The 72089-nt window shown below is 40.8% G+C and overlaps 1 protein-coding gene and 1 long non-coding RNA gene across 4 annotated transcripts; one reads left to right on the top strand and one right to left on the bottom strand.

Moving 5' to 3' along the window:
• Window positions 1-2616: 2616 nt before the first annotated feature.
• On the bottom strand, window positions 2617-21611 carry LOC142014102 (uncharacterized). Its single transcript, XR_012645862.1, has 3 exons — window positions 21498-21611; window positions 4462-4523; window positions 2617-2804 (listed from the first exon to the last, which is right to left on the bottom strand). It is a non-coding gene; the product is annotated as an uncharacterized LOC142014102 (long non-coding RNA).
• A 19089-nt stretch (window positions 21612-40700) lies between these two features.
• MBIP (MAP3K12 binding inhibitory protein 1) lies at window positions 40701-56886 on the top strand. 3 transcript variants are annotated; one of them, XR_012645923.1, is made up of 10 exons: window positions 40701-40861; window positions 46081-46200; window positions 47850-48071; window positions 48176-48272; window positions 49734-49799; window positions 52655-52807; window positions 54420-54517; window positions 55756-55794; window positions 56336-56499; window positions 56777-56886. XR_012645923.1 is itself a non-coding variant. In XM_074996832.1 (9 exons), the coding sequence occupies exons 1-9, from the start codon at window positions 40736-40738 to the stop codon at window positions 56438-56440; spliced, it is 1026 nt and encodes a 341-aa protein (XP_074852933.1). In that variant the 5' UTR covers window positions 40701-40735; the 3' UTR covers window positions 56441-56880. The 3 variants fall into 3 exon arrangements, 2 of the variants coding, with proteins under 2 accessions (XP_074852933.1, XP_074852934.1); XM_074996832.1 differs by having other exon boundaries at window positions 56336-56880; XM_074996833.1 differs by lacking the exon at window positions 54420-54517 and having other exon boundaries at window positions 56336-56880.
• Window positions 56887-72089: the final 15203 nt, after the last annotated feature.

Below are 72089 nucleotides of genomic sequence, written 5' to 3' on the forward strand. Positions count from 1 at the left end.
CTATTAAAAGGATACAGACAAATTGGAGAGACTCCTATGGATGGCAAAAAAAAAATGAATAAGGGGTGAGGCACATGGTTTATGGAGAGAGGCTGAGGGAACTGGGTTTATTTAGTCTTCAGAAGAGGAGACTGAAGCGGGATCTGATAGCAGCCTTTAACTACCTGAAGGGGTTTTCCGAAGAGGATGGAGCCAGACTACTCCCAGTGGTGGTAGATGACATCAAAAAAAAAGAAGCAATGGTCTCAAGCTGCAGTGTGGGAGGTCTAGGTTGGATATTAAGAAATCTACTTCATTAGAGGGGCGTGAAGCACTGGAATAGGGTGTCTAGGAAGGTGATGGAATCTCCATCCTTGGAGGTTATTAAGGAGAAGCTTAACAAAGCCCTGACTAGAATGATTTAGTTGGGGTTGGTCTTGCCTTGAGCAGGGGGTTAGACTAGATGACTCCTGAGGGTTCTTCCAACTTAATCTTCCATGATTCTGTGATTACAGTAGCAGTGAGGGCCTAATCAGGATTGGGCACTACTTCCTACTCTCTGTCCAGACAAATAAGCAAAGACCTTGCAGACACCATATGTGGGGAAAGCAACAGACCAGTAGGTATATATAAATAATTAAATACAAATTAGAACTGTCTGGAAAATGTTTTGTAAACAAACAAAATGCTGCTGAAAGTCAGGGCTTTGGCTATGTAAATTTTTCCTCAAATGTTTTCATACAAAAATCTTCCACCCCAAAATTTAAGTTTTGGTCTAAGTTTTTATCTTCATTTGTGAAAGACGATCCCCACCTCCCCTCCCACCTCCACCATAATACACACTACGAACACACACACAATTAGATGAAAACTGACCTCCCCGACCCTAGAAAGTTTCCATTTAGGCCACCCCCACTCTCAAAAAGAAAACCCACCACCACTGCCAACAAAATTAACATCAAAAGAAAAACACATGAAAAAGCTGCATTCTAGCATTAGTACACCTTTTCATATGTCATAAATAAATATCATCCCCCCCATATGGTTAAAGCCTAGTCTAGTCTGGCTAATTTGTTATATGCTTCCTGACAAAAGTGGGCCTGAAAGAGGGCTTGAAGGAGGAGAGGGTAGTAATCTTGTGGATCAGTTCAACGAGGACATTCCAATTTTAAGTGTTGGATGCAATTTTTCCAATTATGTCTTACAAGAACAAACAAACAGTCATATGTCTGATGTATTAGTGAGAATGTATGACACCGTCAAAAGCATACCTTTATCACTTAGCCCACATCCCAAGTGACACCTCTTCCCCTACGAAAGTATGGATTTAAAAAAAAAAAAGACAGCAAAATGCCAGTAGAAAGAGAGGATCTCCAACAGCCATGCAAAAGCAAAGCTTGTCTAATGCTAGCCCTTCGCTTTGGAAACTCAGTTCTTCATCTTGTCACTGCTCAGATTCAAGTACTTCATAGTTATAGCTTAAAAGCCCAAAATGGATTAGTTTATCATGGTATAACATCATGACATTAGTACCTGGGTTCATGCCTAAGGGCGATAAGCTCCGTGTGCTTTGAAGTAACTAAAGGAAGCTTTTATTTTTAAATTTCCACCTATTCACTGCAATACATCACACAATCAGTTTTAATATATTTAGGGTTAAGTGCACTCTTGTAATTTAGAATTAAATGATTTTTATTAAGCACTTTTACTGAATATCTACATGGTCTACAACTCCACTGATTAGGAGACATAGGGACTGGTAAAACAGCAGCCACTGTGAATTAGAGAAGCTTTGGAGAAATGCATTTTGTCTATGGCTTAGTGTATGTGCAGTATTTCAAAAGCATTTCTGAACAAAAGAACAAATTATACGAAAACTAGTCTCAGGGGTAGCTGTGTTAGTCCGGAGCACTGCAAAAAAGAAGCAGTCCTCTTGCACCTTAAAGACTAACAAATGTATTTTTTAGGTAGTGAGCTTTCATGGGTAAGACCCACTTCTTCAGATTTTTAAATATGAAAACTGACGCCTAAATTAAATTTTACTGTCTTTCAACAGGTCCAAGGCACATCCCTACACACAATTAAAACCCCGAAGGGATGAGACTTCTCAAGCAAAAGAAATATTGATTGTTCTGTGGTGCTTAAACCTTAAATGAAAGTTCCAGCTAGAAAGTTTCCAGTGTGGAATTAGAAGCAGAATAGCATTGGTACCCAAAATGTTGTAGGAACGTATGTGGGGGTTGGGGAGAGTGAAATGAGAAAGTTGCGGTGACGTGATCTGACTATGGTCCCAGAAATGAGGAACTCCCAAGTCCTAGTCTGAGCACTGACACTGATTACCTCTGTGGTCTTGGATTAGTAACTTACACATGTAGCTCTGTCTTCAATGCTACATAGAGTACACTGCCCCTCTGAAAATCAGGCTACTAAAACCATTGCCACAATTTTCCCCATCTATAAAACGAGAACAATACTTATTTCCTTATTTACCTCACAGAGCTGTTATGAAGATTAATTAGATAATGACAGCAAAGCATTTTGAACTTGAAAAGTGCCAAGAATGGTTAGATTGAGACTATTCTTTATTGCCGTCGCAAATAAAGAGCAGGGTAAGGAAAGTAGAGGTGGGAAATAAAGGGCAATAATGGCTGCTTTTATTTGCGCATAGGGTAGTGAATAATCTTAGCAAGAAGAAGCCAATCTTGTGAAAAAGCTATCTTCTGTAATGGTGCTAAGGTTATTGACAGGTCTGGCTATAAGTGCAGGTTCCATTAGATACATCAGCCTCAATGTATTCCCGGCAGATCTCCCTGATGATTGCCCTCCTGCAGAGGTAGAGATAAGACAAACTATGATTGAAGGAAAAATGTAAACAGTTAAAAGAGAAATACAAGTTAACCATCATTCTCTCACCAGGGCAAAGAATAAGGATTGTCACACCTGTGAAGCAATAATAATGTCAAATGTTGCAGTAGATATGTGATTGTAGTGCAAATACCGTTTAGAACTAGAGTTGAAGGATTTATGTTGTTTAGTATTTTTCATATGTATATTCAGTGAAGTGCACTTCTCCAGTCTGGGCCAGTGCACAGTACTGACAGACAGAAAGTTTTACATGAGTTGTGGGGCAATTTGAGACAGTTTGTGCTTTCTGCAGGTCTCTTGTAAAAGTCACTGAGTAAGTGGTGACTCTTTATTTCAAGGTTGTGGTAAGAATTGTGCAACTGGCAGTTTTCTAGTTTAGTTTATACTGTGCCCATCACTGTAACAAAATGCATTACATGATACAGTTTAATAGATTTCTGTTCCATATTGTGAAAGAAGCCAAATGATGTATTCAGAAATTTCAGTAGTAAATTAAATATTTTTTATTTCATTGTAAGCAGGGAGGATGATAAGCAGCAACCACACAAGGAACATAACTTGAAAATCTACAGGACCATGTAACATGTATCCAACAGTTTCCAAAAATTTAGCCAATGAGTTTTTTTAGACCATGGCAACTGAAAGTCTGAAAATTCTAGAGAACTGCGAAAATGAAATAATTTTATTCCATATTTAAACAGATAAATGAGATGATACATGTAATTATACCCTGGCATCAACCCTGAACAAAACTATAAAAAGACTGATAGGGCCTGGAGAGAATTACAGTGTTAACAGGGTTTTATGGAAAATAAATATTGTCAAGCAAACCTGATTTCATTTTTGATTATATTAGAAGTTTGGTAAATAAAAGTAACTGTATAGATATAACATACTTAGAATTTTATAAGGTACTCAACTTAGTACCACAACATGTGGATTTAAAAATTAGCAATATATATATTTAAACAAAATCAACATTGCGCATTTTAATTGTATTAACAGATGCCAAAAAGTAATTGTAATAGAGGGAAGCATCACTGCCTATGAGACGGGGTTTCCACAGGATTTCTTTTCTTTAACTTTATCAGAGCTCTAGAATATAAAATTATCGGCAGTAAAGTTTGCAAATGTTAGCCAGATTGTTGGAGTAATACATAATAATGAAAGAATAATAAATGATTATATTGAATAATCAGGATCGTCTCACAAACACATTTTAATGCAGTCAAATGCAAGCTCAGACATCTAAAAACAAAGAACATAGGTCACACTTGTCAGATTGGAGACTGTACTCTGGAAGGTAGTAACTTTAAAGGACTTAGAGTTTATGATGGATAGCCAACAGAATGTAAGCTTCCAGTGCAATCCAGGGGCTAGGAGAGCTAATACACGTTGGATGTACAAGCAGGGAAAGAGAGGTGGCATTACCTCCACATGTGGCATTAGTGAGACAATTACTGAAATACTGTGCCCAGTTCTGACGTCCATAATTCAACAGGGAGGTTTAAAGACTGGGAAAGGGTCAGGAAAAAAAAAATTAAAAAAGGGTATGACATCTGGAAAACCAGCCTTACAGAGAGAAAGAGACTTAAAAGCAAAATCTATGTATCTTACCCAAGCGAAATCAACTTGATCAAGTGCCATATTTCTGCTGCTTTGTTTTGATGGTCTAATACCTATATGGAGACAAATGGCTTTTTTTGTGGCCTTCAAATCAATTTATCTACTAGATCCCCAGATCGTGAAGCCAGCTGCCATTGGTCTAGCCCCTTGTCTGACCAGCTTGCTCACAGCCCCAAAAGGCTACAACTTCACAGCATCTTGGGATTGCTGTGGCTCAGGGATGCCCCATTTCCCCATGATAGTCCTCTGGCCAATGGGTTGTGAGGTAGGAATAACTACCACAGCTATAAGCAAACAAAGGAGCCCTCTGTGCAGATTCCACAAGGAGATCTTTACACCATTTGGGCACCTCATATCAAATTTGGACCCTAACGATAAATGTTCCAGATGCTACAATCAAACTTGTAAAATCAAAATAGTACAATGATATGCAGAGGTGAGTCACTCCCACTCAACTGTGTGTACAGTACTGTTCAAAATGATTTGGCAGCTTTAAACACTGCAAAGCTTTAACTTAGTCACCAACAAAGAGGCCTGCGATAACATTCTGCATGCAGTGGCAAAGCCTATCTAAATTAAAAGCGTATGCAGCGTGCAGCTCACTTGCCTCATGGCTCTTAGCCAACATTAACTTCTTTAGTTATGACCGATCCCCTCATGCATACTGAAGAATTGCCACATGTAATGCTCAAAAGCTGATTTAAAAGAGTTAGGTTTTTTAGAAATCTTATATTTTATAATGAACAAAAAATAATAAAAGAAAATCATCTGAATGAACAACTAATGTCCTCCTGATAGGAGGATGGTTAGCAATCCTGTAATTAAGTATAAAAATTAAAAATTAACTGAAAGCCCAAACCAGCAATGTAACAGCCAAAAGAAGGCTGGTTAGTGTCATTCTTCTGCACAAAAATAGAAAAAACAATATTATTCAAAAAAGAATGTCCTTCCTTAAAGCTTAAAAGAGCTATCTCCTCCCTTAAAGCTTAAAAACATTTTTATGAAAAAGAAATGCAAAACAAATTAGGTATGGAAACATATTTTAACATTTTGTGTTTTTATAAATTTGTTGTTTTTACAGAAAACTACCAGAAAATAAAATTAAGTAACATTTGACAGTTGTTTTTAAAATGGGAAGAGCACTTTTGTATATTTTGATCACAAATCTGCTTAGTATTTAGGAACGATGATGGAGAGCTGATCCTGATATCATGTGCAGTATCACGTGATTTCTCTGAACACTATTCGAGACAAAACTGTCCAAACCGACTCTGTTTCAGCATGAGTCACATAACTACTATACTGTTATGAATGCATTATAACTATTACTATACCTACAATTTCAATACAATTATAATATCTTAGTATTTTTGACATACATCTATCCCTCGATTTACAAACTTTCAATTTATGAATTTTTGCTACAATGTAAATTTATACCTATTTTTCAATTTATGAACATATTTTTGCTACAAAGAAGAACCAACCTTCACCTGAGCATCTGATTCATAAGTAACGAATGCAGAGGAATACAGCAGTATGCAGTGTGAAGCTGACTCATTTGTCTCAGCAGCCCAGCCCTTCCCAGTTGGTCTGTGTGTTTTGTTGTGTTCATGTCATCTTGACTATGAGTGATATTAATCTTCAAATATCTTTGTTATTTGTGATTATCATGGGTTCTAGATGTAAAAAATTTTCTTCAGGAGCTGCCACTACGGCCAAGAAACCAAGGAAAGCAATATTCGTGGGTCCCAAACTTCAAGTTATTAAAAGAATTGAAGAGGGCCAGCAATCAAAGGACATATCTTTGGCAATGGAGTTGGAGGCATTGACAGTGCATATGATCTTCGTGCGGAAAGATAAAAGAAATGGCAGAAACGTATGTTGGTGGAGCTAAAAGTTGCATCAAATAACAAAGGCCAGGGATGCAATAATGGATAAACATGAAAGCCTTAATACATTGGATCGACAGCCATTATGAATGCAACATGCTTTGGAGCTTCCTCATCATAAGGGAGAAAGCCCTGTCTTTGTTTGAGGACCTGAAGAAGAAAGTAGAGGAAGAGACACAAACTGAGGCCACCCAAGTAACATTCAAAGCAAGTCAGGGTTGGTTTGAGTGCTTTTAAGTGTGTCCACATTATCATAGTCTGCGTGTTACAGGCAAAGCAGCATCTGCTGATATTCTGGCAGCAAACCTTTTCCCAGCCGCATTGCAATGAATAATTGATGAAAGTGGATATTCTTCAAAACAAATCTCTGATTTTGATGAAATGGGGCTTTTCTGGAAAAGAACGCCTTCTCAAATCTTTATTTCAAGGGATAAAAAAAAAAGCAACAGGTTTCAAGGCCTCAAAAGATAGACTGACATTACTTCTTGATAGAAATTTGGAAGGAGACATGAAAATGAAGTCTCTCCTTGTTTACCCTTAGGATAATGAGGGCGCTTAAATAAGGCATCATTACCTGTGGTCTGGCATTCTAATCAAAAGGCATGGGTGATAAAGCAGGTTTTTGCTGATTATGTAACAAGCTACATTTCATCATTCATCTCTAAATATTGTGCTGAAAATAATCTGGATAATAAATGTCTGCTGATCCTTGATAATGCTCCTGGTCACGCTATCAATGTAGAAGACTATGACGATTAACATTTGAGTGATTTTTTTTTGCCCCCGAATACCACTTCCATCCTTCAGCCAATTGATCAAGGTGTCATTGCTGCATTTAAAGCCTACCATCTGCAACTGGTGAGGCGGTATCTTGTATCTATGTCAGACAGAGAAGATAAACCAACAAATTAAGCAGTTGTGGAAGAATTACAATGTTCAGATGGGTATATCACAACTGCATGGAATAAAATTATTCAAAGTATCCTGAACGGTGTTTGGAAAAAGCTGTTGCCAAAATACATTCAGGATTTCTGTGGTTCTGTAGGTGAAGTGAAAGAAAAGCCCAAGAAGAACCCAGAGAGCATGGTGTTGGCTTTGCTGTCAGAAACACCCTTCTACAAATGGTGGAATTAGTCATGGGCGGATCAGAAAGACTTCTTCGGATCACGCTTCAAACTTGTGCCGGTCCCGTCCACCTGATCAGCGCTTATGCTCCAACCCTGTAAAAGACAAGTTCTATGACGTGCGTAGTGCTGCTGTAGCGCAAATACCTGCTCGTGAACAACTGTACATCTTGGGTGACTTCAATGCAAGAGTTGGAGCTGATTGTGCCTCATGGCCTTCCTGCTTAGGACACTTCGGTGTGGGAAAAATGAATGACAATGGACAGCGTCTCCTTGAACTGTGCACGTACCACAATCTGTGCATCACAATCCACCCAGAACAAGATGGCACCTCTGAAATCCAAATCTGGTGAAGTCATCGTTGACAAGGTCAAAGAGATGGAGCGCTGGGTTGAGCACTACTCTGAGCTGTACTCACGCGAGAACGTTGTGGTTGACGCAGCCCTCGATGCCGTCGAGCTCCTACCAGTAATGCACGAACTGGATCAGGAACCGACTGTGGATGAACTGAAGAGAGCCATCGACAGCATTGCAGCAGGAAAGGCCCCTGGCCAGGATGGCATACCACCAGAGGTAATCGAGTGTGCCGCGGATACACTCCTGGAACCCCTATGTGAGCTACTGTGCCTGTGCTGGAAAGAGGGTGAGGTTCCACAGGATATGCACGACGCTAACATTGTAACGTTGTATAAGAACAAAGGAGACAGGAGCGACTGCAACAACTACCATGGAATCTCCCTCCTAAGCATCACTGGTAAACTGTTCGCTCGCGTCATCCTTGCCAGACTCCAGAAGATTGCTGAGAGGGTGTACCCCGAATCGCAGTGTGGATTCTGCACAGAGAGGTCTACCGTTGACATGGTCTTCTCTCTAAGGCAGCTGTTGGAGAAGTGCAGGGAGCAGAGGAAGCCACTCTACATAGCCTTCATCGACCTGACCAAGGCCTTTGACTTGGTCAGCAGGGATGGTCTGTTCAAACTGCTCCACAAGATAGGCTGTCCTCCACAGTTACTCAAGATGATCCAGTCTTTCCACGAAGACATGAGAGGAACCGTCCAATATGACGGTGCATTATCGGATGCTTTCAGAATCAGGAGCGGTGTCAAACAAGGATGCGTGCTTGCTCCGACGTTGTTCGGGATCTTCTTCGCACTCCTGAAGCATGCCTTTGGATCTTCAACAGGGTGCATCTTGCTGCACACAAGATCTGATGGGAAACTAAGTCTAAGGTGCGGGAAGTCCTCATCAGAGACATGCTGGTCGCAGACGATGCTGCTGTAGTGTCTCACGCAGAAGACCAACTTCAAAAACTGCTGGATCAGTTCTCCAAAGTGTGCAAGGACTTTGGGCTTAGCATCAGCCTAAAGAAGACAAACGTACTCAGTCAGGATGTTGCTGAATCCCCATCAATCAGCATTGACAACTATATGTTAGAGGTCGTCCACGAGTTTGTTTACCTCGGGTCCACCATCACTGACACCCTGTCGTTGGACACTGAGCTAAATAGGAAGATCGGAAAAGCGGCCACAACTCTGTCCAGACTCAGCAAGAGAGTGTGGAATAACAACAAGCTGTACACTCACACCAAAATGCAAGTCTACAGAGCCTGCATCCTCAGCACCCTCCTTTATGGCAGTGAGACTTGGACCCTGTATGCCCGCCAGGAAAAGAGGCTGAACATCTTCCACTTGCGCTGCCTCAGGTGCATCCTTGGAATATCATGGAAGGACAGAGTGACCAACACCGCCATCCTCGAGCAAGCTGGAATCCCACCCATGCACACCCTCCTCAGGCAGCGTCAGCTCCGCTGGCTTGGCCACATCCACAGGATGAATGATGGAAGGATTCCAAAAGACATCCTGTATGGTGAGCTAGCCTCTGGCAAAAGACCTCCCGGACGCCCCCAGTTGCGCTACAAAGATGTCTGCAAGAGAGACCTCAGAGAGGTAGACATTGAGCTGGACAACTGAGAAGAACTAGCAGATGACCGCAGCAGATGGAGGCAGGGATTGCACAAAGGCCTTCAGAAGGGCGAGATGAGGATCAGACAGCTAGCAGAGGAGAAGCGAGCGCACAGAAAGCACACTAAGGACTTGCCAGACACCCACCACATCTGCAAGAGATGCAGCAAGGACTGTCACTCTCATGTGGGTCTTCATAGTCACAGTAGACGCTGTAAATGAAGTCCTCAATTGAAACTATAAAGGGCGCGATCCATAGTCTATGCAGACTGAAGGATGCCTACTGCCTACTCTATCATGCAACTGGCAACTCAAGCAGGATTCAATGAGGTAGATACAGATGATAGTCAAGACCTGTTATTGTCACACATTGAAGAATTGACTAACGAAGAATAAATTCAGGTGGATGCAGAGAGGTTATTAGAAAAGGAGGAGGAATTGGATGAACCACAAAAAATGCTGGACACTAAAAGACTCTCAAAATTCTTCAGTGCATTGGAGACAACTATACAAATTCTTGATGACAATGACCCAAACTTATAACAGAGTTCAGCATACAAAGGACAAATTCATGAAGCCGTTTGATGAGATCAGGAGTTGTGCAATAGGAAAAAGAAGGCTGCAGTACAAATGTTCATTCTATCATTTTTCCCAACCTCAACTGCATCACCTCCTCCTAAACCCTCATCACCATCAACTGATCCTCAACCTTCAACCTCAAAAGCTGAAGATAAAACCCCAATTAAGGAGGCTGAAGTCACTGCATAGCCATTTCCAATGATGATGCAGATGATCCCATGGAATTCTTGTCAACACCACCTGCTCTACCACTATCAAAGAACTGACTCGTGGTAATAAATGTCATAAAAAAGCAATAATGTAGCACTGTTCTTATTTTTTGATGATATAGTACACTTATCCCTCATTTAATGAGTACTTTACTTATGAGCACTTGCTAAAACGAGGGACGTACATACATAAACATTTGTTCACTAAAAGAGTAAACTTCCCCTGCTTATATGAGCCAGCCGTGGGGTCCCTGGCCGGGCATGGGGAGACCCACAGCCCTGTGACTGGCTCTGCTCCAGCTCGGGGTCCCTGGCCAGGGTGTGGGGAGACCCACAGCCCCATGGCTGAAGTGGGGCCAGCTGCAGGTCCCTGGCTGTGGGTGGGGAGACCTGCAGCCCCAGCCGGCCTGCTCCCAACACCCCCAACCCACAACTCCCAGTGCACCCTCCGCCCCATCTGCTCCCAACATCTGCCCAGGCCCAGTCCCAAACCCTCTGGCCCACTGCACCCTGCACAGGTACCGCTGCTGCAGCTCCAGGAACCAGCCTCCACCTCCCACACCGGAGCCGCCACCAGGTTTTAACCCTCCCTCCCACTCATGGCCCCAAACTGCCCCCAGCTTTTAACCTTTTCCAACCCACTCCCCACCCAAGGTTCACCTACTTTTCAAAAGCAGCGCTGCACGCTGCCACTCCTTCCCCCAATTAGGAGCACTAGGAACCAATCAGAGACTTTAACGCGTATTTAATGGTAATTTAGTGTCCCTCTTATGAGTTTTTGCCTACGAACAGAAAGTTGGGAACCAATTGTGCTCATATAGTAAAGGATGAGTGTAGTGTAACATCAGTGGGAAAAACATTGGGTGTTTTTTTTTGGGAGAGTCAGGAACCAGTGAGAATTTCTTACACTGAAATTAATAGGAACTTCATATTTGATTTACGAATTTTCACCGTACAAATAGTTTTTATGGAACAAATTCCATTAGTAAATTAAGAGATAGGTGTGTGCATAATTCCACATTTAATATTTTAGAAGGAAAAATATCACAAGCATCAAAATGTTTTCACGGAACACCTGTTCATATCATGTGGAATACCAGTGTTCCACAGAACACAGTTCGGGAAACACTGATATAGACTAAACTCTGAGGCACAAGATCCTATATCTCTTCCCAAACTTTTAGAATGATTACAAAACTCTAGATATTTTTATCCATATAAATGTCCTCCTAGCCTTCTGTAAATCCTGCTAAATTCTTTGCCCCAGCATTATTTGATGACAACGAGTTCTGCAGTCTAATTACACAGTGTGTGAAAGTATTTCCCTTTATCAGTCCTGGATTTACTGCCTTTCAATATAATTAAATATCCCTCGTTCTTGTATTATGAGATGAGAACAGAAGCTCCCCATTAATCTTCCATATCATTCATTATTTTTGCACATGTTCCCTCTTATTCATCTACTCTCTCAATTCCCAGTTTTTTCAATTTTTCTTCATATGAGAATTTTTCCATGCCCCTAATCTAAAATACTGAGGGCCCGGTTTAATCGGTGCATTAGAGGCCAGAGGTGAAAATGCTGAATAAAAATGAACTATGGACTTGATAGAGTTTCCAGAAAAGAGCACATACTCTGTTCATTGCAGAATAGATACATTACAAGCAGAAGGAGTGCAAGCATCTCTGCACTCAATGTGCCTCATCTATTCTGGAGATGCTCTCTCCATATGGCAGAAGGTAGATCCTTCTCCATACTCGAACACTGGTCTCACCATTGAGCATGTCCACAAGAGCTCAAAATGCAGTTGCGTTTTTCAGAAGGTGGACAGCTAGCCATCTTATTTCATGTAGACCTGAATAACTGCAATCAGATGCTATTATTTCAATCATCATTACATTTATTGATATGGGGCAAGAGGTATCAGTTGCCCCCCAAAAATCTTAATTGCCCTCCCAACTTTTCATAAGTCTATATGCCCCATAATGTCACCTGACTTTGAAGGATACAATACAATCACATATAATGCTCTAAATGCCGAGACAAGTAGGCCTACATTCTCCCCTGAAATTTCTTGAAATGACATCCCTGGCTGGATCTATGCTGGTAATGATTCCCTAAGCGAGGGTCTGCTAGATAAAAATACAAATAAAAAGACACAGAGCACAGCTGCACTGTGGCCAGTGCTTAAATTCTTAGAGAGCATTTCTCAGTACATCCTCAACATACTATAAGAACTTCAGGTGTAGAAGGGGTGTGTGTTTGAAAATATTTACTGGAGTTTTGCTCTGGACAGTTCTGGCTGACTTTACATACCCACTGTGGACACGTTTCTTACCACATGCCCTACAGCAGGGATTGCCTTGTGGTAGCTATGCCAACTCAGTGACAAATGAGAATTCCTCAGCTCGGATCAGGAGTACTCACCTGAGATTTCTGGCCAGTTTACAGCTCCTGTGCACCTCCAAAGCAAAGGGACATGATTGTGACAGAGAATCCGTTCTTTTAAGTCCAGTTGTCTTTTTTCCTTTATTTTTTAAAGACTAAAATCCCCAAAAGGCCCAGTCTTGCAATCCTTGCTTAACTTTACTCAGCTATCCCACTTAACTGAGTATTCCCTGCACAAGGATCCATAATTACAATTACTTTCTTTGCAACACCTTTAAAACCTAACAATTAAACTCAACCTGAGGGAAACGATTGAAATGATACTTCCCTATCAAATGTACTTAGTCTATAACAACAATACTCATTATTAGTTACATAAACTATTTCTAATTAAAAAAAAAAACCACCATGGGCCAATTCTACTCACACTTAGGTTAATGAGTATTCATTTTAAAATGTGGTTCAGAATGACTGTTTACTTCTATTTCAGATAACATGGTTTTGTACTACCATGTATTTCAAAACTTCAGCAAAGAAAATGTAATCCTCATTAGTGAAGGTAATTAATGGTTATTTTATCAAATTATTGCACAGCAAATGGTTCTTTCCATACAATAGCATTCCTAATTGGACATCCTGAAGAGGACCATGTTCATTTTGTGCCTAAAAAGTTTCCCACTGTGCATGATATTCTTAATACTGTCTGAGAGAGTCAATGATAACAATAAAAATCTCAACAAGAAAATGAATAATGCTTCAGTAATCATTACAAAAGACTCAATAATTTATGTTTAGGATGAGTCATCTCATTAGGGTTAGTGAAACACAACCTTATCACCATTTTCATAATATTGAGATTATAGTGGTGTAGGTCTTTGACAGTACTAAACAACAGTGAGCAAATACATGTTAATATCAATTGACTCACACAGAACACTGGGTCCAAATTCAGTTACGGAGTTACGGTCCTCTTTCACAAATGGAATTTGGTCTAAAATGTTTGAACTTTCAGGAGACTTTTGGATTCAAAGTTGTAACATATCTATTTTTTTTCAAAATTGTGTTCTTTTTTCATTTTTATTGGGATTCTACAAGGAAGACAAAAAGAAGGACTGAAGTTTTACATTACATTTGCTGTGTGACTTTAAATATGCGTATAATTACAGAAAGAATATCAATCTTCCTCCGGAAATACTACATCCTTAATAATCATTACACTGTTGCTGTCTAAATTACTGACCTCTAATGAAAACTTAATTCTTTAATGCTTGTAACCTGTTGTTAGTAGTATGTACACAAATGATTTATAAAGGTCAGCTTTCATCTTATTCACTATATTTACTTTATATTCACAGCAAATCTGTTTCTCTGACACATGAACCTCAGTAATACCAATCTTAAAGGGAGCATTCAAACAATACAGGTTGAACCTCTCTCGTGGGGCACTCTTGGGATCTGACCGATGCCGGACATGAGAATTTACCGGACTACAGGAGATCAATATTTTCTAGCACATTACCAACCCTTCCAAAGCTAAGTGGCTCTTAGAAGACATTTAGGGGTAAATTACAGCTAAATAACAACACAGATCATGGACAGCCAGAACTGGTGGCTGTAAACAAACTGTATGGGACCACAGGAAACTCGGCCACACTCATGTAAAATGGTGCTGGATTATGAAGTATGCTGAATGAGAGTTCTGGATTAGAGGTTCATCCTGTATTTGATTTAGACCACTGTAGATGTACAATGAAGTGACTGAGGAATGTGCACAGGTGTGGGATTTGATTTTAGCTCCTGCACCAGCTTCTGTCTGCACCTTCAGATTAGTCACTTAAGACAAAGCCTTCCATTTTGATTACCTACATATGCTCAGCACATCTGAAAAATCAGCTCACATTTCAGTTCCTAAACCAATCTGAATTTAGGGGCCTATTGTACCACTGAAATTTGAAAATCTTATGATTAGCCTGTCTGTTTCCCAGTTTGTAACTGGGAATTAAAATCCTTAACTACCTCGATAGCATTCATGTTTGTAAAGCACTATGAGGATGAAAAGTACAATATAAATGTCTAAACATGATATAATTCCATACAAATTAAATGAAACCCAACACTTTTGCTAAAAGGTTTTAGATTTCAGAAAGTGAAATGCTGAAGGTAGGTTGTATAAATCATCAAAAACAATGGTTTTGAAAAGATTATTTATAAAACCCATTCAACAGTGGTTGAGCAGTTGCTAAAATGTGACCATTATTCATCATACTGGTCATCATAGTCTCACCATTGCTCTGAGCTACCTCACCTATTGGTTTGTTGAATCCATCTTTTATCTTCCATAGCTAGATTGTAAGCTTTCTTGGTTCAACACCATTTTACTGTGAATTGTTTATACAGGGCCTAACACAATGGGGCCAAATTTCCTAAGTGGGCTCACTAGGTGCTACCCCTGAACAAACAAACAATAATAAGACTAATTAATCATTCTTTAAAAGCAAACACCACTCAATTGTACAGTAGTAGGCCATTGGTGAACTGATTACTATGATGATGAGAGAACCCCTCATGTCGGTATAATGTCTACATTTGAAACGCTAAAGCAGCAGTACTTCAGTGTAGACACTACCTATGGTAACTGGATTGTCCCATCATTGTAGGTAAAGTCAACAAAGGAATTTTTCTGTTGACCTAACTGTCTACATGGGGACTTAAGTTGGCTTAATTATGTGGCTCCTGGTGGTGGGATGGATTTTTCACATCACTGAGTGACACAGTTGGGTTAATCTTTTTTTTTTTTTTTCCTGCAAACTAATCCTTGGCCTCCAGCCTTGCACTTCAAGACACACTTGTGGCATGTATAAATGCACATCTTGTCACGCCATATTGCTTCATGTATACATAATAGCTTACTTACCTGTTTTCATTGCCTTTCATTTTAGTTTAGAAAACATTTAATAAGCTAATGTCATAATCAAAAGATGGGATATGTAGATCATTTTTATTTTTAAACTGTTTTCTTTTTAAAATCTTTTCTGTAGGGATTTTTCTTTTAGTTAACACATGCTTAACATCAAGTACTTAATTTATTCCCGCCACCCCCAATTATTTTTAAGTGCATGTACTATAAAGGATCCACATGCAGACAGATAAAAAATTCAAGTGTTCCACTATAACATTTCACTCAGTAACTATGTCTCATCTGAGATATAACTAACAGATTCTGTACTGTAGAAGGAGCACTAACAATGCCACAATGATATGATATAGTAAGATTGCAATGACATAATAAGAATGGAACTGTATAGGGTATGGCTGGTCACCTATAGTCAAGCTTTTTCTATTTTCTTCAGCAACATTACAGAAGATCCCGCAGACAATTTTATAAAGTCACACCATTCAGGAAAGACCTGATGGCTGGAAAGTGGCCAACACAATGTCATTGTTTAAGATAGGATCTCGGAACACTTCAGGAAATTACAGGCCATTTAGTTTTGATTCCTTAAAGGGGATGGGGGCAAGTCTTAAAAAGCATTTTAGGAGATTAAATGGAGAACATTTAGAAAAGCACAGCTTGATGAAGGACAGCCAATGCAGCCTCAGGAATGAAAGGTCATGCTTCACTGACTTCTGGATTTCTTTGCAAAGCTAGAGAACAAGGGAAACAAATGCATGCAGTAGACCTATTACCTTATATTTTCCAGAGAGTATTAGACAGAGTTTTAAGTGTAAGATTAATATATCTGTATTATGTGGAATTGAGTAAAAAAAGAGTTATCCTAACAGGTATAATTTGTTGTTCTGCAACAAAGATGAATAGAGCAGCATAGATCTCAGTAAGAGGCTTCATCTTTTAATTCTACATTTACCTGGTGATAGTGATATGGAACTGTGGATTTCGAAGTTACATGTGACGTTGAATCTCTTATTCTGCAAAGCAGTTAAGCTACGTGTGTAACCTTCAGCTCAAGTAGTCGAGTTTCAGTCAATGGGCCAAGGGGCATGTTTTAGTAGTTGGATAATGGCAAGTGTATTCAACATCTTGCAGGATGAGACCCTCAGTGAGGAAGAATGTAATCAGATTTTAAAAGATGGCTGGAACTGCTTGGTCTAAGAGATGGTCAGCTTAACTTGACTCATCAACTTAGACTCATGAATATGGGACGGAAGGAACTAGGTGATGAAAGAAACATTGTCTGGCAAAAGGAACAAAAATGTAACACGTTCATCAAGAGAAAAATTTCACAATTACAGGACAGTTTAACTCTTTTCCCTTCTGAGACACCTAAACCATGCAACTTAGGATGGGAAGATGAAAAGAGAACAACTGTTCATTCATTTGGCACAAAGTCAAGATGCTGGGATTTAAATAAATACACTAAAGGACGTGAAGGGAAGAAATTTGTTAATTGTCTATACACCAAAGCTAGGAGCCTGAGTAATAAACAAGAAAAATTTGAATTGCTCATGTGTGAGTATAAATTTGGCCCAGTCAGTATTACTGAAACCTGGTGGGAAGATTTACATGACTGAAATGTTCAAACCACTAATGATAACATATTTAAGAAAGAAAAGTTTCACTGTGAAAAATTATATCTGTTTTGGAGTCAGATAACTCAGAAGGAAATTATCCTTAATGATTATGGATCTGTTTTCAAACAGACAAAACACAAACTGGGGTATTAACTGAGGTTGGCTGTAGACCAAAGGTCAGCAACCCCTGGCAAGTGTGCCAAGACTGGCACATGAACCAATTTTCATCAGCACACAAGGTGGAAACTCAGCCCTGCCCCTCCTCCCCCATGCAGCCAGGAGATTGCTCAAAGCCATACCATCTGTGATTTAACACAAGACCAGTAAATGTTACCAACCAGCACCTGAACAGTAAAGCCTGCATCTTAATGTAGTTTTTAATGGAGCTATTATAAGTAGGACTATTAATGACTTTAAAGATATCATCACTCAGACTATACATAGAGGTCAAAAGGTCAAATTTCATCACTCTGCCTCAGAAAGGTTGCTGACCTCTGCTACAGACCATCAAATCACACCAGAGAACATGACCCATTCCTGAAGCATCAAGTTAAAATACATAAAAACCCGTATTATCTAGTATGGGTAATACACTGTGAGGCTGACAGCCATCGCAGGCCCTGAGGTACGGTGGGAGGAAGTCAAAGCTCTGTACCCTGGAAGGGGCTGGGCCATGAGTGGAAGTGGCAGGGCCTAAGGCTGTCAGCCCTTAGCATTGCTTGGATGTCATCACTGACCTCTTCCCTGCTCCCTCTGCCCCAGCTACATGCAGTGGTGGAGCAGCGCAGCCACAGCATCTCAAAGAGGCCTGGAGCTTAGGCTACTACCACAGCCAAAGTTCTGGACCCCTTTGAAACATTGGACTCCTGTGCAAGTGGCCCCCTTTGCCCTCCCCTATCAGCAGGCCTACGGTCAGTACGAAAATGTCCTGAGAATTTCTAACAATTATAGAAGACAACTTTCTAACTCAAGACATGTTGCATCTGACACAAGAAAATTCTATATTAGAATCACCAAATCTTTTCATGTTTCTAGGTTCTATGGTCTTTTTATTGAAAATCCTGTTTGTGCTTGAGCACAAAAATTCCTTGTGTGTGTTTGTATGGTTCTGACAGTACAAGGATTACAGAACTAAAAATTGGTGGTACCTTAGACATGAGTGATCCTGATTTGATAACAGGTGTTATGTGCAAAAAGACTAAAGCTAAACCCAGGTTTTGTGTGTGTGTGTGTGTGTGTGTGTATATATATATATATATATACACACATATATATAGTTGGCACTTTTAAAAAAGAACTAGCTTTACAAAAAGTTGAAAACAGGGTACGAGCTAAATCAGATAGAAGAAAAATGTGAATAACTGGGAACTGTTTAAGAACTGCCCCCAAATCCACACTTATAATTGAGAAGGAGACCACTGTTTACAAAAACAACTTGTTGTAAAGGAATATAAACCACTGCAATAATCACACAGATCAAAGCACTCTGCACCATAGAGGTAAGTGCCACACCCTGCACCCCAAACCTCTTTCCCCCACCCCCACCCCCACCCCTGCCCCTCTTACTCCATCCCCCTATCTCCATTGCTTGCTCTCTCCTACCCTCAATTATGTTCACCAGGCTGGGGCAAGGGGTTGGAAGGGAGTTTGGATGCAGGAGGGGGCTCTGGGCTGAGGCAGAGGGTTGGGATGCAATAAGAAGTGTAGGGTATGGCTAATGGGAGGGAATTAGGATGCAGGAGGAGGACCAGGGCGGGGGACTGGGGTGTGGGAGTTTGAGATGCAGGCCCAGAGCAGGAGCATGGGTGTGGGAAGAAGTTTGGGGTGCAGGGTTTGTGTTTACCTCAGGTGGCTCCTGGTTGGCAGCACAATGGGGCTAAGGCAGGCTCCCTATCTGTACTGCTCTACACTGCACTGTTACCTGCATTGCTCCGAGCAGATGGCACACCCCTACAGCCCCTAGGAGGACCAGGTGATTCTGTGCCCAGCCCCTGCCTATGGGTACCATCCCTGCTGCTCCAATTGGCCGCAGCTCCAATTGGTCACATCTCCTGGCCAATGGGAGCTGTGGAGCTGGTGCTAAGAGTGAGGGAAGCACACAGAGATTCCTCCACCCCCAGGAGCTGCAGGGACATGTCGGTCATGTCTGGGAGCAGCACTGAGTCAGGGCAGGTAGGAAGTCTGCCTCATCCCTGCTGTACTGCCAGACTTCTAGCAGCCTAAAATCCCCAGGTCTGGCTTTAGCTGCCTCCGGGACATAGAGCCTGAGTCCAGGGGACTCCCTGAGAAACCAGGAGGATTAGTAACCCTCGCCCTGCAGTCCCTAAACGCTCCTCCTTTCTCCCAGGAAGTGACAGCTTGGCCACCTGATTCCTCTCAGCTGTAGCACGTCGGGCTAATTAGCCTCCTTTTCAAACTGCATTTTCCTTTACGCTCTGTCACAAGATCCTTTACCTTCTCCTGTGAAAAATGATAGGCCAATCTGTCCCTGTACCTTGAAGGGGTGTAGGGGATGGGGAAGATCCAGGGAACTTTGCTCCTTGCAAACACTGATGCAGTCTGTGGAGGGGACAGGGAATAAGCACTGTAGTAAAATAAGGGTGTGACATAAGCCCATGCATCACAGGCCTGACAACCGGGGTTGTGTGTGTGCGCAAGGGTGGAATTGCCACTGGGCCTGGAGCTCAAGCCACCACCACTGCCAAAGCAGCAGCGGCTGAAGCTCCAAGCCCCTTTGAATTGCCACAGCAGCACTGTTGGTCTGTGAGGGAGGGGGGCCCCAGTGCCACCGTGAGGGCAGTGCTGAGGACTGAATGCTCTAGGTCCCACCCCTTCAGCCGTTGGCCCCGCCCTTCCAGAGCTCGGAGCCAGGCCCCCACCTACTTTTTCCCAGGGCCCACAGTACCTTGTGATGCCACTGGGTGTGAGGCCTAGACAACAATGGTCAGGACTTTGCTAACATAAAGCCCACTGCAGCTGCGAACAAGAGGCAGGCTCCTGCTCACAGAAGTTGGACAGAGCAGGACTGATGTTACAGAAACATTCATGCCTAAGAGGTACTAAGTACAGGCTGTAAACATATTTCAGAAGGGTTGTAACAGAATGCCATGTGAAGAAGTATCTCGGTACCAATACACACTCCACAGATAACAGGAACATACCAAACAAATTCAGGACAGGGTCTAAACTGACAGCATGATTAATAGTGATCAAACCCCCGCATACAAAGCAATTAGTGGTAACTAGGTAACAACAGAGGGTGGTAACCCAGAACATCAGGGGTGCTGTGCAACGTGTTTGTACCTATATATAAAAATGAACCCTTGGGAGCTGCTATCACATTCCTGGTACTGACTGAGGTGAGTCCCTTGTCACAAGCACACATTTTTAGCCTACTTGTAGACATCTGAGCCAGGGAAGCTATTACTGTGCTTTGTTTGCAATAAATCTGGCTGGGCGCCGTCAATCCTTATCTGATTTGGTGGTCTCTCTTGGAGTCTGCTACGTTGGCTACTTGCACAAGAAAACACAACACACAGAGGGGCCAAACATGCAGCCAAACAGTTATCATCATTGATTGAACAGGAGACCGATCAGAACACTACACCAGTGACTTCTGGCAACTACAAGCATTATATAAATATAGGTGCGGATTTAAAATTAGTTTTCAAGGAGTGTTGAAAATCTTGTGAATGCACTGAGTTTATTATATGCATGACAGGTGTTTTTTTTAATAAAGTAGGTTACATATATTAATACACTAATGAGAAAAAACAAGCCCGTGCGTTTTAAACGCTGTTTGGTAGATGAATATTATTGTGTTTTTGGTAGGCAGATATAATTTCTTTACAATGAATTCTGATTTTTAAATGCCTCTCTACGTTAACTATAGCATTTGTGCACCTGAACAGTGCTTGAGTAGGAAAAATAAAAATGCTTGTATTCTACCACTGAATGACCTTGAAAACCATGACACAAATCAGAAAATATACTCTACCTTTATTATAAAACCATTCTCCAAGGAATTATGAAAATTGGTTTTTAAGAACATAATAATTTAACAATCCTTCACTCCCTAGAGTAATCTGGCCTTTGGTGACTTCCTGACCCTCATATGAGCACTACAAGAAAAATTTCTGTATGCATTTCTAATACACAAATTCTTTATTTTCCTCTGAGGTATGTTTAAAAATAACACGATTTAAGAAAACACATGGTGTTACACGACAGAGATAAAATATAATGAAAATGTGTATGTATACTGACATATATATTATATGGCCTTTACTTATCTGAAAATCCTGATTTTTATTTAAAAAAATAAACTAAAGAAGCAATTGCTGTACCTCTATTAAGACAACATCCTTGGCATGGAGCAACAACAGGCTTTGGTGCCTACACGGAAAGTACAGGATTTAGAAAAGGATTCTCAGTCCGTGGTCCAGCTCCACTTGAGGCAGATAGGGTTGACAACCTTCTAGGATTGTCCTGGAAACTCCAGGACAAGGGTCTGCAACTGAAATAGCAAGAAGAGCCATTCTTTCAAATTCAATTACAAAAGCAATCCTTCAAGAGCTGCAATGCATGTGACTACAAGACAGTCCTTAACAAACAACGTCAAACTGTGCTTTTTATCACCCCTATTTTAAGAAGAGCGCGCACATAATGATTTGTACCAGCAGTTGACTGCTGAGTGGCTCCGGCTGCTGCCGCTTAAATAAAAAAATTAAGTTCACTTGGCTCAACGGTGGGCAACTGAATTTAGATTTTTGTTTAAGCGGCAGCAGCCCCTGGAGCCACAAGTAGCTCCTTAAAGAGCCGCATGTTGCCGACCCCAGCCCCAGGAATTCAAGATGCATTTTAGTTAAGGATTATATCATGTGATGAAACCTCCAGGAATATGTCCTACCAAAATTGGCAACCCTAGTGGCAGAAGAGGCAGTGGAGCTTCCTAAGGACCTACTACAGAGTAAATCTTGGTGGGTATAGCTGTCATGATTCTCTGCGAGCTTGATGCTCCTCAGTGCACAAACAACTCCCCTCCAAATTCCCTTGGGGAGAGCAGTTGTTAAGCTGTAAACCTGAAATACAGGGGTCTGCAGTCTGCTTGTGACTTTCACTTCCTCATTCTGCCACAGTTTTTTTTCCTTGATGCACACAAAGCCTACCACAGCCATTCTGAAGGCCACAGGATTTCTGCTTAAAGAAATTCTATTTCTAGACATATAACAGCAGTTCTCAGCCTTTCCAGACTACTGTGTCCTTTTCAGAGTCAAACTTGTCTTTTAAAGACCAAGTTTCACTTCACTTAAAAACTACTTGCTTACAAAATCAGACAAAATTACAAAGGTGTCGCAGCATGCTAGTACTGACAACTTGCTTACTTCCTCATTTTTCCCATGTTATTATGAAATAAACCGATTGGAATATAAACATTATATTTGCACTTCAGTGTGACACTTAAGCCTGTCTTTTTTTCCACCTGAGTCTTCCTTGAAGCTCAAGTCACAGATGGCAGGGCTAAAGCACGTAATTTAGCTTAGTGGAGCCCCAGGCAATGCCCTGCTTACCAGCCCCTACTGCTGGCCTGCATGCCCCCTAACTCTGTCCCATGACCTCCCTCAGGGGTGCAACCCCCCGAGCTGAGAAACACTGATCTAGCTGAGTTGAGTATCCCGTGGAAGACCTCTGCACACACTCAGGGTTCACATACCCCGGTTGAGAAACACTAACATCCAGCATTCAATTCAGTTAGAAATGTCCATTACAGACATGAAAATATTTTTGCCTGTAAAGTTGGGAAGAGCCAGGGGAGACAATGCACTATCACCCATAGCAGCACAGGACACCTCAAAGAGAGGCTCCCATCACAGTCCTGACTTCCCCCCTCCCTACTTCCTCAAGCTACTCAGACACGGTCTCTTCTGGTTCTCCAAGATTCCACCTTTCAGTGAACTGCGCCCTGTACCAACCAGACAAGGTTCCTTCCCTCTCCAGGTTCCACTCCGTACCACACATTTCCTCCAAACATCAACACTCCTCATGCTATACTATACTGGTAAAACTTACTTCTGCCTGAGGTTGCCTGACTGATGCCTGGCCAGGAATCCTCTGGAGAAATCACAGGAATTAGAAGCAACCCTGTTGTGATCTGCTAAAGCAGCAATTTCTAAGAACCACTGGCAGGGGAGCTGGCCTTTACAATAACTGCCTTTAAAACAACACTGGGTGATACCAACTGCACTCACATTCCCCTCAGGGAACCTTCTGCAAGGAATGAGACTGCATAAGAAAACAGGAAGGGAGTTCCATTTTATAAAATATGCAACACCTCATCACAGAGATAGTGGAACATTCTGAGGAGCGCTGATCCAGCAAAGGGCTTAAGATGGAGGGACTCATGGGGGCTGGACACTGGAAAAGTAGTGGGGTTTAAGTTAAAGCATAAATAATTTCTGTGCTTTCACAAGGACCAGTACTTCATAAGAATATGTCTACACTACGGAGTTATTCTGGAATGGCTTATTCTGGCGTTATTATTCCAAAATAAACTATTCCAAAATAATGCATTCATACAACAGGGAAGCCCCAAAATAAGCAATACTTATTCTGAAATAGGGTGTCCAAACACAATAGAGCCTATTTCAGATTAGAGCCCTTGGAAGCTCATAAAAGATAGAATACTAGTTGCAAGTGGCTATGTCTACACAGCAGTGTTATTTCTGAATAAGCTAAATATCTGTGTCGGAATAGGAGCTATGTCTCGTAGAATGAAGCGCACCAAATTCAAAACAAGCCATCCGCTATTTTGAAATTATTTTCAAATAGCGATTTAGCTGTGTGGATGCTCGCAAGGCTATTTTGGAACAGCAGCCATTATTCCAAAATAACTTTGATGTGTAGACATAGCAGCCATGTCTACACTACAGTGGTCTTTCGAAAGAAATCCTTCTGGAAGATCTCTTCTGAAAGAACTTCTTTTGAAAGAGTGCATCCACACACAAAAAAGTGGATCAAAAGAGTGATCTGCTCTTTCAAAAGAGGGCATCCACACAGTCCCCGCTCTTAAGAAAGAATAGGCCAGGGATTGAAAAAAATCAAGCACCATGAGGACTGCTCTTTTGAAAAAAAGGGCCCATCTACACATTTTCTTTTGAAAGAAGGTGCTCCTCCTGAAACAGGAGTGGAAGAGCGTTTTCAAAAGGAGTACCACATTCTTTTGATTTAATTTCAAAAGAACGCTTTGTGTGTAGATTTTCCACTGGCTATATTCTTTAAAACATATTTCAAAAGAACTTACTAGTTGAAATGTGGCCCCCCTTAACTTACAATATTCTGATGGTTTTAAAGAACTTGCTCATCCTTGGAAAATGCTGCATTATTCTATTGCTCCATAAACTAAGGCACCAAAATGTTTGTCTCCTCCATTGGGAAAGGAGAATCCATCCTGCACTTCCAGACTTCATCCAACTTGACAACATTGCAGCAGACAAAGAAATTATAGAAATATCTGGATGGAAGGGACCATAACAGGTCACCCCCTATGCTGAGGCATCATTAAGTATATCTAGACCACCTCTGACAGATGTGTCTAACCTGTTCTTAAAAATTACCAGTGGTGAGGATTCTACAACCTCCTTTCGGAACCTGTTATGTTGCTTAACTAGTCTCAGAGTTACAAAGTTTTCCCCAGTATCTAAATTGGTCTTCTTTGTAACAACCAAAGATTTATCATGTCTTCAGTCTGCCTTCTCTTCTGTAGACTAAATATGCCATTTTTTAAACCTTTGCACATAGGTGAGGTTTTCTAAACTTTTCATAATTGTTGTTGCTCTCTCCTGGACTCTCTGATTTGTTCACATCTTTCTTAAACTGAGGTGCCCAAAACTGACAGAGTTATCTAGCTGAGTCCTCATTAGTGCTGAATAAAGCAGAAAAAATTGCCTTCTGAGTCTTATTTATAATATTCCAGTTCATACATCCAAGAATCTATGCCTTTTTTGCAACTGCATAACACTGGATCACTCATTCAATACGTGATCATAACCAGGGTTCCTTTTCTGCAGTACTACTGCCTAGCCAGTTATTCCCCATTTCGTATGAGTGCAGCTGAGTTTGCTTTCCTATATGTAGTACTTTGCATTTGTCTTTACTGAGTTTCATCTTAGTCGTTTCAGAAGAATTTGCTACTTTATCAAGATAAGTTTTAATTCTAATCCTGTCCTCCAAAGAGCTTGCGACCCTTCCTAGCTTGGTGTCCTCCACAAATTTTATAAGAGTATTCTACATTCCATCGTTACATTAATTAATTAATTAAAATATTGAATAGAACTCTACCCAGAACAAAACCCTAGAGGATCCGACTTGAAATGTCCTCCCATATGATCCTCTAATAGCTACAATTTCAGTATGGTTTTTTTTCAGATCAGCTGTGCACCCACCTTACAGTAATTTCATCTAAATTACATTTCTCAGGTTTGCTTACATCTATGGCCAAGTGAACTACTGAACATAAGATTAGGTACAAATAGGTTGAACATGACCATGAGAAAATTATATATACTCCTAATTGGCATGCATCAGTAAAACAATGAGAAAGGAGAATTAGCAAGTTTTTGCCCATATAAGTAGGAACACAAAGGCAAAACTGAAATGTTCCATGCAAGGGTGCCAATTAGGGAGGAGAGAAAAGTACACAGCTTGTGTGCATTCCTTTCACTCTTGGTTGCTGAAGGGAGGGGACAGAGGAGCAAGTGACACAAGCTGTGTACTTTTCTCTTGCTCCCTGATAGTGAGGGGAAGAAGAGCAACCAGTATCTTGATAAAACAGGCTCCAGCCATTAACTTCACTCCCGAAGTGTTGCCCTTGGTTCTGTGCCTGATTATACACATTGTGGTGTCCTCAAATCATAAACATCTGCTATACTGTCTCACACCACAAGACAAACTAGTGCAAAGACAATTGCTGTGGTCCCACTGCCCCCATGTGCCTTCAACATTTCCCATCCATTCCAGAACACTTGGGTGCTTTCCAGTTTCAGATCAATATTGCTATTAGTAGACATCAGAAGAACTCAATTTAAATAGTTTTGTTTTCATAACTTTTCTTTTACCTTTTTCTTACAGGTATCTCACATCTGGGAGCTCCTCCTAAGAGAAACTACCACAGATAATGCAGAAAGCCAATGAGTGTTCAGCTGACGGTTTCTGTTAATTTGTTTCTGACTTCCTTTTCTATTCTCTCTCGTTCTGTTTCCTCTTGTTTTATCTTGCTAGACTGAAGGAAAGTGGGGATCATTTATGCATGTTTATTTACTTATCTTTATATTTTAAATATATTTTGGAACCTTATGAACATTGGCAGTCTGCCAATAATAATGTTTCATTGGGCAGATTCTCTTCTCTCAGAGAAAGTGAAGAGGAAACACCCGGATATTTCTGTACATCTGTTTTGTCCTTCTCTTTCACTGTTCATTGGGTTTTTATCATACTTTTTCTTTCTATATTAAAAATGTATTACATGGTCTCTTTTTGCTCTGAATTTCTCCAGAACTTTCTATGATAGAGCCAAAAGAAACTCAGTAAGGGATGCTGTTGAGCTATAAAAGTTGCTTATGTTAGAACTCACTGGCTACCTGGCTTGCTGCTGTTACCTGAGACAGGAGTTTCAGGAGCTCTTCCTTTTGTATTACTTCCCACTGTTTCTCAGCTCTGACTCTACATGCTTGGCATCTGCCTTCCCTTTATTTTCCCTTCCTGGTTAATCTAGCATCTGACATTGGTCTCTGAAAGGCCCCTCCCAGCTATTGGCCATGATGAGGAGCTAGTCCTGTCAGATCCAGCGTGGACAGCAACACCACATCAGGTGCAACAAAACCAGAAAGAGATTTGCTGTTCTGTCCTGGAGCCCATGTGCAGTGGGTAGACAAGGTGTCAGCTCATGCCAAAGTTGCTGCATCTCAACAGAACCCTTACAAATGTATAGCTGAAATCAGTCAGTTCACCTATGTGATACTATTGTTAAAATAGGAATTAGAATTACAAGGAATGTTCAGTGTTTAGACTAATGCTTTCATTAGGCGAATGCTTGTGAGTTGCTGCATGCAATAATCTCACTTATAACATCTGTATCTAATATTGTTAGGTAATATGTGAGTTCTTGTGTTCCGTGTCTCTGTGCCCATGTAAATCACCAGACAGGAAAGAGGCACCAATCTACAATGGAACATGTTACATCCTTCCCAGTAGTGACTATTGTGGGATGTTAACAGGACAAGATTTTGCTGTTCTGTTCTTCCCCCCTGGAGATGAGTCACACAAGCGGATTCCCTCCATAAGCTGAGTTTGCAACTCAGAGCACATGGCAGGAGGGACATAAAATCATCAAACAAAAGGAAGTAGTTATATGTATGTTCTTGGACTATGAGAGAGAAAGGTTTTCTAGGCCTAAGGAAGAGATTCCCAGTTCCTTAGTCTGGGTTAGCACTAAAGAACATATAGAGCTTGCTTATAGTAGAAGCTTCTACTACCTTTTGAAATTTAAGATTGTAACTCACTTGTGCGTATATATGTTTACCTGTGTTAAGCTTGTTAATAATTCTCATTACCTTTTCCTACTTAATAAACCTTTAGTTTGTTTATTACAGGATTGGATACATCCTTAATGTAAGATGTAAGGTGCAACTGAGCTGGGGTAAATGATGTAAGGGTAAACTGAGCTGAAAGTACCTAAATATTGCTGAGATTCTTCAGGTAAGGGACCAGTTATCACAAACAGTATACTCACTGTGTGTGGGGGGCGTGCAATCTAAGGTTTTGACTGCACCGTTAATCTACTTCAGCTACGGAAATAATGTAGCAAAGTCGACATACTTACTGTGGTGTTTTTTGTACGGTAAGGTTGGCAGGGCTGTTCTCCCATTAATGCCAGATACTTTTCACATCTTGGTGGAGTACTGGTGTCAACGGGAGCAAGCTCAGAGATTGATTTATTATGCCTACAATAGACATGATAAATCAATGGGCAGTGGATCGATCACTGTAATATCAATCTACCATGTAGTGGAGACAAGGCGTAGGTATAGAAGTCATCAGTTTGGAGTTTGTGCCCGGCTTCTGAATAGTTTGCCAAGAGGTTGGTACACATTCTCCTGAGTCACTGCAGGCAGCATCACATCCGCCAGTGCCTTACAGCATCTTCTAGTACCTGAGCTGGTTTTTGAAAAGCCCTCTGCCACTTACAAGGCAAAATCATCTGTGCAATCATTGTTGTGCTTGCTTTTATTCCTGTCCATTGTCTTGCAATTCCATGATGATGAGGTACTCGGCACTCCTAATTTGAATATCTCCACCTCCTTTTTAGTATGCAAGTGATTTATCAAAAGCATCCTATTTAGGTTCTGAGTGCTTTCTTCTTCAATGAAAATACGGGTATTCCATGGCCTGTGGCCTCAGCACACATATCTACTGAGGCTCTCTGGAGGACATAACTTGTTATGTTATGTGTCGGAAACAAAACTGGTCATTCTTACCACTTCAGTAAGTCCAACTTGCCAGTAACACAAGTTCAGGAAAGTACTGTGAACCTAACAAGTGCTTATCACATCTAACATCTTTGTTCACCTACTTTACTGCCTTACCATCTGCCCTTCACTTGTAGAGGCCTTAACATAGAACAGGAGCTGAAGTAAATGCAGATATCCCCCTGCTGTCTATTTAGATTTCATTAAGTGAGTTGGTGCAGTGCTCAGACTCATTCTCAAAACCAGCCCATCATCTAAAAGTATTTACATAAGACTCTTTGCATTATATTCCAACCTCTGCAACATTAGTATTAACTACTGACATCTGCCAAGTCTGACTAGTAAGTGCTTTACAGTATCAATTCATCCTAAGCAAAAAGCATTTTTGAGTGCTACAGTGCTCTTGTTAATGCCAATAAGAAGTATCAGAGCTCATATGACACCTAGAAGAAATTAGTACCCACATACAAAGAAAAGCTTTTGTTATTTCCCAGAGTATTATGTGGACTTTATTGAGATGACTGCATCTGACACCTGCTGTAATATAAAATGCAGCTATAATTAGCCAACTGATGCTCACTGCAGTTTAGGTCGAATCCCTTCTGTGGGAATTATGCTTTAAAATATTCAGAACTCCAAGTGGCTCTCATTACATTTAATTTTTACTTAGAATTAGGTGGTCTAGAAAAAAAATTTAGGATTGTAATAGCCCCCTGCTGAATGCCACACAGCAACGTGAAAACCCATAGATTTTTTTTTCCAAATAAAAAAAAATGAGAGCAGCAGACTACACTACAGCCTTCAATTGAAGTCTGGCTTTGCTTAATTGTACTTTTTGCACTCATCAGTCTCTCCTCTTCAGAGCAAGCTACAAAAATTGCCTGAATAGCCAAAGAAAAGTTTCCCACAGTCACTGGCCACAGAAAAACACCATTGTCCTTCCTCACAGTTTGATGGACAACATTTCTATAAATGGGTAGCCAGTCTGTCAATGGCACCCTTGCTGAAAAGGCAAAAGAAGAGAACAGATTCTGCCAATATCTGACAAAGCATGTTAACACATAATCAGGCATTCACTAGTCAGGCAGCTGCCCCTGGGACCTTCATAACACAGGTGCCTTTAAGCCATTTCCTATTCACAGATAAAGGAAGCAAGCAGGAGATACCTGGGAAAGGAGCAGTCTCTTACTGAATATAAAATGTCCATCTTCTAGGCTGCAGCCATAAAAGCCAGAAAGAGCATAAAGGAAACTTCAGCTTTAATTGTTAAATAAAAATACAGCAAAATACTCATTAAATTCATAACTTTAGTCTTGCTGTAAAACTTGCTAGTGGCAGAGCAGCTCCAAGCTTTTGATTATAACAGTTTTCTTCAACACTTTGACCACATCAAACTGAGCAAACAAGCTCTCATGTCTCCAAAGCCAGCAACAGGAACAAAAATTTAGATAGCCCAAGTGAAGGTCCCAGGGCTATCACCTGACCCGATCCCAGGCTGCTTTTTCCATGTATAATGCTATGCCTTCTTCACCCACTTGTGTTCTCTAATTTTATCCTCTAACTGGACAGAAATTTTAGGTAGGATATATTTGGTACTATTCAATAAATAGCCACTAAAAGTTGTTAAGATGTGAGGAAAAGACCCACGTCAGGCTAACAGCATGAGTTCTGGCTTGCCTATACGTACTGGAAGATCAATGCACTGCATTCAATCTTCCGAAGTTGGATTTTGCGCGTCTGGTAAAGACACAGCAAAATTGATCTCTCTGGGCTCGGCCATCAGTCCATGTACTCCACGCTACTGCGTAGAGTCAGGGACATCAACATGAGACTAAAGATGCTTGGAGTACACCAGGGAAGTAAGTCAATTCTGATAACGTTGATTCTAGCTATGCAAATGCTGTAGCTAGAATTGTGTATCTGAAATTGACTCATTTCCCTAGTATAGACTTCCCCTATATGACAATCTATTCCCAGCCAGCCAGAGAAACAAGTAAAGTTTGGTTGTCAATGTTATCTATTAGGCTAATAGATAGGGTGATCATTTTAGCTTAAAATAATGCATTAAGTCTCTAGAGTTTATTTAGCTCTACCTGTTTTAAATTTCCTAATGTAGCCTTAATTTACACAAATCGTTAAAAGAAAATGTGTATTTCTCAACAACACAGATTTGAATCATTTTAATAATTAGAACACATTAAATGCCACAACAAATATCCCCAATCCTGCAAATGTAAACATGCATATGTTTAACTTTGACCACACAAACAGTCCCATTGACTTCACGCAGGCCAGAGAGAAATGTATCATACATATACATCTCATAGAGCTGGAAGGGACCTTGAGAGGTCAGCGAGTCCAGTCCCCTGCCCTCTTGGCAGAACCAGAAACATAAAAAGGATGACTTCAATGAGACTATACAAGTGTTTAATATTAAGCACATGCGTAAGTGTTTGCAGGATCAGGGCCTAGGAAATGGCTGGAGCATATGCAGCTTCTTCCAGCAATACCCTCTATGGAAGCAGCAAGGACAAATGACCAAAAATAAAAAAAAAAAAATTTAATCATCATCAGAATCCTCCCTAGTTTATTGCAGAATCTCCCCTATTCCAGTGAGCCTCCTATGGCCAACTATGCTGGCTTTATGTCATAATCCAAGGGTAGCACAGCAAAAAGTAGCCACACTGGGATCCAGAATTTGCTCCAATAAACAAACATGAAAAGCCCCTCTGTGTAGATCTTTGTGAGAACGTGCTTGAAGTCCTGTCTTCTTGTAGACAGACATATTAAATGTACCAATGTCACTTCTGAAAATTATTGTTAGCTAAGCAGGTTTGCTTTTAAAAATGCCTTTAATAACAGACAATTTTTTAACATATAATACTAAATGTTTTCCTATTATTAAAGTTCTCCACCTAATGTGCTGTATATATATCAAATTCAGCTCAAGCCTACAGGTATCAAGATCTAATTGTTAAGTATGCTCAGAACAATGAAAATACAGCAACTTGTTTTTTTGACTGCTTTGAGAACTCAGCATAGCATGAGACTGCTCAGAATTTCCCATATCTGCCTTGCTTCTGAAGTAACCTGGAGTTAATTTTTTTACTTTTGAAGACAGCTGCTTATTCGCACCAAAATGCTTATAAAATGGCATGAGATTCATCCTATATAAATCAGGTTCATATCAGTGTTTTACAACCTTTTTTATAAAGTCCCCCCTTTAAAATTATAGTACCCCCAGATTTATCTCATGAACCCTAAGGTTGCGTGTACCACTGGTTGAGAAACGTGGTTTTAAGGTAATTTGAGGTCTTCAAACAAGTGCTATTCAACCAGACTTGCAGATTACTGTACTCTTTTCAGGAATCAGATTTGTTTTGCATAGTATCAAGTTACATCTCACTTAAAAACAACATTTACAAAAACATGCAAAAATATCACAAGAAGACTACTACTGAAACCTTGATGACTTTCTATCATCTTATCATCAAACATGAATTGGAATAGAAATATTGTACTTACATTTTGTTGTAAGGCATATGAAGCAGTAGAAATAAGTCATTTTCTCAATGATGTTTTAGATTGTACTGATTTTACTAGCGTTTATATGCAGCCTGTTTTACAATTAGGCAAATATGTAAATGGGTTCATGTACCCCTGGAAGACCTTGGCATATCCCGAAGGGTACATGCACCCTGGTTGAGAAACACTGCTTTAAATCAATTAATATATACTAACAAGCAGGAAATATGAAGACTACAGATTCTAGCATTCTTATTTTAAGACTTGATATAAGCTAATGAGGTAATGTTTTGTCTTTTCTTTTTGGCAGTCATATATCCTGTTTCAGACCAGTTTTGGGCCCCTTGATTACTCTTATTGCAACTAGACAGACCATGTTCTATAAATAAGTAATTGAGACATACAGGGGTCTATCATCTTTTAACTCATACTTAGATGGATAATGATAATACTGTATCTGTAGAAATAGAACTGTAAATGAAAAATCGACATTTAGACGTGAGAAGTTAAAAGAGGGACAACCTCCGAATAGTCAGCTGGACATCCAGAAATTTAACAGCAGTGAAGTCACAGTTGGGTATCTTGTGTCTAATACTACCCTAAGCTCTCCACACTATTCCATTGACTCCAAAGGGATTGTGCAGAGGTAATTAAGCATAGAACTTGTGTAAAGGTAATAATTAATATTAAAGATTTTATTCAGACTCTTTAAAACAAAAATAAAAACTAAGGTGAAATTATAAGTGTATGTTACCATGTGTCATTCTCTATATAAAAAAGAGGCATAAACTTTATTTAGGTATTTGTATGCTGAATTTTGAATAGGTACAAGACAAGCAGTAGCCTCAGTATGCCTCCACTCCGACTTGGAAATACTATCTTCAAGCTTACTGTTCACCTTCTCCATCGAGACTGCCAACAATGATGTTAGTTGTGACACTGTGGTTTTGCAGACTGGACTGATCCCACCAACTCACTTCAATGGGTCATTAAATGGTAAAAAAACCGTTCTATTGCTACTAATGTAGACCACATTCAAACTTGCAACATGACCCACAATCCTGGTGTTGCAATATTAATTCTTATATTTCACTTCTATATTTTAAATATACTTAATGGCTACATCTACACTAGAAAGTTTTGTCGACAAAACTAGCAGGGCAGCTACACACAAAGTGTGTTTTGTTGACAGAAACGGTCAACAAAAAAGCAGTGTAAATGCTCCGGGGTGCCTTTCCATCGACAGAGTGGAGCAAAGGATTGATCTGCTTTTATGTGTAGAAGTGATCTGTTGACAGATGTTTTGTCAGAACATCTATTCCTACAGTAACTTCTCTAGACAGATGCTTCTAGACGTAGCCATAATCTTTTGTTCTTGGCTGCACTGTCCTGATTCATATTCAGAACAATTCATTATCTACCTTCTTCTTTGAATTTCAGATTCTGAATATACTGAGAGAATCCCTTATGAAACTTCAAAATGGGTCCAGGCCCAAAACGGATAATGAAAATGAAGGAGACTACCTGTTTGTTTGTTTTTATAAGGATACTCAGAGCTTCCATGAAGGAAACAAACTGCCAACAACACAAACAACTACTATGATTTGGGCTTTAATTAAAAACATTTAACATTATTTGACTGTAACAACATCACAAATTACTTGTCTCTTACCTCCCTTTTCTGGTGAAGACCACTGAGAAGATTGTGGCAAACTAACTACAGTAACACTCAGTATTCTGCATTTTTTGGACCACAATTGGTTGGGCTTCTCATCTGGATACAGCAACAAGGTGGCATTACTCCCAGTGGTTATTCAGCTTGTAAAGAGAATTAGCAGAGGCTAGATGTTCACACTACGTATAACAGCAAAGTTTAGCACTTTCAGGGGAAGGACAGACAGAAGCACTTTAAATTGACTTTACTCTGTTTTCAAAGATCCAGGAAGCTTATGTTAGACAGCTACTCTTCTTGTCCTGTGGCTGTCCAGTCAGACGGAATAAGTCTTATTACTCCTAATGTTTATATACATCAAGCCACTGTAGAAGACTATGAAATGCCACAGGCAGCATCACTATCAATATCCTTATAGTGCTTAGATCTGTTTTGTCTTCTTCATTTACATACAGAACTCTCCTGCCCAAGCAAGTGGCAAAGATAAGAATAAAATGCTTGGGGGCAGAAAAAATACCTTACATCTCTGCTCGTTAGTTAGCAAAGTTGCTAATTAAACGATGGGCACCCATTTATTAATTACTAAAGTGGTTCCAATCTAAGGTCTTACTGGACACACCTGTGCTCCTAGATAATGGCAATGGTTTGACATACCCTCTCCTGTCTTCAGCTGGCCAATAATAAACTGCATCCTCTCTCATAAATGGAATTTTCCAGTTATCCATACTGTACATACTTTAAAGCTGACAAATGTAATAAAGTGCTATCTCACCCGACCCTTGAAGGCTGTTGGAAACTTTAGCCACTGCATAATGGTGTTGCCCACATCTTGAGTAGCAAAGACAAACAAGAAAATATTACCCTTCTGGCTCATGCTCAGCACTGGCCAGCTAATCACTTTCATGTGAAATTCAAAATGCTGAAGTTTGATGGATGATGTTTTTTTAATTAGAAAGTCCCATCTTTATCCAATCACAACATCTATTTATTATGTCACACAGGTACTACTGCATGAGTCATGCATTCCTCTCACTCCTAGCTGGTAAGGGGAGAGGGAGAGGTGTAAGTGAGGCAAGCTGTGTACTTTCCTCTTGCTCCGCGATAGTGAGAGGAAAAGGAAGAAGAGCATGCAGTATGCCACTAGGAGAGGTTTCAGGCCCCCGCTCCAAGAGCATATGTATCCCTAAAATAATCTTTACTCCCCCACTCCCTTTTGCATCAGGGCCCCCAAACTCAGAAGCACTGGTCTCTCCCATACAGGCCTGCCAAAGAGCAAGGGAAGGGGAGAGTAAAGGTGGCAATGTCTCAGGGCCCTTGATGATTTCAGAATGCCCTGCTTCATAAGAGGCATTCGCGTTCCTCTTAGCTGAGGAGCAGAGGTTGTGAGTACCTCTCTATACTGCATTTTTCCATCCTCCTGCAGCTCAGTGCTCTTGGGAGGAGGGTGTAGAGGCTACTAGAGCTGATTTCAGGGTGTCCTACTGCCCCGTACACCATCTCCACAGAGCAGGGCAGAGGGACACAGGAGGCTATGGCTCAGGAGGACTTGGGTTGGAGCTGAACGGTGACTGAGTGCCTTTCTGTTTCTGAGAATTCCCCAGCGGCCAGCTCAGTCTCTCACTCTCATGAACAGGACACACACACACACAGTCCCCTTCCCTGGCCACGTACCCCATCTCTGCAGCAGGGGAGAGGAGACTGCACTTATGGACAGAGAAGGAGATCATTCAGCGAGTGTCTTCAGGAGACAGTTTGCCCACCTCAAATTTCCTCAGCAGCCAGAACACATGCTGTCCTGTCTCTATGACTGTGTCCCGCATACACATACAGTTCTGTCTCTGTGTCACACTCAACTCACAATACATAATTGTACGATTGTTATGGCTACTTGGTACTTCCCGCTGTGCACAGATATTCTCTGCAGTACTAATTTTTCAGTGTCCTATTTTAGCGTTTTGCTGGGTCTATGAATTTCATAATTTTTATTTCTCTTACACTTATATTTAATTGTTTGAGTAGTGAATTCTAAAATGCCTAACTTGTCCTGGGTGGAGCAATGAACCCTCTGGTAACTTGTTAAGAATATATAACTAAGTTTCCTCTTTCTATTGGTGGTGCACCTCTGCACATGCCTCAGTGCTCAGGACAAAACATATTGCTCACACGGATGAAAAAAGTAAGAGGGAATATGGCAGCAGTGTAGGTGCAGCACAGCCCAAACGTCAGGCAGACCCCACTGTTGGGCGGGCATTGTCTAGTCTGACCCCGGACCCAGAATTGCTGCCGGCAGGCCTGCCCCCATGAAATCTGTATAGCATCGGATAAAAGCTAACAAAAGACCAAATTTCACAATCCAAGACACATTTTCATAACTGTGAACTTGGTAGGGCCTACGCATGAGTCAGGGGCATGAAAGTCTCAGTAGCCATTTCTTGCCCCTGAAATTCATTCCCCCTAGCTGAGCTGGAACGGGTATTTTTGGGCAGGCGTGCAAAATAATTTTTGCCACCTTGTTCCAAACTTAACCGATACTTTTTATTTGCTGTTAGCGTTCTCTCCCTTTTCTCCAAGTACTTGGTTGCAGGAAAAAAAAGCAACAAATGTCCTTCCAAAATAAAAATAATTAACATTGAAATGGTTCTTTGCATCTAAATTAGGAGGCTTTCAGGACCCAGAGTTATCACCAGAAATCCATATGCCCTCAAGTCTAGCAACTCAGAAGGTAAGTCTACACTGCAAAGAAAAATCCTAGTGCTGCATCTCAGAGTCGGGTCAATTAACTCAGACTTGTGCTGTGGGACTAAAAATATGTCTAGCTATTCCTGCTCTGGCTAGAGCCCAGGCTCTGAAACCCAGCAAAGGGGGGGATCTCAGAACCTGGGCTCCAGCCCATTTCTGAATAGCTACACTGCTATTTTTTTGCCCCATGAGCTTGAGTAAATTAACCTCTTTCTTGGATCAATTTGCAAACTGTGGGAATTGGAATCTTCCTAGGAAAACACTGGCAGTTTCTGTCTTTCCAATGTAGTTGGCTTGATTGCTATAGGGACAAAACATATTTTTTAGAAGATGTTTTCACTGAATAAAACTGTGTAAAGTCTTGTCCAAATACTACAGTGAGAAAAGCCCTAGCGACATCCACAATAACAAGAACTTATTTGTATTTCTAGAGTACTTTTGAGGTAATTGAACAAATCTGTTTGATAGTGTTTAAATTAGCCTCCCAATAATCCTTATTATCCCCATGTTAGAGATAGCAAAAATGTGCGTTGTCTTTACTGCTGAAAAAACACTGCAATTTTTTACCTGCTGGCACCAAATACATGTAAGCTACCCAGAGGCAAAAACATAGCAAAGGCAAAGCATTTTAGCTTTATCAAAGGGTAAGTCACCCCTATATCCCAATTTGGGCTTGATTTCATAGAGCCTAATCTCCACGGTTTTTCCTTTGGCACAGCTTTGGGAAGAAGAGGGAGGGATCCACCTGGGGCTAGTACTTTCCTCTGTGATTTCCTGGAGCCAAGCTCTATGCAGAGAAGGTCCCCTTCTGAGGGAACTAGACTTCCCCCTCTCCTCAGCTATGTGGGCTCAGAGAAGAAGAAAAAACTCCAGCTTTCCACCAACCCAGGAATCAGGGACTAAAGCTCCTAAAAGCACCTCTTAAAATCCTGTGAAGGTAGGCAAGTGTAAACCGACCCACAGCTGTAGGCCCTTCCCCTGGCTGATGGAGAGGAGCTTCTGAACCCAAGGCTCAAATAGTTTCAGGAGACAACTAAAGAGAAAAAAGGGACAGGCATGAGGGTTACAGGTTCAAAATCAGGAATATAAAATGGGACCTGAGCAGAGAACCCCAGAGAGCACACGCTACTCTTCAAAGGCAAGTAGGAAACTAATAGACATAGCCCAGAGGAAGCCAGTGAAGGCACCTGAAGATTTCTGGGAGCAGGTGGACACAAGCACACCTGTATCTAAAGGTCTCTCCCCAGCCTAAGGGGAAGAGCAACCAAACTCAAAGCTCCCGTGATTTTGGGGAACAATAAATGACAAAACAAGGAAAGAAGGTAGACTTACAGGGTCACAAACAGAGAGCCAGCAGAGAACCCCACAGTGCCCTCCACTCCTCAAAGGTGTTTGGAAAGCCAGTGGACAAATTTCAGACTCACTCATCGTGCCCTCCATCCTTCCTTTTCTCTTCTCAACGTTCTTTCTTCCCTTTACCTCCTAGGCTGTGCCTACACTGCCCTTCCCTTTCTGTAGGAGCATGTAAATGCAGCAGATTAAAAGTTCTAGTGAGGCACTGATATGAATATTCAGCACCTCTTTTGCATAATGGAAGCCACTCACCACATCGAAAGTGCTGCTTTCGAAATGCAAACCGGCTGCGTAGATGGGGTTCCTTCGAAAGGAAGCCCCACTTTCGAAAGTACCCTTCTTCCCAATTTTTTTCCCGAAAAAGGGCGCTTTCGAAAGGTGGGCTTCCTTTCAAAGGAACCCAGTCTACCTGGTTGTTTTGCATTTTGAAAGCAGCACTTGATGCAGCCAGTGGCCACCCTTATGCAAATGAAGCACTGAATATTCATATCAGGGCCTCATTAGCCTTTTTTGACCCGCTGCATTTACATGCTCCTTCTGAAAGGGAGGGGCACTGTAGAGGCAGCCTTGATGTCCTTCTCCTTCCCTTCAGTTAGTTCTTTCCTGCCTTACCTACTCCTGTCCTATAAACCCCAGGAAAATTATAACCAAAAAAACTCAGCCAAGCATCTGCTATTGACACGTGCAATTAGTGTATTGTTTACAAAGTATGGCTTTATTCAATCTGTTTGTATGTTACTTCTCTTTCCCTCACTGTACATCTGGCTTTTTCTATTCAGCTCATCTAATAGGAATTAGTTATTACCTGTGTTTCATCTGGGCTAAGTAAAAGGGATCCCTATTCTCACCCATGGTCTCTGAACATTATTTTACTGTTATCATATAAAGTAAAAATATCTGGCTATGTTAGATGATGCTATGATGAAGTGCATGGGCGTATCCGCATAAAACTTGTGCGCAACGGTATAGCGACAGCAGTACATTCTATAGGTAGTTGAAACTGCTTCATTAGAAGGCTGAACTTGTCAGTGCCACAGAATGAAAGAGTGGGAAAAAGTTAGGGCAACTATATTTCCCTGTCCCAAATATGGGACAGGGAGATATAGGGGGAAAGGGGAGGGGCAGCTTCTCCTGGTTCCTCCAAGCCCCAGGGACCTGGGAAGGAGGCAGCAGCTGGCGGCTCCCCCCGAGCCCAGGGAAAATGGCAGCCACCAGTGCTCTCCAAGCCCAGGGAAAGCAACAGCTGCTGGCCCTCCCTGGGAGCCCCAGGGAAGCAGCAGCCACCAGTGCTCCCCAAGCCCCGGGGAAGTAGCATTTGCCAGCCCTCCCCTGGAGCTCCGGGGAAAGCAGCAGGAATACTCTCCCCTGCTTCCCCGAGGCTTGGGGAAGTGACCTATCTGCTCTCTGGCCAGCAGCTGCACCTGCGTGGCTGCTGGCACAAAAGGTCAGCAGGTGGCGGGTTCCCAAATATGGGACAATTAGTCCCCTTTAAAAAACAAGGATGCCTCTTTGGCATCCCAAATATGGGACAGATGGTCAGCTTAGAAAAAGTGCATGCAGATAGGAAAGGCTGTGGAGGAGCAGGACAAGGTGCACAAAACTTTGAGGGAATGAGAAAGAAGCTGCTATGCTAAGTGAGTCTTGCTTGTGGGGAGGATGGTCGGGCTCAGGTTTATTTCCACTGGAACTCAGTAGCACATGAGGCTGACCTCTGCAACCAGCCTGAGACAAGTCACAGCTCCTGGCCATCCACACAAAATAATGCATTTATTGAGTCCAATCTAAAGGGTCTTTGAAACTGCTGTGAAAGTAACAGGTAAAGGGAGCAAGGCGTGACCCCAGGTTACAATAAAGAAATGTGGCGAGCACAGACCAGATCAAAGCAGCTGCTCCAAGGAAAAAAATCAACGCAGAATCTACCCACCACCACAAACTGTAGTCAAACCAGACAGGCAATCCACTCACTCCTCCTGCAGTCACAAACACGGAATACAAAAGATCCCAATGCCACATTGTCTATTTTGATCCAAACTGCAAAATAGGTTGGCAGTTTTCTTCTCCCCCCTCACCCTCCCCCCCGGCAAATTATTACCTTGGAAATTTATCTTAATTAAGTTGCTAAGGGCCCTGGCTGCAGAGAGAGGCTTGAAAGTGTGCCCCTGCTGTGCTTCTGTAACCCACTCCCCTAGCTGTGACTGACGGGCACATGAAGTGGCACCTAGACCACTTACATGGAGAAAGGGTGAGTCTCCCCTACAGCATCAGCTGAGCGCCCGCTGGCGTTTAGCTCACACTAGAGACTGGGGCACTAAGCTCTAGGGGTCCCGGGGGCCAGCCCGCCTGGACCACTCCACTCCAACAGGTGCAGCACAGCCCCTCTGGGCGCTGGCTCTTGAAAGCTCACGGCTTGACACGCGTCTCGGGGGCCTGCCCAGGGGTTTTGAGGCCGCTAGCTGGCAGTGCCACAGCCGCACCTGCTCCTGCCAGGCGTTGGACCCTGCCCCGGAGCTCCGGTCCCTGGGTAGGCAGAAGCATTGGAGGAGACATTGGCAGACGGCAGCTTCAGCACGGCTCCCAGCCCGCTGCCTATCACAGCAGCCTGGCCCGAGAGCGGAGCAGACGATTGGCCATCCGCCCGTCAGTCAGAAAGGTGGGCGGAAACTGACCAGGCTCTCCGCCGCACTGAGGAAGCCAGCGGGGCTCGGCCTCTCGTCATCCCAGAGCGACGGCGGCAGGAGGCGGAGGCAGGGTTCCCGTGCCCTGGCCGGGTGTCATGGCCGCCGTGGGGGAGCCCAGCCAGCGCCAGCCCGGGGCCCGCACGCCAGAGTCCCTCGCCGCCCCGGCTGCCAGGGAGGTGCTGAGCGGTGCCCTGCGCTCCCTGCCGAGGCTGGCGGGGCAGGTCAGTGAGGGCAGAGCGATGGGTGGCCGGTGCCGCAGGAGCAGCTCTGTGGGGGGTGCCGAGCCCTGGGGATAGGGGCCGGGGGGGCAGCAGAGTTACAACTAGGGATATGGTAGTGGGGAGAGCCCGGGGGGGCCCAGCGGCTGTCCAGAGAGAGGGGAGGAAAATAATAACCATAGGGAGCAGGTGGTGCGTCTAGAGGCGCGGGATAACCCAGTTTGGGTTTATTTGGTTAGAAATCGACTTTCGGCTCACAATCCAGGAGAGGCGCCTTTGGTTGGGGAGCTCCTTTCACGTGGAATTGTTTTCATGCTCATTTGGTACCTATTATAACCAGAGATCAAATATCTTGCTGCTGCTTAAGTGATGGTGTGCAGACTCTCATCGCAGCTTCATTTCATATGAACAGCCAAGCAAATGTGTTGTTCTTAGCTGTGGCTTTAAAAAGGTGACGTTTGCCTGCAATATATGTGCCTACATTTGTGAATTTACATACTAAGGAATTTTTTCCTCTATGCAGACTGTGTAGACCTTATCATACAAAGCAGGTTACTGATTGTGAGTGTTGTCCACAGATCACTGAGTAGTTCATTGCTCTCTCTCTCTTGTTTACCTATTAGAGGCAGCTTTAAATTTTGGGCTCCAAACTCTTATCCCTGGTTTAACTTCACAAACTTGAGAAATTCCATTGAGTTTAATGGAATGATGAACTCACAGGATTGGGATTTTTCAGGATCGTTTTGGATCCAGATCAAAAGTCTAAGTAGTTTTAATTTCAAGTGTTGACCACTATTTTCAAGCTTACTATTTACATTATAATACATTGTGGACAACACTCAATCAGTAACCTATTTTGTGTGACAAAATCATAGTACTGTTGAGCAGTAGTTTAATCTTAAGCTGCCCAAAAACTGAAGCCACTTCTTAAAATATGACCTAAAGAAACTTGTTTATATCCCACAGCAGCAATGTATTCAGCTTTAGACTGTTTTTTTTTTTTTTGGTGTGTGTGTAAAGTAGAGCTCAGCTATCCCTAAGTATTCCTCCATTAACCAGAATTCGTCCGTCTAGCCACTAAACGTTGTCTGACTTTTTTGGTATTGGCAAAAACAAGATATGGACAGAGAGGCATGACAAATAGGTGTTGCAGTTACAGTGCACCCCAAACAGACCAAAGCTATGGAAGCACTCAAACATGTAGGCTGTGGCCATACTACCCCTCCCTTTTGGAAGGGGCATGTAAATTATGGCCATTTGAATATGCAAATGAGGTGCTACTATGCATCTACAGCACTCCATTAGCATAATGGGAGCAGCACTAAATTTCTAAGCTGCTAACTAGACTGCTTTCAGCGCTTCCAAGCTGCGAGGACTTCAAAATACATGCCCAACTTCAAAATTCCCTTACTCCCCAAACTAATTTGGAGTAAGGGAATTTTGAAGCTGGGCACTTATTTTGAAGTGCCCACAGCTACACTTCTGGTCAGCACTTTGAAGTTAGCAGCTTCAAAATTCGTGCAGCTGCCATTATGCTAATGAAGCACTGCATATGCATGATAGCACCTCATTTGCATTTTCGAACGGCCATAATTTACAAGCCCCTTCTGAAAGGGAGAGGTAGTGTGGCCACAGCCGGAGACACTCAAAATAAAGGGTTTGAAAATAGGGGCCTTAATCTTTGTGTATCAGTTTTTCCTGATAACATTTGCCTCTCACTCTAATGAATACTGTGGGAATTGATTAATGTATATACCATGTTAGTGGAGGTTAAGTTCTAAGTGTTAGATCTATCAGGCTAGCCTTATGCAAAGGTGTTTCTTTGTATTGTGATGAATGAAGAATTATGGAAAATGCTGTCCACAACAACTGAGTGGGTGAATATAAAAGTTATGTTTTGTGACCACTGCTATATAGGTATGCTACTCTAAAGAAGTGTAATAGCAAAGAGGTAGCTGTGTTATCTGTATTCTAACAAAACAAAAATGCAGTAATGTAGCACTAGAGGAGTGTAGTTCTTTTTGTGTTTCTCAGCATGAAGGAATGTGAATCTCCCATATCAAACATGAGCCAGTATATGTACTTAATGTAAACTAGGTATGCGATGTTAAAAATGACACACACTATGTAACAGATTAAATCCTTGCACAGGTGTTATTTTAAAAATGGTTAAGCTCTGTCCCTTATCGAGCACTTCACTATTTACCTGAAGCTTAGCTACGCAGAGGGCTGCGTTTCAAATTCTGGGCCTAGTAGCACATGTGTAATAAGGTTCGCATTCTGACTTAGTAGAATTTAATGACCGTGGTTTTCTTCAAGAACAGGGTATCTTGTCTAACATTTGCGAGGGATGTCTTTTGTGATGGAGTGACTTCAAGTTACTACAAAATAGTCTAATCAGCCAATGATAGTGTAAACTGCAGAAACTACAACATTTATTTCTGTTTATCACAGTCCTTACAAGTGCTGTTAAGGCAAGAGGAAACATTATTGTGACAGACTAATTAGCTTCTTCGGTATTTTATTATTGTACTAATACATACAAATGGTGAACATTTGGATGAAGATAAAGATTTTATTCTTTAGTTTGTGACTAAAAGATAACTATGAACTAAAAAACCCAAACCTTTTCATTTACCATTTTTAACTCTTATGTTACTTCCATTCAGAAATTTTTCTGAGTTTCTGGACTTTGAACTGCCTAAATAGGAGCCCCAAAATATCAAGTGAAGCATATGACTATTTGAAAAAAAAAAGTTGATGAGGGAGTGTTGAAGAATATGCCTTTTAATCTATAATACATAGTATAAGTACTCCCATGGGTAACAGAAACTATGTAACAATATAAAAAAAAAGTGTACAGTATACTTCAAGGGAAAGATTTAACATAAATTGTGTATGCATATATGCCTGATTGGTACCAAAGATGCAGATAAATAATCTAGTGAATGAAACAAAATGTAGATAAAGTTTCACTTTCTTAGGTAAATAAAATATTCAAAATTAGATGCTTGCCAAAACATGAATTTTCCTAATACAATATATTCAGCTTAAATACAAAAAAGAATAAATATCTTGTTTCAATATCTAAAAATATTTGATGTATTGTATCAGCAGAAACAAAAGATGGAAAGCTTGAATTTGATGTGCTTGTTAGGTTTTAGAATATTGATAATGAATAAGAACTAAAATACACAGGTTCATTATTTCACTAGTTTTTCTGCCTGAATATGAATTGGCAAGTGTCCCCCCACACCTCCTCTTTTCCCACCTATTAGCTGAGAGTCTGATCTTGCACATTTACTCAAGCAGAACAGGAATGGGAATGCTTCCTGCTTAGGGATGCGGATTCAGGATCATATTATGTTTAAATATACTACTTAGTGTGGTTCTTGTTTTTACTGCAAATATGTAAAGTAGTTTAATAATTAACTTCTTTACCTCCCAATGTTTTGCTTGCACTCTGTTTGCTTTATACACATTTGATTCTCACTGTGTATGCTTTGCTCTATACGTATTTTTGCTCATTTCAGTTTTCCATTGTCTGTTCTTTTTTGAAATCCTCAAGAACTAAACGTGTATTCTGTGTTTTTTGTCTACATTTGATGCCATTAGAAGGCCTCTACTTTGTGGGGTATATTTTAAAGGTATACTGCTTCTGACGTGCAACCTCAGTCATCTTATCCATCTGTAGTCTAATTTTCTTGTTTAAAACGGCACCATTTGCAAGAATCATATTGATCAAGTTTCACAAGTATGTGAATGAATTAGGAATTCTGGACCTGATTCTGAGTGTCACATGCTGTGTCTGCAATAGACATAGAAGTTGACTGCCGAGACACAATTTTAGCTATGCCAATTGCATAGCTAAAATCAACGTATTGACAGTCGATTTCAATGTCTGTCTATAGGGAAGAAGGTTGACAGGAGTGTTTTGCCTGTCAACCTTCCTTAATTCTCACCACTCATTAGGAGTTCCGGGGTTGACTTTGACCCCAGAAAGCACTGTTCTGTGCGTGCAAAAAACGAAACCCCAGAAGATGGACCCCCAATGGGTCAGTCTTCCACGGCAGTGTGGCTGTAGGTCAAGTCATGTAATCCCTGATTATTTAAACAGGAATTCTGCCTGAGTATAGAGCTCTTCAGAGTCTCTTAATACCTCATTCAGTTGGAAAACAACCTATTTGGGTTTAGTGAGAGCTGCCATGTTCTTATTGGTTAGGATCAGGCCCCTGGAGAAAACAAGTTTTATTGAAACAAAAATAGAGGTGGAAATGAGATCATGCATTTATTTCATTACTACTTATTCATAAAAAGTGTACTATAAATTTTTATAAACATCCTTATTCATTAGAGGTTTAATGGGCTGCATGAGCAGCACAGTTTTTAAAAGCTAACTTCAATATCTAAATTATACATAATTGTTTTCACAAAGAAGTATAATCTCATGAAATTTGTTTATACAGTATAGTTTTGATTTGCAATGGTTCAGTTGCATAAAAGTTAAGCTTTGATTTTGAAATAGGTTTTATGGGATAGAGAAGCTTCCGCTGCACAAAGACTGCATTTTACTTAACCTGGAGTTTGGTAAAGTTTCTTCATATAGGCTTCTTCCAAAAATAAATGTAATTTAGATTCTTTTTAGACTAAAACTTGATCTGAGAGGGTGCTTAGCACCCTCAGCTACTAGTGGGAGTCGCAAGCACTCTGCATACCTCAGAACCAAGGTCACAGATTATTTTTACATACTGTGTATTAAACATGTTTTACCTATATTTGTTCCACTGTTTGCAAAGTAGTATACCTGTGAAACAAGAGTAGTAGTGGTTTGGTCTTGTCACTAGCTGTACCATCTAACCAACTAAAATAAAAGCAATCTAAGAAGAGACAAAATGTTTTATCGAAACAGCTGATGGACAGACTTAACAGTTGAGAGTGGTTAAGAGGCTATGTTAATCCAATAAAAGTGGCATTGGTTAACTAAAAAATATTTTTAAAAAATCAAACTTCTTGCAAGCATACACAGTAATTGATTTGGGAAATGACTATTACAATTGATGTTTCGATGCCAGACTAACATTTTTAAACCCTTCTCTCACATAAAAATGCAGCCAACAGGCTAGGAATTTTTGTTTTCTTGTAGAAATCTCATATACTTCTGTGACATTCTGTGATACAGAATAATGGTGTAATTTTTGTGATGCTTGTTTGCACTTTTGAAGCTTAACCTTGGAGATGATGTGGTGAAAATTGTAATCGATTGGAGCAAGCTTCAAAGTACATCGGCACTCCAGCCTACATCTCTCTTTAATGCACTTCAGCAACATATTTTATATTTACAGGTAAATATTTTATTGGATCCTTTAAACTTGATCAAAGAGATGAGCATTTAAATGTAGCTCGATTATATAAACTGCATAATTTCAATTGTTTTGATTTAGTATTTATGTATTTTAACTTGAGAAGAATTGCAAATTCTTTGTACATTTGGGATTCCACTACACTTCACAGGTACTCAAGCCTGTTGTCTTCCAGAGCTGTTAGAACAGTTATGGGAATAGCCTACCAGGCCACTATGGATAAGGAGATTGAACAAATGCAGCCCCATTGATTTCTAGACTTGCATTGTAAATTCAATACATTTCCATCTATGGTGGGTTGTAATTAAGCAATAAGACACGGCAGGTGTGTGTCATGCTATGATAATGATTCTATGCCTTGGGTGAGTTTTGAGGCTCATGGAGTGCTTTCAGTGGTTCAAGAAGTGGCATTATCCCAGCATGACACATCCTGGAGTGTCTTACTGCAATTAAACATATTTTCAGCATAGGTTTTAACAAGAAAGTAATTTCTTTGACATTAATGTCTCATTTTGCCAAGTAGCCAGTAACGACATATTTGTTAACTATTTGAAAGTTTTTGGCCCTATCAGAAATAGCAACTGCACTGTAATTTTGTTGTGCTTTTTGTTTGTTTGGTTTTGGTCAGTCAGTAGATGAGCAGAATTGAGCCCTTGCCGAAGAAGGCAATGATTTTAATACATTTAAGTTTTTCAACGTATCTGTTCAGTGAATGATTCCAAGTGTATTATATTTAGGGGTATGGAGTGAAATTAGAGTAATGGCAATGCTTGCTAGTCTAAGGGATAAAAAGGCATTTATGGTTTACACATATGATAAACAAAGCATAATAAAAAAATTTAAATTGAAATCTCTTTCCATTTACACATACTAACTTCATTCTTTTTCAGGAAAATTGATGGGTAGAAATTGTCGTGTTATAAGTAATCATTAATTCATAGTTTTGTTGGGGAGAAAAGATACAAAATTCAGTGGAAACTTAAATGGGGAGGGGAAATGGGTGCCTTACTTACGTGTCAGGTTTTTGTTTTTATATCTTGCATGAATATATACAGTAGAATGATAAGCATTTATTTTGCTGCTATGGATACCAGTGCTTTCTCTCATTTAATTTCATGACATAAGTAGATAATCAGCAATACCAAGAAAACCATTGATTGTTCAGTATAACGCCCTTTATATTTCATCTCTGTGTTGTTTCATGCACTTTGGGCAACTGCAGTTTCAAGTGGAGAATCTCTAGTGATGTAGTGATAAAGTAAGGGCTTTATAGAGTGAGAGCATTGGCTCTCATGTTAAGGAGGAAAAATACTAAGCCCAGTGTTCTGAGTAGGCATCTGAATGACATGTTAATTAAGTGTCACTGGTGGTAAAGGCTGAAACTCTGATTTGGCGCGTAACAGATGAGCAAACAGACAGATTTGCTCAGACACTTTGGATTTTTCCAGTTTCTCACAACAAACCTATGACAGAATGTGGTCATAAAATTTGGATGTGCTGTTTGTGTTTTTAGTTTCTTACTAGATTGATACTGTGTGGTGTGTCTTGTTATTTTAACCAGCCCATTTTAGAAATTGTAATGAGAAGCATAAGGCCATTTTGAACCCTACCAAATATCCTTTCTTGTTCAGCCTCTTTTAGAAAAACTCCAACTATTGATTAAAGAGGAAAATATAGTCCCTATTGAAGATGCAGATAAAACAGAAGGCAAGAAATTGGATACAAATTCAAAGTTATCTGATAGTACCTCAAAGACAGAAGAAAAATATGCAAGTTATGAGTCAGGAGATCTGAAAGAGGTTCACATTAATTTTGACCCAGAGGTGGTACAGATAAAAGCTGGAAAAGCAGAAGTAAGTGACCATTTTGTATAGATTAGAGAAGTGGCTTTTTTTTTTTTTTTATTTTGAATTACAACAATGAATTAGATACATGTCACCCTGTGTATTACCTGCAGATTGACAGGCGGATATCAGCCTTCATTGAGAGGAAACAAGCGGAGATCAATGAAAATAATGTCAGGGAATTTTGCAATGTTATTGATTGTAATCAAGGTAATTATCTAACCAGAGTTTAATTTTTCGAGCAATTTAAACATTTGTTTTAAAAATGAAGTTAAGGCCATTAGTATGTGTGGTGTGGAAATTACTGACTAGGCAAAACACAGAGATTACTCACCCAGTATTAATGTGCTGATCTCTCTAAATTTCATAAACTCCATATTGAGGAGGAGCTGTTACGAAATTTTAAAAATTGTGGAGTCTATGATCAGATGCCCTTATTAATGTGAAGATACTTACTTCTTGAAGTTATTGTAATTGTTGACTTAAAAATGAACACCTAAATTAAATAAGTGCAGAAGAATTGCAGGCAAAAAATGTCTTATCAATTGTATATTAAAAGTTAAACTTAGAGAAGTATACCACCCAGTTTGATTAAAAGAAAATATATTTGTTGTAACTTATTCTAATTCCTAGAGGGCTATGTTAAAAGGAAAATATAAAGAGTCTTAAGTCAAGGTGTGGTATTGGTTTTTTTTTGAAAATGTGTCCTACTTAACACTCAGTGATTCGATCCAGAACAAAACAATTGTAGAAGTGTTTTGTAGAGTTTTATGTATGAATAAGGAATGAAGTACTGCAGTTTTCCCATGTCCTCTAGTATCTTCCCAGTATCTGTTAACCCACATTAGCACATAAGTAACTGTTGGCATGTTATACTTTTAATCTCAAAGATTATTCTTTTTATAACTTTAAGAGTTGGAATGAGCAGAGAATGCTATAAATCTAGACAAATTCAGAAATATTAAAGGTTTAATAGGCTGTGCATAAGAGGTACTAGATGATAAAATGCCACTTTAAGTTGTATTAGTAACCATACATACAGAAGAGCTAATGATAAAATTTCCCTATTTATGCTCATTATATTATAAAACATTAGTGTAGCTAAGAACATGGAAAAGAATAAATGCAAATGCTAGAGTATGATGAGAGGGAATAAGACATGATCTCTGTTTTGGGGTGTGGATCTTTAAGATTTACAAGCTATAATACTACTATTAATAATGAATAATAGCGACAAGCTATAAGACATGGAAAGCGGAAGAAGATCACAGATAAGGAGCCCACTCTACAACAGGAGTGATTCATGAAAGAAACTAGCTTTAAGGAGGTAAGAATGGATATTGGCAGAAAGATCAAAGACCAAATCTTAAGTAGGGGTTAAAAGAGAAGGAGGAAGCAATAAGTGGAAGTTATGGAGAAACATGTGGACCAAAGGAATGAGGGCAGTTAGAACACAAGTAAATTGGAACAAAGCATGGTTCTAATCCTGCAACTATTTACACATGTAAATAATTTTTCACAGGTTAATAGTCCTGTTGAGTTCAGTGGACTGACTTGCATGTAAGTGTTCGTATGACTGGTGCCCAGATCCTTCATACATTGTAGGTGGAAGAATTTAAATTTACAGATTTGCACTTAAGGTCTCTCTCTTTTTTTTTTTTAATTTCTTAGAGAACAGTTGTGCCAGAACAGATGCAGTTTTCACACCTTATCCTGGATTTAAAAGTCATGTAAAAGGTAAGTAGTCATGTAAAGGATAAGTAGTAATTCATTTATCGTTCTTTTTCCTTCAAATGTATTAGTCACAATGAATACTGTCCAGGTGGGGACAATGCCAGATCAAATGTTTAACTGAAATTTCTACATTTTTCTATAGGTTTATATATTTTTGTACAGTATATATTTTGTTTATTATAAAATATCATGGGAATGTATTGATTTTAAATCTATTAAACAATTTTTAATCATTTCCCCCTGCAAAGTTTCTATCCCAAACCCAGCAATACACTGCTACTACATAAGAATCTAAAGGTGTGTTTTACCAGAAGAAAAGATAAACTTGTCTTCTTCGTATGAGATTAAAAATTGGAAAAAAAAACCTCCAAAACTGAAAAACACCAAACGGCATAGGTGCAAAATGCAAGACTTATTTACATTTAACAGTCTTAATTGGTGTTAATAATCTAGCTAAGGAATTGGATTTTTTTAAATTATCCACGTCTCGTATTGAGATGGAAAGCAATCCCACCATAAGTTATAATTATAGAATTATTATGCTACAGGGTTTTACATTTTCTTCATTATCACAGGGATTGCTCAGGTTTTCAGTGCACCTTCACTTGCTGCTGATTGGGTATTGCCAGATGAGGAAAAAGATTGCTCCAGCCATCCTGAGTGGAAGGTGTTAATTTCCCCATTCAGCTCCTTGGCCAGTGTTGTGGGAAGTCTTAAATCCTTGCCATGTCCTCCCAGTACTGCTCTAATAATGGAGTGGATACAGCAGCAATCCATGGGAGGGGGCAACTCAGGAAGCAAGATTCCCTCCCACCCCTCATGCACCCACCCATCCCCTAAAAGCCCTCTCAAAAGTGGGGAAAACTGGAGAAAAACAGGAAAAAATGGTACATAAAATAATCCTTTTGTTCTCTGTTTAGGGAATTATATGCCCCCTATCACTGCAGTATCTGAACACTTAACAATCTTTAACATATTAATTCTCTCAGAACTCTAGTAGGTAGGGAAATACTACTGTCTATACACAAAGGCTATGTCTATATGGCACGCTGCTGGTGGCAGGGTTATGGAAATGAGGGCACTCAGCAATACAAATGGCCACTCATTTGCATAGTTGTGTGCCTCATTTGCACAGGCGCATGAGATCACTGTCCTGGCAGAGGCTTCTGTCATCACAAAACAAGCCATGTATGTGAACAGGGTTCTGTCAACCAAAACCCTCCTTGTCGACAGACCTTTATTTCTCATTTTTTTTCAGGGACAAGGATCTGTCAACAAAGGGGGTTTTTACTGACGGAACCCATCTACATGGCTTGTTATGTGATGCCGGAAGCCTGTGCTGGGACAGCGATCTCATGCAACTATGCAAATGAGGTGTGCAACTTTGCAAATGAGAAGTCATTTGCATTGTCGAGTGTCCTCATTTGTCTGACCCAGCTGGCAGCCGCGTGCTGTGTAGACATAGCTAAAGAGGCTAAGTGGTTTGCCAAAAGTCACATGGGAAGCATGAAAGAGCAGGGAGTTGAACTGAGATCTCCCAAGTGCTGAAATTTAGTGTGCGTAAATGTGCCTGATGAGTGCTGTCTAGACACACATAACACACACACTTTTATGGTGGTATTTAAAAAAAGTTTTATTTCTAACCTTCCCGAACATTGAAATTCTACCTGTGCTACCCACTCAATCATCCTTTCAGAAAAAATCTACAATAATAGATTATCTTTATTGGTTGAAAAGTTTAACCATTTCAGGCTTTATCGTGCCAGAAGAAAGATGGGAGAAATGAGACTGAGTTAAGGTCCTTTCTTTTTTTTCAAACCTGAGACTCTTAGTTTTATGTATTACAGCTTATCTTAAATTGCACAATACTATAGAAGATGTTGCCCAGATTCATACTGCTCGGACCTCTCGATAGGTCAAAACCAGCACATTTATTTGCATCTAAAAATAATTAGAAACAAAGACAATGCAGACTGGCACACACTTTTAATATGCTCTGGCATGAAATGCTCAGTAATCCTACAGCAGTACGCTGCACCATCCGGGTTCCTGAATGGTGTTCAGCTATAGCCACATACGCATAACTTACTGCACTATGCTGTGCTATTGTTCTGGATTTTGCAACAAAGGTGGATCAAGAGATTCTGACCTGTTTAGGGGCTGGGGGGGGAAGCATTTTTGTCTACATCTGAGCATCCAGAAGCAGAGAAGGAGCCAATCTGACCCACAAGTTGGAAATGCAAATAAAAAAAAATTGATAATTTCCTTGCTAATATTTCTGCTGATTTTTTTTCTGGTTATTTCTCCCCGTAGGATCTACATGTTAACATAATCGTAGTTGTAATGCTTCCCCTAATGTTAGGTCATGTTTTTTTTCTTAATTTTTTTTCTCTCCACCCACACTAGATCTGGCCAATCACTGAGTTAGATTGGATGTTTTATTTGTTTTTCAGCCACTAATCTAACTATTGCTGCTATTGAGATTAGAAGCTAAAAGACAAAACTTCATTCAGCACATTCTTGAATGTTTGCCACATGGAAGTGTGAAGAGAAATTGCCATTTACTTAAAAAGAAATTAAAACTCTCAGGTTTTATCCATACCTAATATATTGCCTAACCAATAACTTTAAGAACTACATTTTATTGAACCGCTAGTCTTAAATGTTTGTGGGACATTAGCTTGATTATCACAGTGAAAGGTGTTTTTGTTTGTTTTTTTTTAAAGTACGGTAGTTTTACTATTTGAGATTAAAATATTTTCATTCAGTGAAAATGATTTAAATGAAGAGCATTCTTGATGCGAGAAGGACTGACTGTTTGAATATATATATAGTAATGTTGTAACCTCTTAACTTAGTTTCTAGAGTTGTGAATACCTATGGTCCTCAGACTAGATCTGAAGGAACACACGGGTCCACTCATAAAGCAAATATCCTCCTTCGTGACTGTGGGAACCAAGCAGTAGAGGAAAGACTGCAAAACATTGAAGCTCACTTACGGTTACAAACAGGTATGTACTACATTTTTAATTATGTAATGTATTCATACTATAATTATCACTAATATTGTATAGTTGTCAAGTTTCAGGTTCAGTCTGACTGTGGATTGAATGCTTTTCAGCACATCACTGTAAGAGGTGGCAGAATTTTCTTTCTAGGATCAGGGCACATGAATCACTGCTAGGTGAGGCCAGAGCTCTCAATCTCAACTCAGTTCCTGTCCACGTCAGCTCATCTGCTGGCTTAGTTAACCATCCTGGGAAAAGACTCCAATTCATCTTTCTTCCCTCCCAGCAACTCCATAGGAAGTCTCAAGCTGACAAAGGCCACCTGCCCTTTGTCATGTAGAAGCTGCCTTCTCATCTTGCATGCTTTTTATGTGATCAGTTCCGTTTTGTACGGGGAGGAGACAGCTGAGTTGTAGGCCAAGATGCTGTGGTAAAATCAGAAGAAACAGCACAATATTCCCCCTTTTCTTCTGTCCTGCCCTCCCCACAGTGCATGTAAGCAAGCACCACGACATTTGTCGTCTCACTTTCAGTAGTGAATTTCCTCCAGCACAGTCCTACATATCAGTGTTGGACCCATTGGTCACCAGTTACCACTTGCTCCCTACTAACGGCTGTTAACTGACTCATTTGAAATGGTGATGGTGCGTGTTGCACTACCACATGGGATTATAGGTTTCCCCATAATCAGCAGAATGGTGGCATATGAAGAGCTTGCTAATGCCTACTTGCACATGGGCAGCCATTTGAAGGAACAGAAGATAGGTGAATAGAGTAAAAATGCATGCTACGAGCTAAAACTAACCGGAATGGATTTGCCTTTTCAAATGTTACTACCATAAGTCTCCTGTAACCCTTCTATGGTATTTTGTTTGGTTGGTTTTTTAGAAAAATCTGGATGCAACATGCATTAAAAGTAAATTACATTTCCTTAGGTTTAACTGTTGTCAATTTTCAAAATCATTGCTCCAAGGCTACAAGGGAGTTAAAACTACAGTGTTTCAAAAACACAATTTATCTAGTCTCCACTAGTTCTGCAGAACTTACTTCCACTAAAAAAAAATTTCTGGCCTGGTGTGTGGCAAGATATCTTTCAAATGTCACCTGATGGTTGGAGGGGGGAAAACTCGAGTCAGTGCACTAGTTAATGTGACTGCTGCTGTCAAAACCCAGCTAGCAACTGTTTCATGTTCCTGCCTCTCTGTGAAGCAGTAAACTGGAGCCTAAACCTGAAGCACCAAACAGAACACTAGAGGAAGGGTAAAGAAGCCGAGACTCCCATTCTGTGTCTGCAGAGGAGAAAAGTGGCAACTCATGTTCCTCCTCTTAAGTACAGAGGATGGAATTTTAAATTTACTTCACAATGGAGGCAGATGAATAAGCTTCTATGCAGGGCCCAGAGACAGCATCTTAGTAGAAATTTCACCTGCATTTCTTCTGGCAACTGAGTAGGGCTTGGGTCCTCAGCAGATCATATTGGTTACCTTTCCCCCTACTTCCCTACCCATCTTTTTCATCTCAGTTTCTGGCTGGTGAATTATGAAGTTTAAGCCTATAATGATATTAGTTATTCAGAAGGTTTCCTGATTCTTCCTATGGGGACTGTTACATCTAGGTGGTCCAGTTCCTAGAGATATTTATCAGAGAATTAAAAAGCTTGAGGATAAAATTCTTGAGTTGGAAGGACTTTCCCCTGAATATTTTCAATCTGTGGTAAGTAGTTGTCTCTCATTTCCATTATTCAGCACACTTACATGTGCTTGGGTGTTTTTTGTGATCTTCTCTGGGTTCCAGCACATGTTTGGATGGAATTTATACTAGCAGTGATACACCTAGTAATAGGTCAATGACTAAAATAGCAGTAGTATATTAGTACTGTATCTGCCCAAATGTTCGCATCATTTATATTAGCAATGGGAGACATTAGAAGAACTAGTATGGAGAAGGCCTCAGCCCAAATTTAAAATTACCCTATTGCCACTGGAGGCAACCTTCATTTAGGAAAAGCTTGGGGTAGATGGGCTGTGCAGCATAAAGAAGTTTGAACAGCTTCTGTCTGTGATTGGGAAGAACAGATTGATTTTTTTTTTTTTTTGCCTAGGATTTTTCCAACCCCTAAAATTCACTTAATTGAAGAGGATTTCTTGGTATCTATGGCATAATGGTCCATGTTCCCTTCAGGGTTTGGAAGACTTTCTCCTATATCAGTAGAGCTCTGCACAGATACAAATTCCTAGGAGGAGAACATGGTATCTCTGCTTCCAGCAGCCAGTGCACCATGTCAGCTGCTCCTCCAGGCTGTACTGCCTCCCAGCAGGCTTTTATGATCCCAGATAGGAGATACAGCTGCATGGAAGGGCTGAAAGTGGTACAGCTGCATGACCAGAAGAAGTTGCTGGCACAGGGCTCTGGCTCCTGGAAGCAGCAGCACCATGTTCTTCTTTGGCCATTGTAGTCCCCTGGAGTGGAGCCCTGTAGTTAAGCAGGTACCACTTTCTATTTGCAGATATCCACATCCATTAATAGACATTTGTATCTGCACAGGGCTCTATGTATAAGTGATATAATAACGCTTGTAGCTTCTAGGCTCTAGGGAAACCTACATGAATGCTATATTATCAGTGGTGGATTAGGCACAGGATCTGTGCCCAGGGGCCCTGGAAAAATGAGTGTCTCCACACCCCAACAAGCACTCCTGCTTGGGGGCAGGGTCCAAAGCATGACGTCTTGCTGTGCTCTGCCCACTCCTGCTAGGGAGCAGAGTCAGAGCATGGTGACTGCTCTTGCTGGGAAGCAGCTCCTGTGTCTTAATCCCCACCAGGAGTGCTGGGTGAGGTATTGGAGAAAGCTGGGGGAACTGCAAGTGGAAGGGGTGAGGAGACCCACATGGCCCCACAAAACTATAATCTGCATCTTAATATTAAGTCTGTGGTTAATTTTATTCGTTTTAGAATTTTTCTGGCAAAAGGAGGAAAGTGCAGCCACCCCATGTAAGTGTCATTATCTTTTGCTTATCTTAATTTATTAAATACATGGAACTTCACTGTAATTATATGTTTTTGGCAAATATTGTTAAAGTGCCAGAGTAATTGCTTTATATTTGTAGTTAGCAATACGTTGGGTTACTGAGTTCCCTTCAAATACCAGTTCTTCATCTGGGAGAGCGTACATTTGATTCAATGCCCAAATTTTGAAAATATTGCAGTAGAAAAATCTGTCAAATGATAGTGAGTGGCTATTTTTTGAGAAGTTGGATAGTTAAACTAAACTAGGTTTAATGGTTGATAAAAGCTAAACAACCGTTCTTTGTCAAATAAAAGTCAAATATTTAGGTTTTTTTTAACACTGCTAAATTGAGGTAGGTGCAAGATCACTGTAAGCAACTCTGCAGCTTTCAAATAAATTTCTGAATGTATTTTTGTGTTAGGACTAAGATGTTCGGTATGGAATGACTTTCCTGTAGTAAAACGTGAAGTTGTGCTTGAACAATTTAGCAATTCCTGTGTCAATTATTTATTTTTTTAAAAACAGAAGTATTCATTGGCTGAACTTGATGAGAAGATCAATGCACTTAAACAAGCATTGCTGAGAAAAACAAATGAAGCAAAGTCCAAGGAGGTTGATGATCTTCTTTGATGAAATTTCATCTTGTTTTAACTTTTACTTACGAGTACTCTTCACTTGGGATGACTTTGGTAATGAAAATGAATCATACATAAACTCTCTCACTTAGATGTTTTCGTAAACTTACTTTTAATTTTATAACAAGTATTGTCCCAAAATGTATTATTACATTTCCTAGGTTGTTTCTTTAAAATGATGAATGCTTTGGAAGTAGCATTCTAAAAATCTGTTCCCTTCTGTTGTAAAGGAGGATGTGCATTATTATTTAGCTGTGAAAAACTGCTAATTTAATTGTGCAGAACCTGTATTTCATCTGTGTTTTTGTTTTTGTGTTTTTTCCTGGATCAGGGAAATATCTTTTGAATAGTGGTACTCAAGAAGTCTACCTTAACTGAAGTGTCAGTGTTTGTGTAAGTAACTTACATAATTCGATGAAATAAAACAAAATACCAACGTAAGTCTGAGTGGATTTTTTTAATAGAAAACGAAAGTGTCATAAAATCCAGAATACGCACAAGAGGAGTAAATTGTGGTTGGTTTCTTTTTCATTTTCTCCTGCGCTTCAGAAATGCATACAACCATATGTTGCTGGACATGAAGATATGATTACAGATAGGGATTGCATCCATTTTTCAATAGTCCTGTAAAATCTGACTGCAATTAGCTAAACAAGGTTAAACCTTTTACAGCATTTTCTGTATGAGATGTTAACCCATTAACTAATTTTTAAACACATTTTTAAATTTTCCCTAATCTAGACCAAGCCAGTCACTTAATAAAGTGACTAAATTTATGTAGGCAGTGAGAGGAGATGAATGGAAGGCATCATCTACAGAGGATTTTTTTTTAGAACTTGTTTTTCCTCTACACAAGCTTTTCTTACTTATCTGGTGTCCTATGCCAAATCAATTAAATCTGCTTTGGAAGTGAAATAACCATTCCCAAATCAAGTTTTCTTCCTAACATTAGATGTGTGGATGCAATGGTATTTTGGATTAACTGTTTTGCTTCTGCATTTGAGCCATGGGTATCCCATGCCGCATTGCTGCACAAGCCTGCCTGTTTACCTGTGTGCCCTCTACTCTTGAGGTCATCTGGATCACTGGTTCTCAAACTTCTTGGTCTGAGGCCTACCTCGTTCAACGCAATCTTTTTTCCACAGACCACCTGCCAACCACCCATGATGACAAAAAGCATTCACTTATCTTTAAATACCCTAACTACTAAATTATTCATATTAGTCTACAGGAGCATAAAAACATAGCTGTGCAGGTATAACGTAAGGAGACACTGCAGGACTGGAGAGCCTATTGGAAGGCACCCTCCTGCCAGGGGAGCAAGTCCCAAGCCTGCAGTCCACCTGCAAGATTCTTCAGGACCACTAGTGTTCTGCAGACCACACTTTGTAACAGAATTTAGGAAGACAAATTACATTGAGTTCTCAACCAGCTGGGTGCTTCAAACTCTGTGTTTCACACCCGCAGTGCCACATACCCTTTACATCAACCATGCCCCATCTGTGGGCCTGCAGAACAGCATGTCTGATTGTTAGAGCACAGGAGCGAGAGTCAGGGCAGCTGGACTCCAACCAGGAGAAGATTATTCTGAAGCAATCTTGTCTTCCCAGAATGTCAAATCCCAAGCCAGAGAGACTGCATTTGAGTTTCTAGGGGTTAAGTCAGTCTGAAACTGCTTTAGAAGAACACCACTATTAAATATTATGTGCTATATCAGTGTTCCTTAACTTTATAAAGCATCCCTTTTAAAAAAAGATTAATATGTACCCCCACACTTGTCTCGCATGCCCTAAGGGTACATGTACCATCGGTTGAGAAACATGGTCCGAGGGCAGTGGATCCCGAACTTCTTGGCATCATGCCCCCACTTTTGATTTTTGAGACTCTTTCATGGCCCCCCACCTCTTCTTCACCATCATTAGCCCCCTGTTTAACAAAAAAAAAATTAATTCATAATTTACAATAAATGTTATTTAAAATTAAAAATAAGCACAAATAGTTTTCCTTGGCCCCTTGTGGGTCGGTGCCTGGTGCAGCTCCAGCTGGTGAGCTGCCTGCACTAGCTGCCCCACCCACCTGAGAGCTGCACTGCCTGAGGGCCATGGCTGGCCACCCGCTCACGCACCAGCTGTCTGCCCCAGCTGCAGGCCAGCTGCTTGCCGTCAGACTGAGCTGCCTGAGCCCTGCAATGCTGGGGCCAACTGCCCAAGCCCTGTGAATCCTGCAGACTGGCTGGCTAGCTGAGCCCTGCAAGCCACCTGCCCAAGCCCCTCCCCTCCCACAAAACCAGGCACCACCATCCCCCTGCTCTTACCCCATCCCCGTTACCTGAGCGAGGTACCCCCAGGCCCACAACTAATCCCATCATTGTCCTCCCCCAACCCACACTCACTTGTCTTTGCTGGCTGCCTTTTTTTTTTTTTTATAGTGGCTGCACTGGGTCACCTATGTAAAATGGCAGGGGCTGAGAGCCAGAAGCAAAGGTTGGCTCTTTCTTTGGGTGAGGGGAATAATGGGGGACCTCATCCCCCCTGGAATTTCTTCCTACCCCCCCAGTTTGGGAAACCATGTCCTAGGGTAATCTGAGGTCTTGAAACAACCTTTTCAAATGACTGTACTCTTTTCAAGAGTCAGATTTGTTTGCATGCCACCAAGTTACATGTCACTTAAAAGCTACTTACGTACAAAAACATAGAAAAATATCACAGAAGACTACTACTGAAGATTTGCTGACTATCATCTGATCAAATAAATGAAATGGAATAGATATATTATACTTACATTTCAGCATCAGGCATATGAAGCAGGAGAAGCAAGTCATTTTCTGAATGAACTTTTAGATTGTAACAATTTTACTTGTGTTTTTTATGTTGCCTAGTTTTACAACAAGCTAATAGCTAGATGTGTTCATGTACCCCCTGGAAGATGCTGATGTACCCCCAAAGCATACACCTATCCCTGGCTGAGAAACACTGTGCTATATTACAGTGGTGGAAGTTAAAACAGCTTTGCTCCATGTGGGTAGAGCCTCTGACCCTTGGCTCAGCTGCCACTTTCTGTTCCTTAATGCCTCATGGGGATGCCAGTTTGATCATACTCTGCTTAAAAAGGTATATTTCCCTAGAATATCAAATCCTACATTCCTGGCTAAAGATTTCTGCCCCCTCCTTGTCCCTAGTGGTTCTCCTTTATCTGGCCCACCACTGCCTTCCCCAACAGATAGAGGGGATCAAAAGTCAAACATTGTAATAGCAAATACAGAACACAGAAGTACTTTCTGTTCACTTTGATTGGTGTGCGTGGCTTTTCTTCAGGAGGTAAATTGCCCAAGTTATGCTACAGCGAAATTTGTAACTGGACAGAAATCTACAGGATTTATGAAAGGGAGTTGAAAGATTGTGCTCTGCTTTGGAACATAGATTGCAAGGGATGCAGCATTCTTGCGGCTACCAGGATGAGTTTTCACTTTTTTTCCTGTAGCAGCTGGGAGAGGCACACTCCCGATAAATAATAATGCTGCATATCTTCCTGGTTTCCCATTGTCTTTTGAACAAGACCCACCTTTGCTTCTGGGGACACATTTTAGGGTAACATTCTCCAACATAAGGATAGTCTGCACAGATACATGTGTTACTAAACTCCCCACTACCCATCCCCCACCTAGCATTAGTACTGGAACCCTATAAAAGGGGAAGGTAAGATGTTTTCCACCCAACTATCTCTATGCAAGTCCCAACCTGGAAAGAGCAGAAGGTGATGGTGTTCTAAACTAGTGGGTGTGTAGCAACTTTTTATCGTTGTTTGATCTTCATGCCAACAGCTACTTGTGCTTTTTCTCTTCTGTAAACACCTCTAATGCAATGACCCTGGCAGGCCTTCTCATGTGCTGATCTTCTGAAGTGTCTCCAAGTGACACAACAGAGAATATGGCAAATGTTTCCCAACCTTATTAGGGCAACTCACAGTTTTGTTTTTCTATGGAAAACTTGGTAAGAAGTTTCATTGAGGTTGAGCTTCTTCCCTGGTCACCCCAGTTCTGCATTGCTATCCTTTTGCACCAGTCAGAGTCCATTGGCTGAGCCCAGCAGTGGCATTCAAGATAAAGCCACTTCAGGTCAAAACCCTGCAAAACTAACTAGCTGTTGCTCTCTCCCAAACCATCCAGCTGTTTGAGAACTCAGTGTAATTTGTTTCCTTAAATGCTGTTACAAAGTGTGGTCTCCGGAACACTAGTGGTCCTGAAGAATCTTGCAGGTGGACTGCAGGCTTGGGACTTGCTCCCCTCGCAGGAGGGAGCCTGCCCTGGCTCTCCAGTCTTGCGCTGTCTCCTTAAGTTATGCCTGCATAGCTATGTCAGGATCACAGAGCTCAATACTGTTTTCTCCATACTGCTTGACTGTCATTTAAATACTCACTGCTTGAGAAAGCTTGAGTCCATGGACAGAGAGGTAGGGCACTCCCCCATGATGTAGGAAAACCAAGTTCAAGACCCTACCTCTCTATCTTTTACAGAACATGAGCCCTATCAGGGGAGAGAGAGTGAGTGAGCCCCTCAACAAACATCCACTAGCTCAGGGGTTAGGGCACTCACCTGAGAGAAGAAAGGCTACTCTTCAGCAGCCAGAGTGGGTATTTGAACCCAGATTTCCCCTGTCCTGAGTGTTTTGACCATTAGGTTACTGAGCATAAGGGAGACGCTAGCAACTTTGTTCCCAGACCAGTAAACGTATGCTCAGGTGATCTCTGAACACATTTGCTGGCTCAGGACTGGCAGGGTATACCTATGGGGCATGAATCCCATTGGGCGTAGGCATGAATTAGGCACTGAGTTGGTTGTTAGCATCAGGAGGGAGGCTGCTGTATTGCATGCCCCCCTGCAGAAGTTTAGGTACCTCAGGAACTTTCAGGGCATGTCTCCACAACAGTATTATTCTGGAATAGTTTTTTCCGTAATACTTATTTTGGAACAGTAACTCCAAAATAATGCGACCACACTACAGGGAAGCCCCAAAATAAGCAAAACTTCTTCTGAAATAGTGCGTCCGCACACAGTAGAGCTGGATTAGAGCTGCTTGAAGCACATAAAAGATAGAACACTTGTTGCAAGTGTTCTATGTCTACACAGCAGCGTTATTTCAGAATAAACTATTCTGGAATATTTTATTTCAAAATAGCCATCTATACAGCCCCCTATTCTGAAATATCTATTTCAGAATAGGCCTTACTTCTCACTGAATGAGGTTTACAGAATTTGAAGTAAGCTGGCTGCTGTTTTAAAATAGCAGTTTTACTGTGTACATGCTCGTGCAGTTATTTCAGAATAGCATTTGTTATTCCAAAATAATTTTGCTACATAGACAAACCCTCACTAAGCAGTATTTGAGCAGGGGTGTTGAGGTTCTAAATTTGGGATTTAAGTCTTTTATGTGGCGGGTAATTGCCTGAGTCTCCCTTATGAATCCCATTGAAGGATCTTCTCTCATGGGACCAGGTCTGCAGCTCATGTAAATCAATGTTATATCGCTTGAGTCAATGGAGCTATGCCCACTGTCACCAGCCTGGGGATTTGCTCATGGTTTCTTTAGCTAGTTTTCCAAAAAGAAGAGTTGCTTGAATACTACAGAGAAGTCACAGTCTTCAAAACCCCATAGAGTATTTAGGCTCTGTGGGGGAAAGGAAGCAATAACTCCTGGAAGGGCTGCCTCTTTCCCAGCTTATGGCAGCAAGTTTCACTCTAGGTTCATCCTTCTGTTGATGTTCCCTTAAGTGGAAATCTCTCCCCTTCGGAAGGCATGCAGCTGGGGAATTCTGGGAAATGATGCTTGGAGCATCATTAACTTCCATGCTGTTAGGAGCGCAGTCCCTATTACATCAGGAGAGACAAGGAATATGGTGTTGAGCTGCTCACTCAGATATTACTCTATCCAAACACAGCTGCTTTACACCTACATCCTCCATGGATTCTGATGGGCTTGGCACCATTCAGCTAATGTTACTTGAATGGAACACACAGCCCTGTGAACTTAGCATTCTTAGGAAATTCAACCCTGGTATACTTAAAAGCTATATTAGCAATTAGAGCATAGAAAATATTGCTGTATAATAAGCATATTTCTTTTACAAAACCAAACTGTTTGCAGCTCCACTAGGACACATACAAAAAATTCTGAAACCAGGAAATAAAAGTGTTTTTTCCTGCACCCATTCATGCTTTGGCCACTTGACACCAACATTACCTTAGGATCACTGCACAGCAGTAGCAGAACTAATATTTTTTCTTACAAAAACCACAAGAGTCTCAGCACTGAGAGTTGACTACAACAACTTAAAGAAAGGAGAGACAGTTGGTTCAAACTATCAGCCATAAAAACCTTGATCAAGGAAAACCAATCCAGGTTCTTTTGATCCATCAAACATATTTTTCCTGTTAGAATTTTTATATTTAATAATTCATAGTAAAGTCTAATTATGCTACGTAACAGGTTTGAATTAGTTACCTGTTACAATAAACTATTAAATTTAATTGCTTAGTATAATACTACATAATTTTGTTATTAAAATCACTTCAAAATATTTGAGTGGCTTTTTTTATACTATTAAGGGTTTCAGTGTAATTAACTATGCTCACAAAGATCAGTCAAACAAAATCAGACAATAAAACAATCCTTAAGCTCAAGAAACACTTCAGCTTAAACACCCAAAAGTCACCTGACTCTGAAACATGGCTACATGATTTTTATCTATATACGAGTTCCCCTGTATAGCACCCTGTTTTTACATTTAACATCACAGATCTAATTTTCTATCCATGATGATGTAAAGCTTTTCTATAGCTCCCAAACATTAACAACCTTTTTACAGCCAATAATCCAGTTTCACAGCAGTCTATAAACCCACAGGAGTTCCTGGCATTACTTTCTCAGTGAAATTTACATGTCATTCTTTTTTCCAGTTTTCAGCACCAGCAATTATACCTGTTGGTAAGGTTACATGTTGTCTGCAGTTTCACCAAGGGGAGAACCAGAGAAATACAGGCATACAAACAAGTGCTAGATTTTAGAGTGTGCGGTAGCGATCTGCATCCATCTACAGTTAGACACACAGCAAGGCCTCTTCTATCATACTTCTTAAGGCAAACATTGATTCCATTACTACATAATAGTACTGCTTTGCTTGAGAAAAAATATATCCCTATTGTAAAGAAGCCACATGCTGGCACAGGCCCAGATAGCCACTGAAAACAGCATCATCATTTAACAATGAAAACAACAGCAACATGTGTTGAGTACGCTGGTAACTAACAGTTCTACATGCAACATCCCCCCGGCCAAAACACTTCACTGCATGTGAGATGATTCCTGCCAAAAGCTGCAGCAGACCTTCAGTCTATCCTCCCCCTTCCATTTTCAGTTTTTCTGGTAATGCAACCATGGCAGGACCCACAGAGCTTACTGGTCAATTTAAATAATTGTGAGGCAGGGTGGTGGGGTTGGCGATTCCAACAGAGAAGTTCACAACTGAAGGGGACAGAAAGGCCATGGAATTCCATGAACAACTTCACTGAACTGCCAGCAAATCATCCACTCAAATCAGGTAGTCCTTTGTTAACCATGGACTGGGGAGTGAGTGTGGCTTTCCAATCTCGTCAGGGGCCTTCAGAGAACACCAAATGGGCAGAGACAGGAGACAACCACACTAAGAGGTGGCCCTCTCTGATTTCCTTCCCCAGCAGCATAACTCCAGCAGCAATCCTGATGCCATGGGCTACATTCCCTCATGGCTCTCTTCAGTAGTCGCTATGGAGGGGCAGCCACATAAGTTAATGGTGCTTCTTCCTCTCCACAAAACTCAAAAAGTACATAGTGGGACTTTTGGCAACAATATCATTAAGGTAGGACTGGCAACACCAGTCTAGGGAGAAGCGCTGCTGTACAAGTGCGCCGTTTGCAGCCCTCGTGATTTTGCAAAGGCTGGGAAAACAGTGGCTCTGTAGCAAGCATTTTGTTGGGGAACCAGGGAAGGGCCTAAAAGTGGTAAACAAGATCAAACAAAAGGTGGTTGTCTCTTGTGCAGACTCCTAAGTGAAAGGGTAGTTGGAAATTGCTTTCATGAGCTGGTCTTCACGATGCTCAAAAACAGAAGTGCACTAAGGTAAAGATGTGCTTGGCCCGAAGGGACTGGAAAAAAAAAAAGAAATCAGACCTATCACAATCGTCTGACGCAGAACACCCTCAGCAGCTCAGAGTGACAGGGATGACTTTGCTGTAAGAAGATAACCAAGTTGGCTAATCTAGAATGAAGGATGTTTAACACCAGGAGATCCCTATTTTGCTTGTTAGTTCTCTAAGGCAGGGAATATTTTTGCATAGTGCCCAGCACAACAGAGTTTCAACTGAAAGTGGGAGACCAAAGGCCCTGTTATAATAATAAGTAATAATTGCACATAGGAGAAAATCCTTCAATCTTTTCCTTCCTAGGAAAGTTGGTGTAGTTTGCTAAAGCCCAACTCACCTGATCTTCAGCATTTGGACACCTGGGGTGAAATCCTGGCAAGGACACCATTTTGGTGGTGGTGGTGGGGTGTGGAATTGCAGTCGTACGTGGAGGGTCGCCACATGCTCTTCCTTCTGTTTCCCTGACTATTGAGGAGTGTGGTTAAAGTACGCAGCTTGTGCAACTTACTCCTTCTTGGTGAAGACTCTGCCGTGGCAGAACACTTCCCCACAATTCTTTTGCACAGGCTGAGAGGGGGGTACCCTGGGAGAAGCGAAAACCACGGACAAATGGGTTTAAAAAAACTAAACAATTTAATCCTGGTGATTGCGAAGATGAATTTAACTATTGCACTAACATTTGCAATGATAATTAATATAACACTAAATACTTACAACTTGAGGAACTATGTACATGGAGAGGAAAATAATAAACATGCCCTCTCTAGATACTACACTATAAAACATGAACTACTAACTCCTACTTTTCTAACTACTAACTAGCTAGCTGGATACGTATACGTGGTACCAGTCCTTTTCTAACTATTCGCGTCCTGACCAAAGATTCAGGTCAGGGGGAAGGAGCTTCAGGGGTTGATCAGGCCGCTGAGGCGAGCAGAGATCCGTCGTCCTCTAAGGATATGGGAGATCGTCCAGTCCAGTTCTGCCCACTCCAAAGATCCGGGAGATCCTTCCTCAGATGGTGCGCTTTTCTGGAATTTATAGCCTGGCCTGACATCATCCCCTGAGGCTTCTAGAACCTTCCAGCACTTTCTAACTATCCCTCCATATATGGCACCACCATTCATACATATTCATAAGCTGTCATGAATATTTACTATCTTTCCTGTGGCAGTTAAGCTAACCTCATTGCTTGGGTCAAAATGGCAGTTATTTTTCTATGATTCAAAACTCTCCTGTGGGATCATGTATCAGTGTGGATTTAAGTGATTGTGATAGTCCAGGGCATGAATAAAGAAACTGTTCACCCTACACCCCGAGTGGCCATAGTATACACCCACATAGCATGGCCGAAATATTTGCCAGGAGGTCACAGCTTCCTCATTTTCCTACACTCCTCTGCCCCCTCACTGGCCAGGAGTGACAGGCATGCATGCAAATGGCATGCTTTCCCCTCACTCCATGACAATCAGGGGAATGTGAAGCAGAGCAAGCAGCATCCTGGCACGTACAGCTGTTGCTCCCCCAGCCCTCCCGAAACGAATCCGGACCCCGCTGATTAGGTTATTGACAACAAAATCCACTGATTTCAATGGAGCCAGTATTTCATGAGTGGGTTTGAAGTGCCATAGAACCACTTCTCCTCAAGACACTGGGGAGCTGTAGCTGAGTAATAGCCAAAGGCATCTGAGCAGTAAGCCAAGGGCACCTGAGCAGTGTTCCCTGAAAGCTGTGTCTTGTGCAGCCACTCAGGAGACATTCAAATGCTGCCCCACTGATTATCAGAGTGCCCACACCTAGACTTTGTGTTTTACTGGTGTGTACATTTGCGCATGCCTTGGTGCATATAAAAAATTATTCCACACACATGGATGGAAAAGATTAAAGAAAACGTTGCACCTGAATGTGGGTTGAACTGTAATAACCTTGTACACACTATTTTCTTGTCAGTGGAGTCATCCATTCAGCACCTCCTTATCCCATTGTAGTTTCAGATGCAAGGATTCAGCTGAAAGCCCTGCAAACATTTCCAAGTGCTCATGTCCAGCTTCTTTGAAATTAAAAAACTGAGTTTAATTAGAATTTATATTGCTTAATTAAATGACTGATTTTTAGTCATTCAAGGATCTCATTTTAACACCTTAACACCAAAATTTATTAATATAAACTACTATGTGATAGCATGCCCATATGTGTACCATAATACGAATCAGAATTAAGGCCCTGTATATAATCTATTCATCTCTTGTTCCATACAGGTGAACAGTGGTGTTCCATGTAGACCCATTTGCAGGACCACAGCTTTAAAGCTCTTGGGCCAATTCCATAGTAGAAACTTTGATCATAATACTGTCTTTTAGGAGCACGAGTATTTTTATGATATTTCTATCCTAACAAAAGGCTTGGTGTAGACACAGCTGTACTAGCATAAAATTGCTTTTGCTGGAATACTGTATTTTACTCACTGAACCAGTAGCCAAAGCATTTCTTTGCTGCCATACACTCCATCTGCAATAGCTTTGCCAGAATAGTGCTACTAGCATAGCTATACTAACAAACCTAACACAGACTTGGCTTTTATTGTTCACTTTTCTTCAGCATGGCTGGAAGCTTTGCATCTTGGAAGGGAATTAGACTAAGGCTATGTCTACACTACAGCGATCTGTCGACAGAAGTTACAGTCAGATGAGATCTTCTGTCAAAAGTTCTGCTGACAGATCACGTCCACACACGAGGGGATCAAAAGAGCGATCCACTCCATCAACAGAGAGCAGCCAGACTGCCCAGATGCTCTCTCAACAGAATGGCTAACTGGAAGCCCAGCAAACAGGGCTGCCCAATGAACCAGAAGCCCTGTCTGTTGACAGAGGGCTCCCTGCAGCACCTATACAGCTTTTTTTCGTTGACAGAAACTGTTGACAATGGCATTATTCCTCATCACAGAGAGGCAGAACACGTTGGTGGAAGTGCTGAGGTTTGTCGACAGACTGTCAACAAAATGCATTTTGTGTATAAATGCTTCATGAGTTTTGTTGACAAAACCCTGGGGGCAGGTTTGGGGCTATTTTGTGTTCGGACCCCAGAACATATAAAAAATTGCCATGTGACCCCCAATGAAAAAGACTGTCCACCCCTCTTCTAACCTATAGTTGTACGAGTCCGTGCTCTCCTTGGAGCTGGGACTTCAAAGTACTGCATGGCAGCTATCAGTATTGAAAGGACCTGTACCTCCTCTCTCCTAATGTTTACTTTATCGAGATGTATGCATTGACTGAGAAGCCTAAAAACTGATATTCGAAGCCTGAGCATTGTATATTACAAGAAGCCAAGAAAATCCACATGCCACCCACAGCCCAGAACATTTCCCTGATAATTGAAGAGGATTCTCTCCCTTGTCCTGCAGCAGACCATTTTAGCCTACCTGAAAGCCAGGTTCACAGAGCACTCACTGTCTGTCTTAAGTTCAGAGTACCAGCCTTTTGTATAACATGGGAAGAATTACTGTTCTTCACAGCAGTATAATTCTTCAGCTGTTAAAAAGCTTCATGTTCAAAGATCACCCAAAAAATCCATCTTCTTAGTACAATGGATGCTAACAGTATCCCTCTTTAAATTACTAGAGTCCACATCTTTTTTATATAGCTAACATCCCTATTTCAGACATTGAACGGAGGATATAACATACCAGTTGATCTTATTTTATTTTCTGACTCTAGAATGTATGTATGATCTGCCTCTTTCCTGCAAATTCCCCTGACTAAGGAGTGATTCATCTCTAGGAGGCTAATTTCTTATAGCTGAGTGCAGGGTTTTAATAAATAAACCAAAAAGTGAAGTGCCCTTTTGAACAGCCCTCACATCAGCAGGAAGTATCAGTGATTTAGGAAACTTGAACCGTTCTCTCTTCTATCCAATCTATTGTTTGGAGCTTTACTGGATTTTTTTTTAAAGAAATCATAAGTGATCTCTTTGTTTAATTTTAATTAAGAAATTACACTACCACAGAGAAATATTAACCCTAAAAATACCAAGTTAAATAATCTGGAACAAAAGCTAGTAGGCAAGAACACTGAACTTAAGCGTGTTTGGCCTATGGACAACAGGTGAAGATGTGAATCCTGAAGGAGCAAAGGTTCTTGGATACTGGCATGGAATCTGCAGCCTATCAGAATGTCCAGCAACTCTTGCAAAGCATCATTGCCAACATACGCAGCAACAGCAGTATGACCTCTCTGCGCTGGACCAGACATTTACTGATCAGCCCAAGCAGAGGGTGAGCCCTCAAATCAGATGAAAACTGCAGGTTGGGCTTTGAGCGGTAGGTTGGTTGCTGCCAGTGCAAAGCATTCTTGCAGATGCAGATTGCTGCTCGAGATCAGGAATGGCCTTCTTGCCCCCACAACAGCCAACGTATCCCTAGCTAAAAGGAGGAAATGTCCAAAGCAACTGGAGGGACACAAAACTGCCCTAATGTAGATGAACTACTCTGCCTTCTTTTAACAGAGATATTTGAATTTTACTCTCCTTATACCCAGAGCCTACTTGATTTGCACTGTTGGAGAGAAGGGAATATGCATTTTATTAAATAATTTGACAAGGAAAGAGAAAAATCACATTTAAACAATCACCTCTGTAGATCTTCAAATGGAACTATGCCTTGTCATGAACAAAACACTTATAGCAACAATGAAAAGAATAGGTATTGTTTAAAGCCTATTATTTAGAAATCATCTAATTTTTAAAGGTTAATTAGTGTAATTTACCCATCTTCGTTTATTAAAAAGGGTTACCTGAGAACAATAAATGTAAGAGTTCAATCCATTTCATTTCTGCAGTTGATTCATCCACATCTGTTTAGCTTTTTATGACCACTTAATTGATTTGTAGAATTCTGTCCAGTGCAGATGGGCTACTGTTCATAACTGCTTTCATACCATTTATATTATTGTTGTACTGATTTTTATTCAAGGCCAAAGAGAGGGAAATATAAGAGGTGTGATGTACAACTTAACATAACAATGACATGAAAATTCTATTTGGCCGTGAAACTAAAATAGATTTGCAGAGCGAGTCCACAATAAATATAAGTAAGTTGCTTATATGTGTATAGACATTTAATTATTCTACTTATGCATGGCCTATTTTATAAGTTTTGCAATATTTTTTGTTATTTTACATTTTTGTTTGTTTTTTTTGACAGCACTGAAGCTAGAGCCATTGTCACAGACTAAGTCTGCTGATTATTTCTCTCCTTGCATTTGTGTAATAAGAAGTATAAAAATTGCATCTCTATTAGTCCTATTCTACACAAGATATGAGATAACATGTATATATGTAATTGTGATACTATTAAACCATGTGCCAGTTCTGGCCAATGCTGTCGGTGTTAGCTAAGAAATGACAAACTCATAGCCAGAAACCAAACCAGATTACTTGTATGTTAGTATTGTTCTAAGTAGGTATTATTCTTTCAAGAATGTATTTAAGGTTTAGATTCTGAAATTCTTGTAACACTAGGCATTAATCTCATTTACAATGTCTCTTTTCCATGACATATGGGAAATATGTAAGTTTTGCACCCCACACCCCTTCCATCCAGGAGGGCTTTCAAAATTTAAGAAGACCATTTTAAGGCAAAATTTTTGTTATTTTTCCCATCCACCCTTGGAGAAGTACATCCAGAAGGCTTTGTTCCATCACTTGGGAAAGGGAAATAAAAAATAGTTAATGTGAAGATTTTCCATCTCTATGCTGTTTGAAATATCATAGGACTAGAGACATTAAACTAAAATATAGATCTCCAGGGATTACCACTTGGTTCTCCCTGAAAGACATTTTGAATTGACAGATTATTACATCTCTGTCATCATTAGGAATTACAGATGGTAACTCAGTAGTCTGTATATGTTTGCTTGCTTTAATCTGTACATAACTCATTTCTTTTTTCCTAGTTAATAATTCTTTAGACAGTTTATAGGAGTTTATTACAGGAGTAAGCACATGTGTTGTTTTTGGTGTAAGAACTACGGTACCAATTGATCTTGGTTAGTGACTGGTCTCTTGGGACGGGAACCAAACTGAATATTTTGTGATTTTTGGTGTAAGGGAGCACTTATCATTACATCCTGCTTGCCTGAGGGGGAAAATAGACTGGAAAGTCTAAGAGGGCTGCCTGTGACTCCATGGAAAGACGGTTATAGTAATCCAGGAGTTCACACTGGTTACTGGGCTGACAAAATCTAATACATAGAATATACTACCACCTTGGAATGGCTGCCCTGGCTTTGATGGTCTGCTGTGAGGTAGGCATGTGTGGTCACGGGTCACTCCAGGCAGCATGACAGTCATCTTACATATAAATACACTGTAGTACATATACAAACAGAGCCAGATTCTCTCCTCTACTCCAGTCTGGTGGTGCAAATAGAGTAGAAACTTGCCAGATCGCTTCTGTTGTGGTTGTTTCTACTATGTTGGGGTCCCCCATGAGTATAATGCCAGGAGCTTTGCCACTGTTTCACTGAAGTCTCCAGTATAAGAAGTGGTTCAAGCTGGTTCAAGAACTATTGCTAGCTGGTACAGTTTAGAGCAGCCCCCAGACCTTGGGAGAGCACAGAATTTTCCAGGAAATCAGAGACTTGTAATTAGCTACCTGATATCCCCCACTGTTGTGCCAAGTGCAGCTCTGATGCAGCTCATAATGTGTATCTCACAGTATGTGTGTATCTAAGTAGTATATATCTGTGGTCCACAGTTCCCTGGCTTTCTGCATAATACCATTTGCAATATTTAGGTATCTGTAAATGATAACAAGATTAATAACAATGGCATGTACTATCATTGTGGATTTTAGTAGCAAAAAGTCCAGCATTTTGTTCAGGTGATTTCATACAGTATGGTAAACTCCAACTACTGATACTTAGCTACCGGGTACAGCTGTTTTACTGTGACATCTCCCAGAGAATTTATTTCTGTGACGTGACAATTACTGCTACTTAATTTGAACAGTATGAGCAAGAGTTACATTAAGAACACTAGATGGTGTGGGGAGACATGGAAATTTGCAATAGGAGCAGAGGCGAAGCAAGAAGGAAATCAGCAGGGGAATCCGGCTCCAGTTTTCAAGACTTAAACCTCAGCTCTGGTGGAAGAACACGTGGGATTCATAATATAATTCTATAATTTAAGCACTCAGGTAATAATGCACAAAAATTTGTAAGCAAAGATGCACAGACAGAGGCCACATTTTGAAACACTGATCTTTCTTTTTATTTGCATCTGTTGCTGGCATTCATGTAGAGTTCTGAATGCCTGAAATCTGGGTTATAGGGTATCCATGTGGTAAAGTTCACAACAGTTTTGCTAAACTGGAAAAGCCTGTATTCTAACACAGCAAAACACTTTCCAAAATAACCTACTATTATTATTCACTTATGTTATAGTAAATCTGCATTCAAGACCTGCAGAAAA

The sequence above is a fragment of the Carettochelys insculpta genome, chromosome 6 (assembly GCF_033958435.1).
Source record: "Carettochelys insculpta isolate YL-2023 chromosome 6, ASM3395843v1, whole genome shotgun sequence".
NCBI classification, from domain to species: Eukaryota; Metazoa; Chordata; order Testudines; family Carettochelyidae; genus Carettochelys; species Carettochelys insculpta.

Bases quoted from the DNA above. Each gene is read 5' to 3' on its own strand.
- MBIP (XM_074996832.1), top strand. From the start codon at position 40,736: ATGGCCGCCGTGGGGGAGCCCAGCCAGCGCCAGCCCGGGGCCCGCACG. The intron at 52,808-54,419 runs GTATGTACTACA...TGTTACATCTAG, and splicing joins TCACTTACGGTTACAAACAG to GTGGTCCAGTTCCTAGAGAT. The intron at 55,795-56,335 runs GTAAGTGTCATT...TTTTAAAAACAG, and splicing joins GGAAAGTGCAGCCACCCCAT to AAGTATTCATTGGCTGAACT.